At 43.4% G+C, this 60,166-nt stretch overlaps 1 protein-coding gene and 3 long non-coding RNA genes across 18 annotated transcripts; 2 read left to right on the top strand and 2 right to left on the bottom strand.

Annotated features, from left to right (window-relative positions):
- The first annotated feature begins 34,842 nt into the window (after positions 1 to 34,842).
- LOC107278783 (uncharacterized) lies at positions 34,843 to 36,318 on the top strand. 2 transcript variants are annotated; one of them, XR_010735183.1, is made up of 4 exons: positions 34,843 to 35,273; positions 35,548 to 35,652; positions 35,734 to 35,810; positions 35,875 to 36,318. It is a non-coding gene; the product is annotated as an uncharacterized lncRNA (long non-coding RNA). The 2 variants fall into 2 exon arrangements; XR_010735182.1 differs by having other exon boundaries at positions 35,884 to 36,291.
- A 1,702-nt stretch (positions 36,319 to 38,020) lies between these two features.
- On the bottom strand, positions 38,021 to 39,115 carry LOC136351904 (uncharacterized). Its single transcript, XR_010735184.1, has 2 exons — positions 38,525 to 39,115; positions 38,021 to 38,319 (listed from the first exon to the last, which is right to left on the bottom strand). It is a non-coding gene; the product is annotated as an uncharacterized lncRNA (long non-coding RNA).
- Positions 39,116 to 40,737: 1,622 nt separating this feature from the next.
- Positions 40,738 to 41,747, bottom strand: LOC107278784 (uncharacterized). Its single transcript, XR_001539669.3, has 2 exons — positions 41,232 to 41,747; positions 40,738 to 41,099 (listed from the first exon to the last, which is right to left on the bottom strand). It is a non-coding gene; the product is annotated as an uncharacterized lncRNA (long non-coding RNA).
- A 2,948-nt stretch (positions 41,748 to 44,695) lies between these two features.
- On the top strand, positions 44,696 to 55,651 carry LOC4346442 (tRNA-specific adenosine deaminase TAD3). 14 transcript variants are annotated; one of them, XM_066304208.1, is made up of 11 exons: positions 44,696 to 44,861; positions 47,629 to 47,676; positions 47,759 to 47,841; positions 47,921 to 47,972; positions 48,771 to 48,844; positions 49,586 to 49,707; positions 50,338 to 50,420; positions 51,806 to 51,887; positions 54,587 to 55,048; positions 55,143 to 55,249; positions 55,327 to 55,651. In XM_066304208.1, the coding sequence occupies exons 3-11, from the start codon at positions 47,781 to 47,783 to the stop codon at positions 55,517 to 55,519; spliced, it is 1,236 nt and encodes a 411-aa protein (XP_066160305.1). In that variant the 5' UTR covers positions 44,696 to 44,861; positions 47,629 to 47,676; positions 47,759 to 47,780; the 3' UTR covers positions 55,520 to 55,651. The 14 variants fall into 14 exon arrangements, with proteins under 14 accessions (XP_066160305.1, XP_015612010.2, XP_015612009.2 ...); XM_066304213.1 differs by lacking the exon at positions 44,696 to 44,861 and adding an exon at positions 45,018 to 45,165 and having other exon boundaries at positions 49,586 to 49,671; XM_066304212.1 differs by lacking the exon at positions 44,696 to 44,861 and adding an exon at positions 45,018 to 45,165 and having other exon boundaries at positions 54,587 to 55,036.
- The last annotated feature ends 4,515 nt before the right edge of the window (positions 55,652 to 60,166 follow it).

The following is a 60,166-nucleotide window of genomic DNA, read 5'->3' as shown; positions in this document are numbered from 1 at the left end:
CTATAAGTAAATGTACGAGAGATCGCTACGATTGACTGGTTGAGAACCAGTGAGTAGGTGTCCCTCGATCATTTGAATTCGTGGTGCGAGGACCGTTGTGTTATTGCTGTAGTCGTACCTCGACCATCTAAGATTGCGGTGCGAGAGATTGCTACGTACTGGTTCGAGGACCAGCGAACGCGCAGAATCATCTCTCGACACTAATGGAGGTTGCGGTGCGAGAGATTGCTACGTACTGGTTTGAGGACCAGCGAACGTGTAGAATGATCTCTCGAACACCAATGAAGGTTGCGGTGCGAGAGATTGCTACATACCGGTTCGAGGACCAGCGAGCGTGTAGAGTTCTCTCGAACACTAATGGAGGTTGCGGTGTGAGAGATTGCTACGTGCTGGTTGGAGAACCAGCGAGCGAGTAGAGTTATCTCTCGGACACCAATGGAGGTTGTGGTGCGAGAGATTGCTACGTACTGGTTCGAGGACCAGCAAACGTGTAGAATTATCTCTCGGACACCGATGGAAGCTTGCGGTGCGAGAGATTGCTATGTATTGGTTCGAGGACCAGCGAACGTGTAGAATGATCTCTCGAACACCAATGGAAGTGCTAGAGTTGGTTTATTATGTGCGTCTCATGTGGCCAGCATGACTCACGCACCCAACTTGTAGCATATCCGGATGTCCGTTCACAATCATGTCAGGTGATCAAGCCGACGACGTTCGCTAGGAATTATCCGTTAACAACCTTTTCTCGAGTAGTCCAGCGATGGCCAATGCTATGAGATAGGTCGTCGGTCTTCGTTGGTAGGTTGGGCGCGACGACTCTGCATTTGTTGAGATCGTTCTCGATAATGTGGTGTACTCGACCACAACTTACTCGAGTGCTCAATTGTTCCTGAAAAATATTTTCTAGAGGGCAGGATATATAGCAGAGAATATCGAGTATGTACTCAAAAAACTGCATGGATCTTCTAGTATTATCAGGATATAACGAGCAGATGTAAATGTCAGGGCATTATGTAAACCGTAAACAAGCATGATTTATACAGAAGAAGATAGAGCGAGCCCCTAGCGTTAGATCGTAGTCGATTTAACATCGGGGACACCCGCGCAACCGATATTATTGTATAAAGAACATGCTCTTGGAAAACATAACAAATCATGGATCTGACAATACTGTATGAGCTGAATAGGTACGATAAATTGCAGATAAAATATTGCGTACCTTTGTAGATACATGCCGGATGTATCTACGAAATTAGTAGATCAATTTGAAAAACCAATCTACCAATTACCTTATTGCGTACTCGTTCGACATCATATGATCTGACATCTTTTGGTACGCCGCGTATCTTGAGGCTTGAATGATCTCGATAGACCAAGTTGTCAATGACGATGATGGTCCCGATCTAGTCGGAAGATGTACTTGGACAAGTTGGATCTTCCCACAGCCGAAGTCGTCGAGTAGCTTGTTGTTGGAGAATCCATCTTTTGAACCCATCTCGTCGAAATCCTGAAGCACCAAAATCCCCCTACCTAGCACGCCACTGTCGACGTTTGATGTCGCAATTCTGGTATTTGCATAGTATGGGGATCGTCGGTGCTAGGATATATGCGAGACTGAGGTAAAAGAGATGGAGACAGGGATTTTTATACAGGTTCGGGCCCCTGAATTGTCAGGTAATAACCCTACATCCTGTTGGCCGAAGCCGGTATTGCTCTTATTCATGATAATCACACCAGTACAATATTTAGGGTAGCCTATCTAACTGTTATCGACATGGCAGTCTGACTCGTAGTCGACAACAGGGTAGCCTTTCTCCTCGCATCCGTGCCTGGCAAGATCAGAGATAGCACTTTCGTCTCTCCTGACAGTATTCGGAAGTCGTGCTTATCCCTGAAGTCGATATCCGGCGGCGTGTCTTGGCGTATGTAGGCTTCCATGTTGTGGCTTCTATGTCGATTGTGTTGAGTGTTGATCCTCCATGGTGGGTGCCGATCGTGTTGATCGTCTCCTCTCCCCTCTCCTCCTAAGGGGGCTTGTATTTATACCCATTGGCGTCCCCTTGTCCAAGTAGAACTAGGGAAACAAATATGGATACAATCCGAGTAGTCCTTGTCGTTTCCATGTGGAACTCTGGTTGTATATATCCGAAGGTTGCTTCCGTATAGGATATGGTATTAGTGGGTCCTGCTGAGATTTAGTCAACTACTATTAGGTATGTGGTAACCATAACCCTGACACAATTATTAACCAGGTGACAAAGTATAGGTAATCAATAACAAAATGGCTATAACAAAGGAAATAGGTCATTTCCACCCGATGTATTCAAAAATAAATGCAATAGTTGAATAGAAACAATAGCTTTAAACAGGATTAACATGCTCCAAGGGTTGTTTGGGATCTGTGTGACTTGCCTTGCTAGCCTTGGAATTCTTCAAAGTCTTCTCCTGCAAAATCGGACTCTCCAAGAACGTCGGAATCTAAGCATAAAAGAGTAAAATCACCAAAACAGTACACAAACAATCATAAACAGCACATGTGGATATTTTTAACATGTAGATCTCAATTTTAGAACAATTTAGAGACTTGAACCAACTAAATCCGAGCTAAGATGAATTAGTTATGAATTTTTAAAGATTAAACCGGATTAAATCATTTATATAGATTTTAATTGGATTATGATGCAATAAAGAATTATTTTTGAAACGGAAAAAGGATTTATTGCGTCAGCGGGGCTCGGGTTCATGGTGGACCGAGTGAACAGAAGCGGTCTACGGAACGAACGGCTGAGATCTAATCTAAACAAAACGAACGGCCGAGATCTAACCGACCTACCACGGGTCTACGGCTGACGTGGCGCTGACGTCGACGATGATGTCATTGCCGACGGCGGCTCGGCACCACTTGCTCGCCGGCGAACGACGGCGCGGCGGCGCAAACGAACTGCACCTACGGGTAGAGGGCGAAGCGGCGAACTCACCGAGGGCTTTGACGATGACGGACGACAAACGACGGCGACGGCGGCGAGGGCGAGGCAGCGAAGATGTTCGGGTCGACGACGACGGCGATGCTCCGGCAATCTTCGGTGGAAACGGAGTACGGGACGAGGACGGCGACGACTTGGTGATCCCGACGGCGACCTTCCCGAGCGACGACGACGACCAGAGCGGCGGCGGCGCACGGCTGGACTTGCGGCGGCGACGACGGCGCACGGGCTGACGCGGAGGCGGCGCTACAAGCGACGGCGGGCTTGGGTGAAGGTGGCGGTGAACAGAGGAGGTCCTGAGGATCCTTTTATAGGGGCTAGGGGGCGGCAGCTAGGCCCATGGCGTCCGGCGGCGGCTTGTGCGCGGCTAGGGCGCGGCTGGCGGTGGGAGATGGAAGACGACCCCGACAGGTGGGCCCCACCCGCCAGCGGGAGAGAAGAGGGAGAGAGGGCGGATTGGCTTGATGGGCCGACTTGGGCCGAGCGCGAGCAAGCCGGAGAGAGAGAGAGAGACTTGGGCTGACTTTTGGCCCAAAACCAAAAGAAGGATTTTTAAACCTTTTTCCTTTTAAATTATTCATGAAATGCAATTCCATTTATTATAATTACTTTCTTGGCTCAAATAAATCCGAGAAAAATCTAGGAACTAATCAAGTGAAGTATTTGATAAAATTTTATCTAGCCCACTTTTATATTTGAATTTATTACTTAAAATTAGATCTTTTCTTCTAGGCTTTTAAAATCATTTCTAATAATTCCATTTAAACAACAATTTATAAATTTGGGATTTTTAGGATGTGACATCTAAGCTAGGTGGAAAGAAAAGAGAAAGAGAATCTATTCCCATACTTCTAATATACATAGTATACATACATTCTAGTTAACTGATATACTAGCTAATACCCTCTATCCGATGCCCTCCTAGTACTTCGAGAAGCCACCCCTGACTGCCGAGTTCCTTACGACAGCCCGTCATGACCATCCAACCGGGGCTAAATACGGAGGAATACCCTCCCCAGGAAATTAACTTAGGATTATATATAGGCGCGGAGGAATACTCGTAGTGAGCTATCACCATCAGCGGCTCACCTCTTATCCGCAATATGTAACCCCAAATAATGATATCCCGTAATCTAGACACCACGCCTAAACTACCAGATACTACTCTAATATCATCGTCATGACATAGAGTAATTGCATAAGCAAACACTATACCCGCACCAAAGCATCTCCCAGATTAGCTAGCCGTATATTCAGTATAACATGAACATAATGTAAAGTTGGTACTCATATACTCAGAAAGTATTTCAATACCAGAAATATATTTAGAAGAGTATTCGGATAAAAGTACAAAGCTTACAAAAGAGGAAAGGAAAGCTACTAGAGCCATACCCGAACTCTTCCGAAGGCTTCCGGACTCCTGATTCCTATTCTAATTCTATTCCACCAGCTAGATAATACTAAACTAAACTTGAGAGGAATGAGAGACCTCTTGCTTGAGGTGTGTGAGTGCAGTGAGAAGGTGAAATCCTTTTATAGCTGAACTATGACAGTTGTGACAGTTGGAATGGTCGGTAATACCCTCCAACCGTCATTGGGGCTTCATCTCCACCGTCCAGCCAAAACCTGGGGCTGGCCCAACCCAGCCCAATTTCGGCTGGCGGCCTCCTCTACTGCTTTACTTCGTAGACTAGTGAATTTTGGCCTGATTCATCGTGTCAAGTCTGCGTTCTTCGCCCATTCATACATAAGTATGGTTCTCAACATCGTCCGATTGATTCATCGTCTGAGTTGATGTCGATTCTCCTTCACTTTATTGTCATTCTCTGCAAAAGGTTAGTAGACCTAATACTAGTGGAATATTATTATTCTAACATATTTATGCATTGCAAGCATCACTAGTTCTCTCCTGTTTTAGTAATATTGACAGTCGAAACTGATCGATAACGACCGTCGACAAAAATCTCCATCCCAAACTTTTCCAGACAGGCAATCAATCCCGTCCATCTCCCAAAGAGCTAAATCGGCACTAGCAACGTTAATTGACCTGTCGGCTGGCACGATCTCAATCTTGTCACCTTGCCATTGAATCAAGCACTGATGCATGGTCAAAGGAATACATCAATTAGCGTGAATCCAATCCCTTCCAAGCAATAGGCTATAAGAACCCTTCCCATCGATGACAAAAAATGTTGTAGGAACGGTCTTGCTACTGACTGTCAGCTCCACCTTTGGTCTCCAATGGATTGCCGCCAAAATCTTTGAGAACCATGTTTGTTTTGATAAGATCATCTGAATTTCTGCCCAGCTTCCTGAATGTAGCCTATGGCATCAAATTTACAGCAGCCCCACTATCAACCATCATCTTAGACATCGGCTTCCCATTGACAAACCCGTTAACATACAATGGCTTGAGATGCCGATTCTCTGTCCCCTCTGGTTTCTCAAAAATTGCTTGCTCTGGCGACAAAACCAATCTAGCAGAGGCCTCTTCAACATCATCAACATCGGCTTATCTGGCGTCAAATTCTGCAGGTAACATAAACACCATGTTCACTGATGTAGATGCGACATTCTTTCCTCTAGCCAACCTTTTTGCTTTGTCGGCCTCAACTTCATCGGCTGTTGCAATCTTACTCTTGACACGCCACTCATGCCTGGGTTTTGTCTTTTTTAGCCAATGATTGATTTCTTGTTCTACCTCCTGGAAACGCTCCCTGCTCCTCATCCGTTGAACCCTCCTCTTCTGATTCTTCGTGAAAATACCAGAAGAGCACCATTGCATCTTCCTATCCTCGTTCTCATCTTGATGACAATCTTGATTGACCGGACCCAACCTCTAATGAACAGGAACCCTCTTATCACTCAGCCGATTGCTTCTATCATAAGATCGGCTTGAACTTCCTGCGTTGTCATTGCAGCCAGGGCAATCTTCAATTGACGGCAGCCTCATCCCCTCATTCTAGCAAAACCTGAAGAACTCACAACCCTAATGAGGACCAAAACCACCATCATCTTGCTCGTAGTACTTCTCCTGTTGCTTATCATGCCTTTTCTGATATTTATTGATGATCTTGGCTGAATTCAACTGAGAACTTCGAGTTTTTCCTCCATCAGCTGCTCTGCCAGCTGTGTGCACCATGTTGACGAGAAAAGGAAGTCTCTCCACCTTCATCGGCTTTTTAGAATCATCAAACTTGATCTTTCCTCCTTCAATAGCCGTTTGGATCTGCTGCCTAAAGACTTTACAATCATTGGTAGAGTGGGAATCAGAATTATGCCACTTGCAATACTTCCTTTTCCCTAGCTCTTCAGCCGATGGTATTATGTGGCTAGCAAGAAGTTGTATCTGCTTCTCCCGAAGTAGCAAGTCAAAAATTTTATCAGCTGTAGTAATATCAATGTCATACCTCTCTTCCTTTCTAGAACTCGGCAGTCCACCGGGTAGGTTTGTTTATCCTTCCTTTTTCGAGTGTCTTCTTGGATAGTTATAGTGGCCGATAGGCGCAGAATCTGATATGGAAAACAGTGCTTTCTGATAACTAATCACTGGAAGCACCCGATTCTCTCTACTCTGTTTCACCTCTCTTTCTTTTGGCTTCTTCTTGAGAATATTTTCACGTTGGATGAAGGGATGGGCCCTATGCTTTTTGCATTCTAGTTCAATAGTTTCTTTTTGATTTACAGATCAAACAAAAGAAAAAACATTACAGAAACTCAAACAAAATAAAATCACACATATAAGGATACACGTGATTGATCTTCTTGAAACTTTTCTTAGCCTCCGCAAACCTTTGCTCATGCATGGTCAAACTTTCAAACTCCTGCGATGAAAATTTCTCCTTGATCGGAGCTATCAAACCCTGGAACGCGAGATCGGTTAACTGGGAATCTGTCAAAGACAAGCTGTAACACTTGTTCCTCATATCTCTGAACCTCTGTATGTAATCTTGCACAGTTTCATCATGCCTCTGCCTAACCGCCGTTAAATCAGAGAGCTTCATCTGATGGGTCCCGTTGTAGAAGTAACTATGGAATTGTTTCTCCAAGTCGACCCAACCTTGAACAGAATTGCAGGGCAATGAAGAAAACCGTGTGAATGCTGATCTGGACAAAGACAGAGGAAACAACCGAACTCTTAAAGCATCGACAGCCGATGCTTCTCCACATTGAGCCAAGAATCGGCTGACATGCTCGTACATCGAAATGTTGTTTTGCCCTGAGAACTTTGAAAAATCTAGCACTTTGTATCGGTTCGGCAGTGGAACTCTCTCAAACCACTCAGGATAAGGGTGCTGATACAAATTTCCAATGTCTTTTGGCTTAAGCCCAAACTGCTCCCTCATCACATCTGCAATCATATCGGCCCATGGCTTCTACTGGGGCACTCCTTGCACTTGTTGCTGTGGTGATCCTCCTTGCTGATACTGAATATGAAGGAGGCTAGTATTGATAATTCAAATTACCCCCCTGATAATTCTGGAAATTTGGCTGTATATTATGCACCAAATGCTCAGGAATAACTTGGGCTACAACCGATTGATTTGGTTGTACACTATGTACCAGGTGCTCAGGAATAACTTGAGCCACATTTTGTTGCCTCTGCTGATTATCAGGTGTTCTCAGGCCAGGTGATATCTACTGCACCGTCTGCTACTGAATCGGCTAAGCCATCTGTTCTCTTGGTGGTGTCTACTGAATTGGTGCTGACTGTACTGGCTCGACAATCGGCTGAGTTGTTGGGAACATTGTAGCAGTCTGCTCCTGAGTCAGCCGATTGATGTTCTGCCCAACATGTTGCGGCTGGTCTCTAGACAAGAGACGAGGATTAACCACCTGCCTTTGAGCTGACGAAGGTGCAACCGGTGCTGGAGCATAAACTGTTGCCGTCGGCTGGACTGATGGTGCATTGGAAGCATGCTGCTGATTTCCTATCACCAAATTCCTGTAGTTTGGGAAGACACCACCTGGTAGGTAGACTGGCCCCATGTTCTGATGCTCAGCTATCGTGCCATCAATGACAAATTTGATCTTATTGTTAGTGTATTGACAAGCACTCCAGATTGGTTGATCAAGGCATGTTGTACGGCATAATCAACTTGGTCTTGGAAATTTGTGCACCTAGGAGGTTCCTCCCGCACTTCAGTACCATCTTCACCAAGATCTTCAACCACACCATCTTGAAGCCCATCACCTTTATCGCCCGAGCCATCTGTAGTACCTTTACCACCTTGGGATGAACTTGTTCCAACTTCATCGGCAGCAACCACCTTCACCTTGTACTTTTGGATAACTTTTCCTTGTCGGGTTGCTGCAAACGATTCCATGAACTGCTCCTGAGCGCTCTTCATCATCAGTTCATACTCCTTCTTTTGTTCTGGTGATAACTTGTCTACAGTGACTAGGACTCAACCCCAATTGAAGGTAGATTAGTCCCTGGAGGTTTCGGAAGCTTGGTTTGAGGAGGCACTGGCGGCTTGCCTGTTAATGGCGGTGATTGCTTTTCTGCTGACATTGTTATTACTTGTCGGTCCCACCAGGCATGCCAAAAGCGTGTTGATGCGAAAAACGCACACTGGCCTGGAAGATCTGCTTAACTTCAGTGCAGATCCAAAATCTTGCTTTTAGTTTCGTGAGCGTGCCAGTTGATTTGATCCTGCAATCAACAAGAAAGAAAGACAAGAAAAACCGCGGTTAAATCCATAAACGATAGCCGATCGGCCAGTCGCCGATGACATATCATGTATTTTGAAGCCGATGTCATATGTGAATCGATCGGCAATTATAAGTAAGCAAAGTAAGACTAAATCTACTCGATCGGCTGTAGATATTAACGCTATGTAATCCTTCTGTTGATGTATATTTAAACCAAGTGATTGGGATAGATCGGTCGCCATGCTGAGACAGTATAAATCACTTAGATCGAAGTATACATTAACACAAAGATTATAAATGCTTATAGCATAGCCAATCAGATAGATCTAGCATGTATCGGCTAGTACTCCGATACCACTCTATATTAAGATATTAGAACAAGTAGAATATATCAAACAAGTAGCTTAATATACTTTATTGCAATAGGATCTTAATATAAAGGGCAGACTTAGCATATCAATCAAGCACATAACGTATAAAGTAGCTAAATCAGGTAAGATCGGCTGAAACCCCGATACTATCTCTCTTGATAATCATAAAACATGCTAGATATCATAATTACAGATATTACTTAATAGATCGATCTCAACCGATGCAGCATTAAGCATAAAGACAAATATAAGATCTAGGCAAGATGATGAAAAACTCTAAGAGATGGTAGATACACGATACAATCTAGATTAATAACAGAACATAACCCTATCGATTGTTTTCTAGCAATAAGAACCAGTCGATAACAAGTTATATCTCATAGATCTCACTCCAAATAAGCTTCATGATGCTGAAATCTGGCTTGTTGTAGCACATGCGACTGAGGAGGAGCGCATGCCTACCTGGAAGAGCTGTAGCATCTCCTACTTTGGGGAGTAAAGACCACCTGAAGATAGAGTACAACACTCTATAATATGGACGCAACCCTCGAGTAGTCCCCAAACAATCCTTGGGAGCATCCTTCTCATACATAAAGGTAGTGCTGGTCGGTGACAGAGCATCCTCTACAAAGATATGTGGACGACTCAGGTCATCATCATCTAACCCCAAAGCTGCAGCAAACTGTGCCATAGAAACCCTATACTGCTGCCCCTGAATGGTCCACTTCACAAAATCAATCCCCTTCTTGGTGGTGCCAAAGAAAGTAGTGGAGTAGAACTGTCCAATCACTTCCTCATTCCAGGAATACTGCAAGGCCAACAAATCTGCCACGTGCTTGCGCTCACACACCTTGCGTACCTCATTGAAGACTATGTTGTTTTTTCAGGACATGTACTGCCAGTCTAGCCACTTCATGTCTACTACTGGATGAGATCTTCCCATGATCACAGAGTTATACCAATCAACCTGCACCAAGGTCCTGAATCTGTCATCCTGAGAGTCAGCTGGCAGAGTATCAGGACTAACCATTCTGTCCTTTCCACACTTGAGTAGATTCTTCAGATAGTTCACTCTTGTGCGTTTAGGATCAGGATCAACAGCCCTTGTCTTGTACAGCCTCAAAGGATTGCTTTCAGATCCAGGCTCATCCTCATTGCCACCATCATCTGACTCAGATGCAGCTGGAGAGGGAGAGCGGGGTGCATCACGAATGACAATGCTACCAGCCCTCCTGGAATGGATCGGAATCTGACTCCCACTGTAAAAATCTCCAACTTTTTCTTTGCCCAATCTCCCCCTAGGACCACGAACCAGGGGGCTCGAGTCAGCAGGAACATCTTGAGAAAGCTTCTGTCTCTTCTCACGAGGCATAATGACCACTGCAACAAGAATCAACAAGGTTGGAGTGCAATGGTTAAATGAAACAGTAGCAGAATCAAGGTTACTGGCTGGCTGGACAGAGACCGGAAGTTCCAGGCCAAGAACACCGGAACTTCCGGCCTGCAAAACTGAAAAACAGAGGATTTAACCAAGCCAGTGCATGTGACAAAATCCTATAGATCGGCAATCTACAAGGTAGCAGGAACAATTCTATCCAAAAGGTTTTCTCCCTAGGTTCACATATTTAGAGATCGGGGCAAAAACATGATGAACCAAAGGAGAAGATCAAAAGTGCTACCTTGAGAGGGAAAATCGCAAATCGATCGCGGGATGAACCTCCTAGCCACCAATGTGGTTGATTCCACGGAGAGGAATCAAATTTCCACGGTTGGAATAGAAAATCGCCGAGAGGAGCACTGTAGCGGCGGCTAGGGTTTGGGAATCGGGGAGGAGAAGAAGTAAGGAGAGAGAGAACAAGCTCGGGCTCCCCCTGGGTATTTATACCCCCTACCCCCGGAAGTTCCGGACTGGGATGACCGGAACTTCTGGCCTGACAGAACAGAGGGCAGTCAGGCCCAAGTTCAAAGGAATAGATGAGAATTCAATGATTTAGAAATGAAAACCTATGGACATAAAGAGACTTATGATGTATATGACCAGCCAACAATCAACATTACATAACAATGGTCAATATACATCACAAGAAGGGATAAAAAACCAAATTTTCGCAATAAAAAACACACAAGAATTTTCGCAAAATTTCACAAAAGGGTTTTTGGATAATAGAGGGAATGTTTGAGCTTTATTCCTGGTATCAAGACCATCTTCTACACAAGAAGTGATCTCAAGACACAAAAGCTCTTTTTTTTTAATTTACATTTTAGTGACACATGTTTGGCTATGAATTAGCCAATCACCGATCACCTAATGTTACGAGAGTCTAAGATATTGAGCTCACTCCTAAGCTCGCAAAATCCTTTCTCATCTAAAGGCTTGGTGAAAATGTCGGCTAATTGGCTTTCGGTTCTCATATGGGTAAGGCATATGTCTCCTTTAGTCTCATGATCTCTCAAGAAGTGGTGGCGAATGTCTATGTGTTTGGTTCGAGAGTGTTGAACGGGATTATTGGCTATTTTGATGGCACTCTCATTGTCACATAGGAGTGGGATCTTGGTGAAGTTGTAGCCAAAGTCTTTTAGAGTTTTTTTCATCCAAAGGAGTTGGGCACAACAAGAACCGGCGGCGACATATTCGGCTTCGGCGGTGGATAATGCAATGGAATTTTGCTTCTTGGAGGACCAAGAAACAAGGGACCGCCCAAGAAATTGGCAAGTCCCGGTTGTGCTTTTTCTATCAACCTTACACCCGGCATAATCCGAATCGGAATAGCCCAAAAGCTCAAAGTCACAACCCTTAGGATACCACAAGCCAAGATTAGGAGTATGAACTAAATATCTTAGAATTCTCTTGACGGCAATCAAATGGCACTCTTTAGGCTCCGCTTGAAAGCGAGCACACATGCAAACACTAATCATGATATCGGGACGAGATGCACATAAGTAAAGCAAAGATCCTATCATGGAGCTATATACCTTTTGGTCCGCACATTTACCATTATCGTCGAAGTCTAGGTGGCCATTAGTAGGCATGGGCGTCTTGATAGGTTTGGCATCCTCCATCCCAAACTTCTTGAGTATGTCTTTCACGTACTTGCTTTGCGAGATGAAGGTGCCCTCTTGTGCTTGCTTCACTTGTAGCCCGAGGAAGAAGGTCAACTCGCCCATCATAGACATCTCGAACCTCTTAGTCATGATACTACTAAATTCTTCACAAAAAGAGGCATTAGTAGAACCAAATATTATGTCATCGACATAAATTTGGCAAATGAATAAATCACTCTTAAATTTTTTAGTGAAGAGAGTAGTATCCGCCTTTCCAATTTCAAAACCATTTTTCAAAAGAAAATCTCGGAGACATTCATACCAAGCTCTAGGGGCTTGTTTGAGCCCGTAGAGCGCCTTGTGGAGCTTGTACACATGGTTTGGCAACTTTGGATCCTTGAACCCCGGTGGTTGCTCCACATAGACTAACTCCGAGATAGGTCCATTGAGAAAGGCACTCTTGACATCCATTTGGAATAACCTGAAATCATGGTGAGCGGCATAGGCTAAAAGAATTCTAATTGACTCAAGGCGAGCGACAGGTGCGAAGGTTTCACCAAAATCGAGACCCTCGACTTGGGTGAACCCTTGCGCAACTAACCGGGCTTTGTTCCTTACAACCACCCCATGTTCATCTTGCTTGTTGCGAAAGATCCACTTGGTGCCGATGACATTTTGCTTGGGTCTCTCCACCAAAGTCCACACGTGATTGCGAGTGAAGTTATTCAATTCCTCTTGCATAGCCATCACCCAATCCAGATCACCGAGCGCATCTTCCACCCTGGTTGACGGGTGGCCGGCCGTCACAGGTGACACCCACCTTTGACGGGCAAGTTACTAGAAGGCCGTCAGAGGTGTTGGTCTCCGCTAGCCTAGGGCGAGTTAGGACCCGTCACAGGTGACTCATCTCTGACGGCCCTTTAAAAAAAGGCCGTCAGAGGTTGTGGTCTCCGTAGTTAGAAGATGTCACAGGTGATCTACCTATGACGGCCCCAAAAGTAAAGGCCCGTCACAGGTAGGTCACCTCTGACAGGCCTTACTTGCTAGTCCGTCACAGGTTAGGTTACCTTTGATGGATTTTTGTTCCGACCCGTCACTGATGAGTTAATTCCAGAAAAAAAAATAAATGCTAAATATTGGCTAGCCTCAGGATTTGCTAGCCATGCCCTCTGAAACACAGATACATCATAGATATATTCCAGTCACAGATCCATCACAGATACATCACCCCCCCAATATAATATCACAGATCCATCTCAAACATCACAGATCCCCAACAACACATATATGCAGTTCAAATGCCACAATTTTGCACAGCAAATTCACACCCCTTCAAAGCCACAATTTCGGTCGTTGCTCATAGAACCGCATATATACTTACCAAATGGATTAAAGCAATAATGTCATCGACCTCCACAACCTATCAATAAGGAAAAAAAAGGAGAAAACAGATGAATAGTACAACGTAAATCGTAGTTGATCAAATGTGATGACAATTTACTAAACTACCATAAATATTGCACATATGAAAGTAAATTACATTGCACCCCATAAAAACATAATTTTTTACATTGCAAGAAATTATAAAAACATCTTTTTTTACATCACAATAAATTATCTAGCCAAGTTCATGAGTCTATTTGACATGAAAACGTCCTTTTTTGTTCATTATTTCTGCAAGAATGAAGGCGCACACTTCGCCTCTGATAGCGGGGGGTTGATAGGTGAGATCTTGAAGCCAGCTCTACCTTTCTGTTTAATAAATAAGAGGTTAATTAGCACGTTTTGAATAGCAATGTAGGTATTGAAATGAGCTTTTTCGCCATTAGCAACAACCTCAGGGTCGAAATCTTTCACCTCTCTTAGAAGTGTTGACATGTTGTGGCACGCGTGGAAACCACATTGGTCTCCGATCTGTTGTGCGCATGCAAACTTGGTGTCATGATAAAGTTCGTCCTTGCCCTCCTTGTGCCTACCACCCTTTTCCACATATGGGCCCCAAGCCATATTTAAGGCATTGGTGATTTCACTGAAATCATAATCTTTGGACTTATTGGAGTTAAGGTAGGTAACCCTACTCCACTTAGGTACGATGACTAGGAGAATCCACTGTCGCCTGCGCAGTGGTTATGTAGCGTTAGTACTAAGAACCTTAACTTCAAAAATAGTATACACGAAGGGTATTGGCCTCTTACTCTTGGTTGTGTGCGCACATGATGTACTCCTTGTCTTGATGGGCCCATAAACACCGGTTGACATAGTCAACCACCTCAGTGAAGCTCTGTTGTAAATTAACCTCGTTCACCATGGATGGATCAAGGAACCCAACCTGATTACCAAGGCGACGACTCTCGATCCAACACAACCTTAAAACATTTACGTATTAGAACTAATTTAATTAGGAGATATAGTCCAATCATATCACAAGTATAGAAGGTATGCACTTACAAGGTGTAGCATTTTAGAAGACCAGTGTCCAACTTCCGGATCCTGAAAAGGTCGAAGAGGTCATCAAAGCCTATAGCTATATAGGCAGGCGACGATAGGAACGGCTGGTGGTCGTGATGTCCAACTATGGATGACTCCCTCATTTTCCGCTTGGCATTGCTTAGCTCCATGTATTGCTTATGTAGCTCTCGGCAAGCAATACCCATCACGGCTAACACATTGTCCTCCACCAATGGCATGCCTAGCTCAAATTGGGCTGGCGCCCTCACGACCTTCCCCGCTTTGCTCACCGGCATCGACGTCACAGCCTTGCCCCTTTTTGGCTCCAGCGCCAACTCCCCGACCTTCCCCTTGCCACGTTCACGCTTCTTGCCTTTGACAAGTGGTGGGAAGCTATCGGTCTTTCTTGTGGTCTTTATTGGAGCCAAGTTTTGAGCTATATCTGCTAAGTCCATATCAGCTCCACCAGGAGAGTGAGGTACTGACAATGCCGGTCCACGGGGAGCCTCAATTGATAGCTTAGACTTGGGAGGTGTAAGCTACGTCGGTCGACTTGGACGAAGAGTCATCTTCACAACTATGTCATCTTTGGGCCATTGTATGAACGTCTTGCGCGCATCGTCCAAAGTCATGATTTCATCATTGGGGGGCACGGGCAGCGGATAGCCTGACCATGCGTCCTTTACTGTATCGATAGACACCTTGGCATACCCAGCTAGCAGGTCTGCGCCATGGACCTTGTCTGTAACCGAGGGCTTGAAAGCCATGCCCTCAGCGACTTCAGGAGCGAAAGTTGGGTGGACTCTCGCTAGTAGGACACACTGTGCTGCGCCCTGCATAAGGTGAAAGTTTGAATTTAATATTGAAACGTGTAAAGGTTTTTTATTAGATATGGATCGGATAACAACAATTACCTCGATGTGGTCCACTGTAGCTAGTGGTGCGATCGGGAGACCAGGGGCCGGCACCTCTGTGGATGCACAACTACTCCTATGCTGTGACGGACTCGCGTCGTGTTGTGCACGAGGAGTTGGATGCACAGCAGGTGTTGTGACTCGGGGTATATTCATGTCGGCGAGGACCTTATTAACCCTTTCTTCCACCCTTGCATTCATGCTAGCTTCTAGTTCTTGAATGACCTCAACCTTAAGTTCGGCCTTCAAACGAGCGTCCCTCTCTTCCTTGGAGACTTTCCGTTTCCTGTATTGGGAGCTGTACTGAGGGAGTCCATGCTTCCAGGGCACATCGCTACCAATTCCCCGAGTCCGGCCAGGATGTTCTTTGCTTCCGAGCGCCTTTGTGAGGATGTCATCTTCGCGCCTCTTCGGCGCGGACTCAACCTCGCTTTGTGAAGCTTGTTCAGCAACCAAGCCCAACTAGAAAAGAAAATAGTCGTTTATATGAACTTGTACTTTATATGAACGGAAATTAGTTAGGTTAAGTAGTGAACTCACCAGTTCCTGATAGACGACGGCATCACTTTTGTTCTCAAATGTGACAGAGCCGTCCGGGTTGACCTTACCCTTTGCCCGCGCCCAGTTGCGCGCTCTTTGTTCAGGGATGTCTGAAAACGGGGCAGGGACATTCGCTGCTGCAGCGGCTGCATCTTCATGGGCCCATATTACCTCCTTGCCGATGTACCCTACGGTACCCAGCCAATGCGGGTGCTCATTCCGCTGTTGCAGTAGGCGATGTGCCTCGCTTGATTCCCTAAACTCTTGGGTGTTCTTGAGAGAGCAGAATTCCTCCCACACCGCTTTGGTTATTTGAGGGTATTCATCGAACGGCGTATGATTGCCGGGCAGGTTGACAAACTCGGTAAAGAGCTTAGACTTGCAATTCTTCCAAGCTTTGCCCATCTTTTGAAATGCCTTCCGCTTGAGCCTATCCTTTGCTTCAGCCGGAAATGTGAACCATTTCTCCATTGCCGCCCAAGCTCGCTCTTTCTCGGCTTCTGTGACCTTCCCGATATCTTTATGGAGGATCCCGAAGTTCTCACGTGCCGCTAGCCCGCAGCAGTTAGACCATCTTCCAATGACAGTCCTGGGCACCGTGGGCCTACCACTAGCGTCAACCTCTCTTATAACTTGCACTGTGGTCGGCCATATATTTTGTGACCGGGGATTTCTACTAGACCTACTTGCTCCCGCTGTCACACCCTAAAAATCCCAAATATATAAATTGTTGTCTAAATTGGAATTATTAGAATTTATTTTAAAAGCCTAGAAGAGAAGATCTAGTTTTAATTAATAAATTCCAATATAAAATAGGGCCAGATAAAATTTCATTAAATACTTTGCTTAATTCTATAATTCCTAGATTTTTCTAGGATTTATTTGAGCTAAGGAAGTATTTTTAATAAATGGAATTGCATTTAATGAACAATTTAAATTGAAAAAGGTTTTTAAAATCCTCTTTTGGCTTTGGGCCGAAAGTCGGCCCAAAACCTTCTCTCTCTCTCCCCGGCCCAAGCCGGCCCAGTCCGCCCGCAGCAGCCGCGTGCGCGCGCCCTCGAACGCTGACAGGTGGGGCCCGCCTGTCAGGTCGCCGTCTACCTCCGGCCGCCCGCCGCCTGAGCCCTAGCGCCACGCCGCTGCCATCTCTTTCCAAATCCGGCCGCCCCTTTCCGTTTTCAATGAAATTAATAGAGGGGAAATGATCCCCGGGATCCCCTCTATCTTTTCTCTTATGGAATCGTCGGCTAATTTCGTTTGGAAATCCGTGGATTCGATCTCGAATCGGATTCGTCTCTCTCCCCGAACCCTAGACCTTCCTTCGCCGTCACCGGTCGCCGTAGGCCTCCGACGCCGCCTCCTAGCCCCTATAAAAGGACCCCCGGTGTCTCCGCTACCCGCTGCCACCCTCGCCTTCGCCTCTCGTCGCCCGTAGAGCCCTAGCCCCGTGCAGCCTAGCGTCGCCGTCGCCGCCGTCGCTCCAGCCGTGCGCCGCCGTCGCTTCGGTCGTCGCCGTCGCTCGGGGAGGTCACCATCGTGGTCGCCAAGTCGTCGCAGTCCTCGTCCGCCCCTCCGCCGTCGCTGTCGACCGCCGGAACACCGTCGCCGTCGTCAAGCCGAAGAGCGCCGCCGCTTCTTCCTCGTCCCCGACGTCGTTCGGTCACCGTCTGTCGCCGTTTAGGTCATCGGTGAGTTCGCCACGTCGCCCGCATCGTTTTGGTGCTCTCCATTCGCGCCGCCGCGCCGTCGTTCGCCGGCGGGCATGCGTGCCCGAGTCGTCGCCGGTGATGACGTCACCGCTGACGTCATCGTCGTCGTTCCCCGTGGCCCGATCATGGACCGATGGATCTTGGCCGTCTGTTTTGGATGAATCGATCTTGGCTGTTCGTTTCCGTGAGCCGCCGCCGTGCACCCGGTTCACCACGAACCCTAGCCGCTGACGCAATAAAACCCTTTTTCCTTTTCAAAAATAATTCATTATTGTGTCATAATTCAATTAAAATCTAAATAAATGATTTAATCCAATTTAATCTTTGAAAATTCATAACTAATTCATCTTAGCTCGGATTTAGTTGGTTCAAGTCTCTAAATTTTTCTAAAATTGAGATCTACATGTTAAAAATATCCACATGTACTGTTCATGCTTGTTTATGTGCTGTTTGGTGATTTTGCTCCTTTCTGTTTAGATTCCGACGTTTCCGGAGAGTCCGTTTTCGCAGGAGAAGAATTTGAAGTGTTCCAAGGCCAGCAAGGCAAGTCACACAGATCCCAAACTAAAACTTGATAATGGTGGGTTGTGAGCACATGGTTTTGATGGTCGTGCTCATGACAATTAAGGACCGGTTCACGAGTTTCGGTTGTGAAACATTAACCGTGCCAACCACAAGCCAGCGTGGGCAACGGCTTTACCTTTTGTATAACATGGTTCATTGCGGAGCACCAGACTGAGAAGTGGCGGAGATAAGCCCACGGGGGTCGCTGGGGAGTCCATGCCTTGTTTATAAGGGGGTGATTATGATCCAGGAACGGTGCACTGTGGTGGATTGTGTTGTGCGAGGGGTACTGTCACAGCTCCTTTCCGAGGTACCATGGTGGTATTGAGGCACATGGTGACATGTTGTGGGGCTGTGTCTTGTGGGTACAGTGGTACACCTCTGGCCAGAGTAAAACTATTCGAATAGCCGTGCCCGCGGTTATGGGCGGGTCTAACAATGTCTTTCGTGATTAGTCTCACATTTCTCATCATAATAAAAGATGCTATAACTGGTAATAATTTGATTAGCTCCTAGTTTGGAATGGTTAATGCCTGGTTTGGAGATAGAACTGTGCAGCCGGGATGGTTGTTCAGAATGGTTGGGCCTATGTTGTTCAGAACTCCTAGGGTATGTTGTATAGCGTTGGATTAATATTGTTTAATTATTACTTAACTGTTTTATTAAATTCTGAAATGTTTATTAAATGCTGTTTATGCAAATGAAACCCTACTATGCCATCCTTTGTTATCCTGTGCACTTGCATATTTGTTGCGTGGCTTGCTAAGTATGTCATATACTCACCTTGCAATCATTCATCAAAGGAGGAGTTCTACAGTGATGCTGATGGTGTGGAGGATTAGGTGTAGCCCTGGTCAAGCTGCCTGTGGAGTGGAGTCGTCTGCGCCGTTTATCTTATTTTTTCCGCTGCTTAGATCTTTATTGATTGAGAGGAACTATCTACCTCTGTAATGACATTTTATTCGCTTATTAATTAGAGTAATAATTGTACTCTATTATCAATTTGTTATTGTGTGCCTCGGCTGATTCCTGGACAAGGGTTCACACACATGTAAGCGTTTGGAATTTTGGATAGAAATTCCGGGCGTGACACCCGCCCGACATCGACGTATGTTGTTCCTGCGGCAATTCTACACCACAAACAGAAGGCAATATTTGCTAAGGGGTGCTAGCTAAAATTTATGTGGTCATGTGGTGAAAATTTATCCTAAATTACCATGAATTTCGGGTTGTTCGACCGCCGTTGTCGAAGGATGACCTTCGGCAACTGTCTCCGTGGCTGGGTTTGCTTCTTCCTGGATCCTCGCAGGTGTTGGGGAGGGCGGGTTTGCGCCGGGCGTTGCCATGGTCTAATTTTCGTGAAAAAGCTTATAAATTTCCTACCATTATACTAAATAGCATTAGATCCAATGTAATACGGGGTATACTATGAAAGATATGGCCTCAGTTTTGCTTAGAAATATGCATCAATTACAATCATTTGCATGAAGGGATAAAAAGAGGAAATCATAACATCAAAAGAGCAAGTGCAGAAAATCTGTTCTTATGCATAAAAAAAGAACAAGTGTAGATACTCTGTTCTTATCCACAAAGAACAAGTGTAGAGGTATATAACCACTGAATCAATCATGCAAATTTAAAAAACAGCAGCAGCAAGGGTACAGATAGAATGTTATTAACATAAAACAGCAGCAACAGGAGTATATATGTCACAGGGGTAGCAACAGCAGGGGGAAATTCACATAAACAGCAGGGTGAACAAGTAGCCACAGTAAGACCAATAGCAGGGCAAATATAAGTAAGACCAATAGCAGGGCAAATATAGTCCACAGGGGCAGCAACAACAGGGGCAAATTAACTAAAACAACATGTCTAGATAGTCTCCTCTTATCAATCCAGAAGAAAAGAGCAAGTGCAGAAAATCTGTTCTTATGCATAAAAAAAGAACAAGTGTAGATACTCTGTTCTTATCCATAAAGAACAAGTGTAGAGGTATATAACCATGCAAATTTAAAAAACAGCCCACAATAAGGGTACAGATAAACTGTTCTTATTGAGCAATTCATCACTTATTGAGCCACAGCAGGGGCAAAAAGAAAAATAGATAAAAAAATGAACAAGTGTAGATAATCTGTTCTTATTGAGCAATTCATCACTGGCCATTTAACAAGGAACACATTGGGCAGCAGAAGCAGGGGCAAAGATAATCTACAGGGGCAGCAACAACATAAAACAAGGAACAGGTGTATTAACAAGTAGCCCACAATAACAGCAGTAGCAGGGGTGTAGATAAAAAAGGAGACAGTACTACTAACTTCATGTAAACAGCAATTCATCCATTCAATTCAAGCAAGCGTAGATAATAAAACAGCCCACAATCATTTTATGTGGCAGCAGCAGCAAGGGTATATATATCATGTATATAAACAACAATTCATGCAATTGACCTATTCATAGACAAAAAGGGTATATAAATCAACAAGTTTAGATAATCTGCAAAGTTCCTTAATCATCCAATAATGACAGAAAACAAAATGCATGGAGAATTTTGGTGTCTAGGTCGGTTCCGTCCATGGACTACACTGGCCTATCCACCAAAATTCCCCTTGCATTTTGTATTCTGTGATGGTTTGATAACCTTGGAACTACATTAAATCTGCGGCCAATCTATCATTTCTTCCCTTGTAACTAGATTTCAAGCCCTACACCTAATAAAGGTCCTTAATTATCAAAGAATTATAGAAAACAAAATGCATTGAAAATTTTGGTGTCTAGGTCGGTTCCGTCCGTGGACTACACTGACCAAACCACAAAAATTCCCCATGCATTTTGTATTTAGTGATGGTTTGATAACCCCTAACTAGCTAGCTTAATAAACTATTTCTAGCTAGCTACCCTACCTAGCTAGAAACACTGTTGCCAATCTATCAATCCATTCTTTTTCAGCTAAATGTAAACATGATCCACAAAATTCAATAGGTCTAGCAAAAGGGAACAAAACAACATATATAGCAGTACACACTCCATGAATGGTTATATGTCCAAATGGCACTTAAATCCACATTCAAGTTGCAAACTAGCTACACATTCAAGTTTGAACTCACAGTTGCAACCATAGGCAGCAGCATGGGCAAACATAGACAGCAAGGGGCAAGTGTAGATAATAAAACAGCCCACAATAATTTATGTGGCAGCAGCAGCAGGGGTATATAAATCATGTATATAAACAACAATTCATGCAATTCAACTATTCATAGACAACAAGGGTATATAAATCAACAAGTGTAGATAATCTGTTCTTATCCATAAAGAAAAGAACATCCACTGCAGCAAAATTCATGCTAAGATCCTCTATTGATGCTAAGATTCACTGCACCAAAATCATGTATATAAAATCTAGCCCCTACATTCATCCAAAACATCCACAGACAACAATCACATTTAATTCATCTATACAGCAGCACCAACAATCGAAACAACAAATCACATTTCATTCATCTAAACAATGCAATTCATCCATCGAAAAAAGGAGGAATGGGGGAGGGTGGCGGCGTACTTGGAGAAGCGGCGTACTTGGAGACGGCAGCGCAGGCCGTAGTCGTCCAAGGCGGCGGCGGAGAGGCAGCGGCGATCCCGGCGTCGTGGATCCCGGCGTCGGCGGTGGTCGGCGGTGGTCGGGGATCCCGGCGTCGTGGATCCCGGCGTCGGGGAGGTCGGGGTCGGGGAGGTCGGGGAAGTCGATGGATAGACGGCGGAGAGGACGACCGGCGGCGAGGGCGGCGGTGGAGAGGGCGGCGGAGAGGGCGGAGATGGTCGAGACAGTGAGTGAGGAGGCGGCGGTGGAGAGGGAGGCGGCGAGGGCGGCGGAGAGGGTAGAGATGGCGGCAGAGATGGCGGAGGAGAGGGTGGCGGAGAGGTTGAGGCGGCGAGGAGGACGGTGGAGAGGTCGAGGCGGCGGTGGAGAGGAGGACGGCGGATCTGGATCGAGAGAGTGAGGCGAGGAGGCGGTCTAGTGAGTGAGTGAGTGAGAGTGGGTGCCGGATCTAGATCGATCTAGAAGATGTTCAACCCTAGGTCAACCCTAGTCAAACTCACTTGTGACGGGCGCCAACTATGGGGCCATCACAGGTGGCCTCACCTGTGACGGGCGCCAACTGTGGAGCCGTCACAGGTGAGGCCACCTGTGACGGGCCCAACACTCTGGGCCATCACAGGTGAGGTCACTTGTGATGGCCCCACAGATAGAGCCCGTCACAGGTGAGTTTGCCTACAGCAATTTTATTTTATTTTATTTCACTTAGTTCTTTTATTTTCCTTAACATATTTCCACATACACTGTATATTTTTGTTATACTTAATTATTTTATTTCACTAACAGTAGTAATTGCACTTCATTAATATACTAATTTTATTATTTTATTTCCAATGGTTATACTTGCTTAATTATTTTATTTCACTTCTAGTGGGTGCTTCACTTAATTATTTTATTTGACTATTTCATAAGCAATATACTATTGATCATTGCGAACATATTAGAGTCATACAGATAACAGACATGTACACATAAACTACGTACATAAATTACAAAAATAATCCTTCCTCATGGTCGACACATGCATATTGAACTTCATCTTCTTCTTCCTCCTCTTCTAGAGGTATTTCTTGACCTATGCCGTGGACGTGCTGGTTGTAATCATCCTCGTCTACAATATTTTCCAATCCAACAATTCTCCTTTTCCCTTCACGAACAACATGTAGTTTCTTGTTACACGGGTCAACTATGTTGAACACTTGAACAACTTGTTTGGCGAGAATGAACGGTTCATCCTTGTACGCGTTGTTAGCCAAGTTGACAGTGGTGAAACCTTCATTGTCAACATTTACATTGCGAAGATCGACCCATCAACAACGAAACAACGGGACTTTGAACTTCAAGTAATCTAGCTCCAATATTTTCTCAACTCTACCGTAGTATTGATCACGACGACCACCGTCACTAGCAGCTTCGATGCGTAACCCACTGTTCTGCACTGTGCATTTGCTGTCTTGCTTTACCGTGTGAAAGGTGTATCCATTTATGTCATATCCTTGCCAGGTGGTGGCACTCCATTCAGGACCCTGTGACAACCACTGAAGTGTTTCACTAGACAAGTTCTGCAACCTGGCAATTCGGTTCTTCAGCCACTCGTTGAAAGAAGACATGTGCTTATTCCTGACCCAACTCTTTGATCGGCCTGGGTTCTCTTGTCGGATAACTGCAAGGTGTTCGTCAACGTACGGCACCACCTCAGTCATATGCTGTAGTACCGTGAAATGAGCTTTATCGTACACCTTCCGATCCAACCTAATAGTCTTTCTTCCAACAGTACCAACACCATCAAGCCTCCCTTCGTGATGAGATCGTGGTAATCCAATTGAAGATGTTTCTGACATGTAGTCCACACAAAAATCGATGACCTCTTCGGTGGTGTAACTCTCGATGATACTCCCCTCAGGGTGTGAACGGTTCCGTACATAACCCTTAAAGATCCCCAGGTACCTTTCGCAAGGATACATCTGCGTCATAAATGCTGGACCACAGCACTTTGTTTGCCTCACAAGGTGCACCGGAAGATGTTCCATTATGTCAAAGAAAGTTGGAGGAAAGTACATCTCAAGATGACATAGGGTTCTCACAAGTTCTGTCTGTAGTTCATCTAGTCCCTCGGGATCAATGATCTTCTGGCCGATTGCATGGAAGAAGGAACACAACCGCTGGATCGTGTGTCGCACCTTAGGAGGCAAAATATTCCTTATTGCAACGGGCAACAGCTGTGTGATAAGAACGTGGCAATCATGCGACTTCATTCCTACCAACTTAAGATCTTGCAGTGAAACGAGCCTACTAATTCTTGATGAGTAACCAGATGGAACCTTTATACCACTCAAACATGTTAGCAAATCAATCTTCTCTTCTTTCGAGAGAGTGTAGCAGGCTGGAGGAAGGTAAACCCTGCCGGATTCCGTGGTTATGGGATGTAGCTCCGAGCGAACCCCCATATCTTCCAGATCTCGTCGGGCGTTGAGACCATCCTTTGTAGTACCTGGGTTAAGCAGTAATCCCATTAAACTCTCGCATACATTCTTCTCGACATGCATCAAATCTATGCAGTGGCGAACTTCAAGATCCTTCCAGTATGGTAGTCTCCAAAATATTGACTTCTTTTTCCACATGCTCCTCTCTTTTATCTTTTGTTTTTCCACATGCTCCTCTGTTTTTTCCTTCGATGTGCTCTTCTCTTTTCGCTTTCCAACTTTCCTCTTTTTTCCAAACTCGTTGGTTATTCCCATCACTAAGTTGTGCACCTCTGTCCCTGTTAGCTCTGCCGGTGGTCCGGCTGTATCTCTGTGTCCATTGAAATTCTTTATCATATTCCTATATGGGTGATACCTTGGGAGAAATCTTCTGTGACCCATGTAGACCGTCTTGTGTGAATGCTTCAACCATTTGCTTCTTGTTTCCTCCATACACTCCGAACATGCCCATTTCCCTTTCACAGTTTGGCCAGAAAGGTTGCCAAGGGCCGGATAATCGTTGATGGTACAAAACAGCATCGCATGGAGGTTGAAATACTCTTGTGCATATGCGTCCCATGTTCGTGTACCCTCATTCCATAGCCTTTCGAAGTCATCGATTATCGGTTCAAGGAACACATCGATATCGTTGCCAGGTTGTCTCGGTCCTTGAATGAGCATGGCAAGCATAATATACTTTCTTTTGAAACACAACCAGGGAGGAAGGTTATAGTTAACAAGCAGAACTGGCCATGTACTGTGACGACTGCTCAAATCACCAAAAGGATTAATGCCGTCCGTACACATTGCGAAACGCATGTTTCTTGGGTCATTTGAGAATTCCTGGTAAATCCTATCGATTGTCCTCCACTGTACTAAATCTGCTGGGTGCGTCAGCATACTATCGACTTTCCGTTCTTCGGCATGCCAGCGCACAAGCTTAGCTTGTTCCTTATTCGCAAACATTCTCTTCATGCGCTCCGCAATTGGGAGATACCACACCACCTTTGCTGGGCCTCCCCTCTTTGACTTACTTCCTTCACCTTCACTCTTTGCTCGTTTGTATCTTGATGCCCCATAGATAGGGCAGACATCCAAGTCAGCGTATTCCTTGTAATACAAAATGCAGTCGTTCGGACATGCATGAATTCTTCTGACCTCCAGGCCCAACGGACATAATACTTGCTTCGCTTCATATGTCGTCTGCGGTAAATTGTTCCCCTCTGGCAACAGATCCTTTAACAGCTCAAGAAGTTCTGTAAAACTCTTGTCCGACCAGCCATTACTAGCCTTAAGCTTCATGAGTTCCAACACGCATGACAACTTGCTGTGCTTCGACTTGCATCCATCATACAACGACATCTGACAATCTTCCACCAACTTACTAAACTTCTCAAAATCTCTGTCGTTGTCCTCTGCGTCTTCAATGTCATGCAACATTGTAATAGACATTGAGTGTCCAAATCTATGGTCTCTCCACCTAAAGGAGAAGGTACGAACATGCCATCTCGAGCTGCGGCGGTGTTCTCTACATCCTGATCCAACACTTCTTCAGCTGCGACATCAGGCACCTCTTGCTCTCCATGCTTGGTCCAGCAGGTATATTTCTTCATGAATCCATTCATTATCAAATGAACATGCACTTCATCCTTGTCTTCGATCATCTGGTCATTCTTACAGTCCCTACATGGACACAACATGTGCATGCTCATCCTACTTTTTCTGTCATTATCCGCAAATGTGACAAATTCAGTGACCCCCTCTTTATACTCGGTAGACGAACGATGCGCATAGTACATCCATCTACGATCCATCTGAAATCAACAACATACGAAGAAAAATATATGATGATCGATATATTGAGAACGAATGGAGAATAATGTGTTTTTTACCTTGAATTTTAGCAAAAAATCGCCCCCCTTGCCCTCCCAACCGATTTGTGAACAGTAAAATGGTCGGGATGGAAAGCAGTTGGCGGTTTAGGGGGTATTTATAGACCCAACACACCTCAAACGGGTTAGATAAAAAAGGCCCGTCAAAGGTATTGGTCATACCTTTGACAGGCTTCAATTCAGTGGCCCGTCACTGGTATCCTCTCACCTGTGACGGGCCAGAAATGAAAGCCGTCACAGGTGGCGGCCCATCACCTGTGACGGCTTGTAATGTCTCGGCCCGTCACAGGTGAGGGGATACCAGTGATGGGTTGGAAGCAAAACTCGTCACTGGTATACCTGTGACGGGTTTTCCTTTCGGCCCGTCACAGGTGAGGAGATACCTGTGACGGGCCGCGGCCGGATGCCTCACCGGTGACGGCATCCCGTATAACCCGTCAAAGGTAATGGCCACTAGTGACGGTGATTGTTTGCCCGTCACAGGTATCCCGTCAGAGGTGTGAGGATCTGGCGTAGTGCCCATTCACTTGTGCATCTTCACTGCCACTGGTCCGGAGATTCCGGACTATAGAACCCGGAACTTCCGGGCCTGGAGATGTCCAGAGGTTCCGGTCAATAGGACCCAGAACTTCCGGCTCAACAGACACAGCACTTGTAGGGCTATTGGATGTCGATGACGGAGGTTGATCCCTATCTTCTTGGTCATCCTGCGTCTCGACTGGTCGTATGTCTCTAATAGCCTTAGTACCTATAGCTTGACTTGGATCCACATCCCCTACAACATGTACAACAACTTGCTCTCCTTGGGAGCCATTAGATTCATCAAATGTCACATCCCTAGTGACTTCAACAATACCGGAGGTTTTGTTGAAGACACGATAGGCATGTGCATTTGATTCATAGCCAAATAAGAATCCCTCATCCATCTTAGGTGAGAACTTAGATGAGCGAGGCCTCTTACTTAAAATAAAACATTTGCTCCCAAAGACAAGAAAATATGAAACATTAGGCTTCTTACCACTCAAGAGCTCATATGAGGTTTTCTTTAGGATCTTGTGGAGGTACAAGTGATTGATGGCATGACATGCGGTACTCACGGCCTCCGCCCAAAATACATCCGAAGTCTTGTACTCATCAAGCATTGCCCTTGCGGCTTCAATGAGGGTTTGGTTCTTCCTCTCAACAATGCCGTTTTGGGGAGGATCATAGGGGGCGGAGAACTCGTGCTTGATTCCTTCTTCCTCAAGAAATTCCTCCACTTAAGTGTTCTTGAATTCTCCTCCATTGTCGCTTCGCACCCTCTTGATAGTGAGATCATAGAGGTTTTGGGCTTGCTTTGCGAAGCGCTTGAAGACATCTTGAGCTTCGCTTTTGTCATGGAGAAAGTACACCCAAGTGAAACGTGAAAAATCATCAACAATGACGAAACCATACTTGTTACCTCCAATGCTTATGTAGGCCACGGGCCCAAATAAATCCATATGAAGAAGCTCGAGTGGTCTTGTTGTAGTCATGATGTTTTTTATAGGATGTGGACTCCCAACTTGCTTCCCAGCTTGGCAAGCACTACACACACGATCTTTCTCAAAAGAAACATTAGATAGACCAAGAATGTGTTCCCCTTTTAGAAGAGATGCCAAATTCCTCATTCCAACATGGGCTAGCCTACGGTGCCATAGCCAACCCATAGAGGATTTAGCAATCAAGCATGCCTCCGGATTCACTCTATCTACGTCGAAATCAACGAGATAGAGATCACCCTTTAACACACCCTTGAATGCTATGGAAGAGTCATCTCGCCTAAAAACGGTCACATCCACATCGGTAAACAAGCAATTAAATCCTAACTTACACAATTGAGACACGGATAATAAATTGTAGCTTAAAGAATTGACAAGGAGGACATTAGAAAGAGATTGATTCTTGGAAATGGCAATCTTACCGAGACCCATTACCTTTCCTTTACCATCATCTCCAAAGACAATATTTTCACGACTTCCACCCTCCTCATCAAGACTTGTAAACATACTCCTCTCTCCCGTCATATGATTGGTGCAGCCACTGTCCACAACCCAACTTGAGCCACCGGAGGAGTATGCCTACAAAAGAGATCAAGCTTGGGATTTAGGAAACCAAACTTGTCTAAGTTTGGGTCCCTTGATGTTAGTCACCAAAGCCTTTGGCACCCACACACAAGTGCGGTACTCATCATTGTAATTCCCATTAAAATAAGCAACCACTTTGCCCTCTGAATTTTTGGAAATTACATATGAATCATAGTAAAGACCCTCTGGCTGAAACTTCCTAGCATTATACCCGGAACTTCCGGTCAGCCCCTTCGGCCTATCAGAAGCCCGGAACTTCCTGACAAAATGTCCGGAACTTCCAGTCTTACAGGGCAGGAACATCCGGTCATTTTGCCCGGAACTTCCGGGTGTCTGACCAGTGAGGGGACAAGTCATCTCACTTGCTTGTGGAGCTTTTCCTTCTCTTACAAACATCAAGCATTCTTTCCCATTTACCATCACACGCTTAAACACAGGACTTCCACCAGAAAACCCGAGCCCGTGTCCATCCTTGTTAGGATGAGCGGTGATGGTCTTGTAAAGGGCATCTTTTGAATGGTATGTCTTTATGCATCCATATTTCACCAATGTGCCTAACCTTTCATTCTCTTTCTTAAGAGCTTGCATAGCATCAATATTAGTAGCATGAGAGTTCAAATCAATATTGTAACACCTAGCACAACCATTGCTAGTAGATGGGTTGGAAGAATTAGAAACCACATTTGGTTGAGAAGTGCTATTCCAAAGAGTGTCAAATTGAACTTCAAGATCTTTATGACTTTTGTCTAAACTAGCAAACTTCTCTTGAAGAGTTTCACTGACATCCCTAAGGCTAGCTAGAGAACCATTAGCCAAATTAAGCTCATTAGCTAGTTGTTCATTTTTAGCACATTTTTTAGCTAGGCTCTCCTCTAAGGCAAGGTTTCTTTTCTTCTCAAGAATAAGTAATTCTTCTTGTCTTTCGAGAGATTGTTCTTTACTATCCAAAGCTCTCATTAACTTAGCCAAATGTTGCATAGCGGGTTTGCTAAAGCTCTTAAGCACATCATCTAATTCATTATCACTTTCCTCATCACTAGAATCAACATCAAGAGAGGTGTGAGAGGGCTTTTGAGTCATCACCTTGCGGCCTTGGGCCATGAAACAAGAGTAGTGGTAGGAGTCATCGTCGTCATCACTCAAGTTGTTGAAGAGACGCTCCTTGCTTGAAGAAGATGACTTCAAGGCGACGGTAGCAACACCACCTTCTCCTTCAACCTTGTCTTTTGGCTTGGGCTTGGGCTTGACCTCGGGATCTTCCTCATCTCCGGAGTACCACACCTCCGCCATGTGTGCCTCCGCCACATGAGCACGCTCCGGCTTCTTCTTGCCTCCCTTAGCCTTAGCTTCATTTGACTTAGGACAATCGGCAATGAAGTGGCCATATTCACCACAATTGAAGCAAGCTCTCTTTGATTGCCGCTTTCCCTTGTCATCATTCTTCCTCCCTTTGCCATAGCCACTCTTGCGAAGAAAGTGCTTGAATCTCTTGACAATAAAAGCCATCTCTTCATCTTCACTTTCTTCACAACTTGACTCTTCTTCTTGTTTTGCCTTCAAAACAACTTCTTGATTTTTGATCATGGCGGCATTCTTCACCATTTGCCTCACTTCACGAGCTTCCTCTTCTTGCATCTCATGAGACACAATTCTTCCAAGAATGTCGCTTGGGGTGAGCCTCTTGAAGTCTTTTCTTTCCCTTATCATTGATACAAGAGTGGGATTTCTTGGACCAAAAGCACGGAGAAGTCTCTTGACAACAAAGTGATTTGTCATGTCCTCACTCCCAAGTCCTTTGATCTTGTTGACAAGAATCATCATCCTATCATACATCTCTTGTGGTATCTCCTTGTCATCCATCACAAATCTTCCAAGCCTTCCTTCCAATAATTCAATCTTGGCCTCACGAACAGCGGGTGAACCCTCATGAGCCAATTGCAAAGTATCCCATATCTCCTTGGCCTCCTCAAGCCCATCAACCTTGTTGAACTCCTCTGGACTCAAGGCGGAGAGAATTGCATTGGAAGCTTGAGCATTGCGGTGGATGAGTTGCTCTTGCTCCGAAGTGAGCTCCATGTCATCATGGGGTACATCAACACCTGTACAAACAACTTTCCAAATACATGGATGCAAAGAGATTAGATGCAACTTCATCTTGTGCTTCCAAGCGGCGTAATGTGTCCCATCAAATTGAGGAGCACGCCCGGAAGGCATGGAGACAAAGTTGTGAGAGGGAATGGTAAGTTTGCTGTAATCAAAAGGTATAGTAGCTCCCTTGGGTGATGGAGTTCCCTTGCTGCTCGCTCCATCTTCATTTCCATTTTCCCCGTTCTTTCCCCCTAAGTCCGACATCGTGGATCACTCAAAGCGGTGAAGCTTGAATCAAGAGCACCTTGCTCTGATACCAATTGAACGCGCTGATGACGCCTAGAGGGGGGATGAATAGGCTGTCCCTGAAAACATAAAAACAAATCGCAACGGTAAAATTCAAACAGATCCGGAACTTCCTGGTAAGGAACTCCGGAACTTCCGGCCTCCCAGGCCCGGAACTTCCGGTGTTCTTAACACAGGAACTTCCGGGTAACAGAATATAGATGAAATTCAAAATTCGAAACAAGAGACTAAGCCAATCTTCACAAGATGGTGCGCAGGTATTCTAAGCAGAGGATATATCACAGAATCATCCACAGAAACATCACAGAAAGAGACAAGAGCAATTTTTTCCCGAAGTTCGGATCTTGCGATCCTACTCTCCGTTGAGAAGCTCCAAAGAGCTGGGTCTCGATTAACCCCTTGCCTCACTTGTGCAAAAACCCCAGAGGAAATCCACAGCCTTCAACCCCAAACACCCCTAGGCAAATTTCTAGAATTGAGTGACCACCAAGATCCAACTCAATCTACTTCTAGAAATCCACCACAAGTGTGGGTTGCTCTACTTGGAAAGCCTCTAGAATCTCAGCACAAGAACTTCACTAACTTACTTCGTTCCCTTTCGGAGGAGAGGAAATCCTTCACAAACTTACCTGGGACATCCACAATATGCAACGGATTCTCGTGGGCGACACCTAACCGTCTAGGAGATCATCTCCAAGAGTAATAAGCACCGAGATGACAGCCCACGAGATATTCCAAGTGCTCACCCAAGATCCTAGTCTTCACACATCTCCAAATCTTCTTCTCTCCCTCTCAATCTCTCTTTCTCACAAGAATTAGGCTCTAGATTGAGTGGAGAAGGCAAGAAACACTTGGGAGAGGCTAGCAATAGCTCTAGGTTTGAAAAGTGAAAAGTGGAATAGACAAGGAACGAGCTGGAAACGAGCTGTATATGTATAACGGCTAGGTGACGTCATTTAGCCGTTACTCACAAATTTGAACTAGAAACTAGATAGGAAGTTCCGGACCTAGAAGACCAGAACTTCTGGACTACACTTAGAAAAATCTTTTTCACAAGACCGGAACTTCCGGACCTGGAAGACAGGAAGTTCCGGACTTGCATTTTTGGACAGATGGAGTATTTGCAAAAAAGACTCCTAGGGAAACTTGACACTTGGTTCACACTAAGAGCACTTGATATATCTCAGAGCATCACATGGAACCCCTCTTAATAGTACGGTTTTTCCTAAAAGCTCGATTTCAAAAGATAAACTATCCTATACACTTCTCGAGTTCCGGTCCGCTTTGATTTTGTACTTTTTGGGGGTCTCCAAGCATCCATCTTCCACACCTTGGACTAATGCACCTGAAAGTCACTCAATGAACTCATTAGTCCCTTAACCACATTTGTCATTAATCACCAAAACCCACTAGGGGGATTAATGCACTTTCACCTCTCGCGCCGAGCCGGCCTCCGCTGCCATCGGCTGCGCCTCTCCGCGCCAAGCCGGTCTCCGACCCCTCCACCAAACGATGTAGCCGTCTGCCACGCCCTCGCCAGATGTAGCCGTCTGCCACGCCCTCGGCTAGCCATCCGAGTCCGCCATGCCTCCAGTGACTGTGATTTCAATCGCAGTGACCACCACTGCAGCCGCAGCTGCCGAACGCCCAGCCACCTCGCCGTCGCCATCCTCACCTCGCACCCGACTCCTTCCCCGCTTCCACTTGATGTCACCAGCGACCCCCATCCGCCGACGTTGCCACCGCCTCTACAGCCATCGATGTCGTCGCCGCTGCCACCGACGCCAGCCTCCTCCTCCGCAAACCGCTGTGTCGTCGCCCTCCGCCACCAAGCAGCCAGCCCGACGCCGCTACCATGTCCTCCGCCGTGGTCAGCCGACGCCACCGCAACTACCGCGAGCACCACCGTGAGCACGACCGCCGCTGCCGTCGCCAACTGCCGTCGCCAGCCGGCCACCCTCTAGATCCGGTCGGTCAGCCTCCGCTGCGTGCTGGCCGGGCTGCTCTTCCCGCCGGCTGCCCGCAGTCACCACCTTCGCTGCGAGTCTGCCGCGGTGCCACCTCTGCGAGCAACCTCCGCCGACCGGGCCGTGCCTACGTGCGCGCAGCGCCTTTGCCGCCCGCCAGCCGCAGGCGCTCTACCCACTAGCTGCCTCGAGCTCCCGCCGAAGCCACTCGAGCCGCGCCGCCGCCGCGAGCGCGAGGCCGCCTGCCATCTTGCCGCGCCGCCATCGTCGCGAGCTCGAGGCCGCCCGCCGTCTTGCCGCACCGCCGCCGCCCCTCTCTCGATCTGGCCTCTCGGAGGCCAGATCCTCCACTGGGGAGGCCGGATCCCCGTCCGGCACGATGGGATCCGCCCCGCCGGCTGCTCCGGCCGCCACCTTCCGCCATGCGTGCGTCGCGCCCCTCCCACGCCGAGGGGATGCTCCGCTGCTGGTGCATTTTCCCCGCCGCCGCCTTCCCGGCCGGCTGCAAGGTTTCCGGCAGCGGCGAGGCGGCTGGAGGCGTTGGGAGGGGGCGGCTAGGGTTTCGCTCCCGAGCTGCCCGCGTGAGAGCAGCGCGAGAGCTCTTTGAATCGTATTGGCAGATCTCTTACTGCAATTGTTAAACATCACAAATGCATAAATGCAGGGTACATATGATTTAATCGGGTTCTCATAAACCCATCATACAATACAAAAGATAGCAGCGGAAATCTCATAAATTCACATAAACAAGATGGAACCCATAGTGCCACTGCCAATAATCTCACAAGGACAATCAAATGGGAAAAGAGCGAAGCTGCAACTACACACTACCCTCGTCATCCTCGGCGAGATACTAGTGGAGCACATCATCAACGTCTGCATGTAAATGATGTCTCCTTCTGAATCCTCCCGACTGGCAATGGGTTCTGCATCCATCTCATAAACAACCATCCTTTATTCAGTTGCATTAGCTACCTACATCCCCAACCACAATGCCCATATGTTCTGCCTCATTCTCATCATTGGCCTCTTCTTCTTCTGAACTATCAGCATTAGCATCTTCCTTCTCTGCATCATAATAACTGTTATCACCATCTCCATCGGAGACATCAATGAAAATGGTTCCTCTGCATATACTTCAGCCACACCAAGTTCATCAGTACAATCTAATATGTATTGACAAACCATATCATCCAACAATGCACGCAGACCAGATGCTAAATCTTTGCCTGGGAACAGCCAGTGCAGCATGGTTCCTTCCTTAACCTTGCAGTGCTCACACAAAGCTCCAAATAACTCAGAAAGGCACTCATTATCCCGACTGATATAAGAAATTGCCTCCGTTCCACCACAATAGTTGTTCTCTCTACCTGACCTAACAAATTCACTCATAAAATGGAATCTCACTCTTAGTGTACCAAGGAAATCCATAACTGCAGGTGTGCTACCCTACATGCAAAATGGCAATAAATAAATACTTTGCATCATAATCAACTACCCTAGGTCCATATCCCAACAAACTTTCCACGATAATCTTATCGCAAACATCCCACCAAGTTGAGCTCAAGTACTTCTTTTGTAGCTAAAAAATTGTTCACCCACACCGAACCCGATAATACAAACCACCATTATCAAATTAACAGAAATCAACGTGAGAAGAATGGAGAGAAGGAAACTAATCTTCCACTCAGTTCATCAAATAATTGTGTCCTCAATGTGTAGTTTGATACCTCTTTATCTCTGCACATACATACTCCCTCCGTCCCAAAATATAAGCATTTTTAGAATAGAGACAAGTCAAACTTTTAAATTTTGACTATTAATAGCAAAAAAAAATAAAAAGATTAATCATATAAATTTAATCTTACTATATTTATCATTAAATGAACTATCATAATATGCAACTCTTTTTATTTAAAACATTTTACTTTCGTAGATGTTGTTCGTCAAAGTAGTATAACGGAGACCGTAGTGAGACTCAAAAAATGCTTATATTTTGGGATGGAGGGAGTAGTAATTTTCAATATGTAGTTGCATGATCAAACATACGATCAGTTTATCAGACGAAGTTGCATTGAGGACATTGGACTTTGGTCCCATCGCTTCAAACAAAAAGACCGCTTTTTAGTTTCAATCTGGAAATCCATTTTCGTTTTCCCCCTAATTGCTCGCTTCCTCTTTCCCTTTTTCCTCTTTTCATTTGTTTGTCGGGCAGGGAGTTTCTCCCCACAGTGGGGCGACAGAAAAATGGATTGGGATAAAAATTGATGATTTTTGTTCATTACTTATTTGTTCTTTGAAAAGGTAACAATAATGGTTATCTGATCTGCATGCCTACTATCTTTCTTTTTTGTTTGGTACAAAATGCGTAGATGTCTGGGACAATAAAGTAGATTGGGTAATTCCGGGACACCAATCTCCACAGCGCTGTCGGATAAGGGCTTGCCACTAATATCCTATCGCCTGCAACGCCGTACTGGACAATGTCTATTTCACCTGCGTCAGACCTGTTGACTGTTGTCGTCCATGGCCACACTGTAGCTCTGCCCTTGACCTCCGCCCGTCGCGGATGATCATCCAAGAAGGTTGCCCTCGCAGTGCCCAAACCAGGCTCCACCCGCGCTCACCACCGAGGTAAATTTCTCATTGAAACAGGTCCATTCTGTTTGTTAATATTTGAAACATTTCTTTGTGCTCCTTCATGTATAAAATCCTGTGAAGTAGAAATATTTTTTTTCTATGATCTGGGAGGAAGGGAAAGTTTCCTACTTCACATCATAAATACCTACTTGCACTCAATCTCTTGGTTTAGAACAGGGACTATTTTCTAATCAGCGATAATGCTCAATACCCTGCATATAAGCTTTTGCTTTTGAAGGCTCAACTATGTTTTCTGTTTTTTGGGAAGACGAAATAGCCCTGGTGCGGATGTATGAGAGCAGCCCGTGCCGCAGGAGTGTAGGAACTCGGGTCTAATTTGTTAACATTGACAAGATGATTAAATCGAATTGTGGTATTGTGCTCTCTCATTCATTAAGTGTTTATTGCCTAGCTGATGGGAATATGGGATTCGCCTCATTAGTTTATTTTACAGCCGCTCGAAACTCTTCCAAGTTTGAGGCCCATGCTTGTTGCTTCAGTGCCAAAACAAAAATGTGTTGACAATATGCGGTATATCATCATGTCACTTATCATTTAATTTACACTTCCAATGTTATTTAAATCATCATGTCAGTCAGTGCAGCTGGACTCAAGGTTTCCGCTTGGCCGCTAGCCTGCTACCTTGCTTGCTTGCAGAATTGGAAGATGTAAGAGGCTGCAGGCAATTTCTTCAGAGAGATATGCAACTGTATGTGTTTCAATTGGTGTCTCAGATAGAACATTCTTTTTTCAGCCCAACTCGATCCAATAGGTGTCTTAGCTCCACTTCCAGAATCAAGATGTAGTTTTTAGCCTAGAGAGAAATGACAAATAGATTTCCAGCCACACTTCCAGCTACCCAATAGGTTTCTGCTTGGTCGCTAGCCCACCTTGTTTGTTGAGAAAGATGAAAAATCGAGGAATGAAATATTCTAGATGTTAGATAAGCATGGACAATTCATAATTATGGCTTGGGTTTATTTTGCTGTTATAATTAGTCTTGTTTTAGACTCATCGTAACAATCTCAGTTTGTGATGATATGCAAAAGTTCAATTCGATCCGTCACATCATTGATAAAAAAAAAATCTGCCTACTTGGTTTGTGAGATTGTCACCTGGTGACAATTCTGATTAACCTTTTCTGATTGAGCACTTGCAGAGAAAATACAAAATAAAATGTTTTATTTTAAACAGCCAAAGTGTATGTACGCAGTCTCTCCAATTGCCTAGCTGTACTAAATCCTGTATTATGGTGTTTGGATGGAATTAGTGTCTTTTTCAACAGCACTTAAATGTTGGTTTTTCCTGTTACCTTGGCTCCTTGCGATGTAAGCCTATGTGTTTTGAATGATCACTACTTGATGTAATTGAGGACAGCAACGCATGATGATTCAGAATTGATATTTTAGTTTCACCTCCCTGGGTCAGTTTCAGGCGTCATCGGTGCAGATCAAACATTCTAGCCATTATGGTATGTTCTTTCACTAATTTTAGTTTCTCCTGATTTTTCTTGGAGAGAACCTATTATATGCCACTGAGTTTGTCACGGATCTACGATTTGCCACTGACTTTATCAAGTTTACAATATGCCATCGACTTTTACTTAATTTCTACGATTTACTATCGCCGTTTAGTTAGCCTCCGTTAGTACTCTATAAATTTGCTCAAATGACTAAAATACCCCTGGGACAAAAAATTTCAAAATTTGGATAAACATTATGAAATATCATATTTTAAGTTTTTGGCCAAAATTTGAATGTTTATAATCTTGTGTTTATAATATGATATTTTCGAATTTTTGTCCAAATTTTGGAAGTTTTTGTCCTAGGGGTATTTTGGTCATTTAGATAAAATTGTGCGGTGCTAACAAAGGCTAACTGGACAGCGATGGTAAATCGTAGAAGTTAAGAAAAAGTTGATGGCATATTGTAAGAACGTGAGAAAGTCAGTGGCAAATCATAGACATGTGACAAAGTCAGTGGCATATAATGGATTCTCTCTTCTTGGTTTTAACAGAGAGTCAGTGATTGATTGCGAAATGGAAAAACTGGAATTATTTGAATCTTCAAATATGAAGAAACATGGACAGTTCTTTCTTTAGCAAGGCACAAGAAAATTCAGGCATAACCTAGGCCATGATAGGGCACCACATTTCTGATGTAGTTTCCATTTGCATGAACCAATTAAAAAAGGATTTACCTTGTTTACAATAATGATATGCAAAAGTTCAATTCGATCTGTCACATCATTGATAAAAAAGAAATCTGCCTACTTGGTTTGTGAGATTGTCACCTGGTGACAATTCTGATTAACCTTTTCTGATTGAGCACTTGCAGAGACAATACAAAAGAAAATGTTTTATTTAAAACAGCCAAAGTGTATGTGCTCAGTCTCTTCAATTGCCTAGCTGTACTAAATCCTATATTATCAGTTGGCCATGTTGCAGCGCGTATGGTGGCTCTATATACAATTCTTTGCATGGTTGGGGAAGAAGCCAACAAGAAGTAGCTGAGATCTATGCAGTTCGATCCCACTTATGTAGTAGCTACTCCCACTTCTCAAACGTTCCTTCTTCCTTAGCTAGGCTGCATACCTGTTTATGTGCTTCAACCACAGGGATCTTGCCAGTGTCTTCGACTATATATGTGCTTGACACTGTCTTCCTAGGTTTCTTGCCAGTGTACAATTGTGGAAATTTGTTTTTTTATGATTATGTCAATAATCTTTTGAGATTGAAATGGTGGGTCGGAACAACGCAACAAGGATATGCATCAATCGATTATAACATCGGTTCATTGCTATTACATTTTGTACTAAGAATTGTCAATAGCATTTTCCAACAATGTGAATATACAACACTTGCATTATAAAATACCGCCGTAGCGTTAGCACGGGCACATTACTAGTTTTGTAAAATGCTTAAACAAGTCACTCATTACCCACTTCATCCGGGAACACCCACTTCCAATTTTCATCATCCTCATCAACCACTTCTTCGTCGCTCAACGACTTAAATGTTGATGACCAACTCCGCTGCAAACTTTCCCATTCCATTGTTTCGAAGAAACAAAGTTCACAAAAGAGAAGGAAGTTAGGGCAATCTAAAAAAAGAAGGGGAAAAATGGGAAAGGAGCAAACCGCAGATGTGACGATGAAATGGAGTTCACCCTTTAAATTAACTTTCCAAGAGTTTGCCGTATCAAAATTATATACACTTTAAATGGACAAAAGAGGGAGTAGTGTACCTGTTGTAAGCAGCAGTTAAACTCAGCTGCAAATATCTTTGAGTGGCGACTTTCAAGAGAAGACCACTCCAAGACCGTTCTACCATCCATGTCAATGCTGATCTCGTACAGAATCCCGTGACTCCCCAATGCCCTTGCTCATGCTTCCTCTCATACTCGGTAATAGTGAGGCTAGTGATAAGATGGTTTTGACTGTCAATGCTACTGACCGGGCAGTTGGCAATGTGCAGCGCCTTCCTATCATCCTTGGATTCTTTAATTTCAAGACTGGAAGGTCATTTAGAAGGTCTCCCACGAACAAGGATGGAGCAGAGTGCTTCTCCCAAGTCCAATGGTTCGTGAGTGGGAACTTGAGAGTCCATGTCGTGAGCACTGTATCGCCAATGGGGAGGCCTTGGATGTAGTTGTCCATGGAGATGAACAGGATGGTCTCCGGGTCCCTACAGATCATGGTGCGGTGCTCTTCTGCCAACCTCTTCCAAGATAGAAGGCTAGGCTTCATGACGCATTCCTCAGGCAATGAGATGAAGAACAAAAGCAGGTGATCATCATCGTCGTCAGTGCCGGTGCTGAGCTTGTCAATGTGATCGCAGACCAAGATCCCTGTCCTAAGATCAACCCAGCAAAGCGAGGTAGTCAAAACAGCAAACACCATGTCTGCACGGAAGGAGTAGGTGGGTGGCCATGTCACGTCGTCCTTTTCTTGATTGGAAGCAGGGATGGGGAGTAGCACCTCTTTCTGTATCCACTGACCGCGGGCCAGAGCTAGGAGACCACCACAAGAAGAGAGTGACCTTATTGGAGGCGAGATGGGTTCGGGTGTCCTGATGTGAGAAGAGCTCGACGAGGACGTAGTCGTAGTAGTCGTTGTGGCGTAGGATGGTGACCCCGGTCCCAATGCCGCAGTGCGACATGCTGGTAACGCAGGTGGTGTGCAGAGGCGGGATGATGGCGACCGAGTTGGCCCAGGTGTTGAGCACCAGATAACACCCCGGCGAAGGGATCCCAGGACGGTAGGTGCCAAAGTAGAGCACAAGCTGTTGGGATACGCGTAGGCTACGACAGCATAAATCAAAATTTTCTATCGCGTAAACCAGGAACCATGCAAGTATTAGATCATAGATCATTACCACTCGACGCGCTGCGCAACGGAAAAAGGCGCTAATAAGTCGAAGGAATTCTTGCGAAGTAGCGCGCGGCGATGTAGAGAAAGTAGTCGATCGCACCGGCTCGACCTTCTCCTCCTCGTGCGTTCTTCTCGCCGTACTCCCACGCCGATCAGCACCGCAAACTAGCGGCGCCTCTACCGGTATCCACACGTACAGGGACGGAACACCACGCGCAGATGTGCTAGCACCCGCCCGCGGCTAGGGTTTTGCTCGGGGAGGGAAGTGACGGCTAGGGTTTCTTACGTGATGCAATGCCTCCGCCGGTCGCACCCCTCACGAATATATAGGATCCATCACTCGGGCCTCCAAGGCCCGTAGGAATCCTATTCAGATCCCTATCCGAATTAAGCTCATATTGGATCTCCATCCAAACCCCTTATTCCGGCCCATTAAGCGTGCGACCCTGTAGGTTCATGTACACTCGGTTGAAACCCGAAAACTCCTTTTCGGTCCACGCGTCAACGGCGGCCCCTAGCAGAACATATTGACCCACCGGGCATATATAAAGATCATATCGACTGAACCTCTAGTGTATACTTGTATGAACCCCTTTGCCTCACGATATCGATTAAGCTCAAGGCTAGATATGTGCCATCCTCTAATAGCTCAATCATTCACTTGAACTTGTTGATAGATTATATAATATTGAAAGAGGATTCACCTGTAGGGGTACTCAAGCAGACAGTGAGGCCAAGATCTCCATTTACGTGACATAGTTTAACAGCTGGTGCTTATGTTGTGCAACATCAATTGGGGTGCTCGGGGGAATTAATCCATCCTTCAAATATGGTACCAAAATAAGCTGAAACCGTGGAAGAATACAAATAATATAATGTATACCAAAGCTTTTCATAGCCAAAAAAAAAAAACACAAGCCATAGGCTAATGCAAGTACTCTTATCAATTTGATAAGCACAATTTGTTGTTTCAGGTTGGTTTCATATAAATTAGGTGTATGTTACAGAAATCTTTCATACCAGATGTTGCTCTTCTTTCTACTCATTATTCCTTTCCAAAAGTTTTGCCTTCTTGTCGACATTCATATTAGAACACAAATCCCTCTTCCAGTCCCATTTTATTAACTCTGATATAATAGGCCTAAATATAGAAGGTTTTACAATCTTCAAATTACCATCCCTGAGAAACTAAATGATTACCTTCGAATCAACTAATCTAACACCTGGACTTGTAAAGCTGTAGGTTAAACACGATAAACATATACTACTTGTTAAAGCAAGCACTGTATGTGTGTAAGCAAGCTGTAAAACCTGATAAAAGAAAGCAATGTCTGATTAAAAGGGTCCATCTGCTGGTTCATGAGCTTTCTTGTCGCGGCGTGCTCTTTCGCCTTCCGTGGCATTGCTGTCCATCGTCCACCTATGGATGAGCTTCATGAAAATTCCCCTCTGTTGCAAATTCCCGAGAAAACAACCAATCAATCTATCTCAGCCAACAGTGAACACTGAACAAGACCATCAGACCAAGCGAGCGTATCTTCTGATTGATCAATCAATCTACCAATCGTGCATATACTTTACCACGATGATTACCGGTGCTACCACAGAAGTGACCAGCTTCCCCTGCTTGAACGGCTATGGTGGTGAGCGGCATCCTCGATCCAGCAGCGAGGGCAGAGATGATAAGCCACATCCAGCGGCCGCCGCTGGCGGCTGAAAGCCTGCCTGGATCCATACAAGCATGGAAGTTGCACAAGAGAGAATCAGGCGTCGGCTGCTTTAGGCGAGGCGGATCTGGTGACAGAAGCCGGCCGTGGCGCTGGAGCCCGGACTGGCATGGCAATCAAGGGCAGGTGGTGAGCGCGAGGCTGACCGCGAGATGCGGGAGAGAGGGCGTGTACATTCTTCCTCTCTCTCACCGGTGAGGGATGGGGAGGATGCGCGACATGGCGATGGATGGATGGATGCGCGGTGGCGGGGTGAGCGCAGCGGTTTTGAGGATTTGTCGCGGCGGCGAGATTGCGCGATGGATTGAATGCCGTGGGATTTGGGTGCGAGGGCGGAGGCGGGGAACGCGGCGAGGATTAGCGATGGATTGAACATGATGGAGATGCCGGATACCGCGTTATCTGTGTGATTTGGCTGTAGGATTGGAGGGTAAAACTCCTCCTTTTTATACTAGTATAGGGGCCTGTTTGGTACAGCTCCAACTCCTAAATTTAGTTTCAGAAGTTGAGTCTGGAGTAGAGTTGTGGAGCTGCCTAAACTCAGCTCCACAACTCTAGTTCATTTTGTGAGAGAGCTCCATCCAGCTCCACTCATACTTTTGGTGAAGCTGAAACTGTTTGGCTGAGCTCCAACTCCAGGAGGGGTGGAGCTGGAGCTGTGCCAAACAGGCCGTAGATATAGAAGTATAGATATCAATTGCTTCTAGAGTGTGCAAGGGCTATGGTGCTTTGGGGTGCTGAGATATTGCGCACCCCATGATAATTTGAGTCAACTTCCATGAACACTGTGAGCGTGTCATGCAAGGCTGGATTTTTCACATTTTAATCCTTTTGAAAAACTTATCCTACAAATAGACCCTTAAAAAACCTTATTCTAGAATGATCCTTTTCGTGGCGCCAATGTCTTTGGCGCCGTGGTCCAATATGACGGCGCCAATGACGTTGGCGCCGTCCCCCTAGCCCCCCGATGAAAGTTAATTTAGAAATGTGAAGGGGGACGGCGCTAACGACATTGGCGCCGAGGACCAAATTGCAATTTTTTTTTTTGAAAATGGTAGAAGGCAGGATGCAGCAATACAGCCGACGGGCGGCGCATGTTGGCGACGGAGACGAGCCGCCGCGGGCCTCTAGATCTCGGCGATGGTGTAGATTAGCTTAAATACTGATGATGCTGCGGGGCAGCAGGCGTATCAGGATCTCCTAGAGCAGCTCGTCGGCCATCAAGTCCACCGAAGGCCCCTCTTCGCCGGTTGCCCACAGTAGCCACACACCGGTGAGATGAGTTCAGGGGATTCAGATCGGTACCACTCCTTAAGAATGGGGTTGTGTCACCGCAACTGAGCCTCACTGACCTCAAGGCCCTCTCCATGCTCAGCCACGGCACCAAGGGCGTCAACACCGTGCCTGCCGACGCCGCCACCACGGGAGCAACGACGGACGAGGGCACAAGGTGTCCACCTGACGTGGATCCATGGCTCTCAAGGCCATCTACCGTTGCTCCCTTCCCTCTACGGCGGCGTAGCCATGGATAGCGTCGTCGGGTTCACCATCGACTGGTGGACCTGCCGCACTAGGTCCATTAAAAGCCTCTCTTCCGCCGCCCACCACCTCAGCCGTGCGCTACCGGCCGCATATGGAGAAGAAGAAAGGGAAGAGGGGAGAAGGAGAAGGGAAAGAGAGAGAAGAGAGGGGATGAGGTGGAGGAAGTGGGCCACTGACATGTGGGTCCTAATATTTTAAAATTTATTATTTGACTGACATGTTGGCCCACATATTTTGTTTTATTTTTTAAGTTACTAGAAAAAATGCTTGTGCGTTGCAACGACTCGTGCGTTGCAACTTGTAAAGACGTTTTTTCACTTATATATTAAAAGCTGAGCAATAAATTGAAATATTGGGATCGCTATATACATTTTAATTGAAAAAGTTAATGAAAATCTTTCCTGGGTCTAGGGTAGATAGCCTTCCTTTCATTTTTGCCCTAGGCCAGTCTGCTACGTCCCTCTGTTTGGCCTGTAGCCAAGTAGCCGTAAGCTCAGCTAGCATAGTCTACTACCATCTTCAACCCCTCGAAGATAGTCCGTGGCTGGATGGTTACCGAAGCAAAATTCCCCCATTAAATCTGGTCGAATTTTTCTCGATCACTTAAAATTGGTTGAGGATTTTTTATCCACTCAATCTTTTCTTTCCGTTTTTTCCAAAATCAGAGCGTAAAACTCTTTGTTCCTCGTCAAATCAGTCGAATCTTTCTCGATAACCCAAAATAAATTAGTTGAGGGTGTTTCATCCACTCGATCTCCTCTTTATATTTTTTTTTCTAAAATCAGAGTGTAAAACTCAAGATAAAAATACCGGGGAAGATAGCTATTATCATCGGCAAATGTTAAACGGATATTAAATATGACAAATTAAATCCGAATCGAAAGGGAAAATAATGGAGGAAATGATGAGGGAGGAGTGGGGAATCGATTTTATTTTGAGGAGAAAACGCACAATCAATATAGCGGCGGCGCGGCTACAGGGTTCAACTCGGGAGGCGTGCGGCAAAAAGATCGGATTAAAAAACCAGATGAGAAAAACCAAAAGCACATAGGAGAAAAAACCGGCGACAAAAAAATTGATAAAAAAACCAAAAGCTGCCGGGAGGCGCGATGGGATTAAAAAAAGATGAAAAAACCAAGAGCCTAGGCGCGTGCGAAAAAAAACTCTTTCGCGTAAAAAAAAATTGAAAAAAATACCCGTGCCAAAGAAACCAAACGGACTTCTTTTTTGTTCTTTTTATTGGCGAGACTTTTTTTTCCTTTTTTTTATGGGAGTCGGACGCAAGATGCTTTTTTTTTTATTTTACTGTCGACAGAAGTTTTTTTTATTATTGCTTTTGAGTCGGACTTTGTTTTTTCGTTTTTACCTCTTTGAGTAGGACTTTTTTTTTCTTTATTAACAGACAACGGAAATGTTGATAGAGATAACATAAAATTAAAAAATCAACTCAAACACGGATGACGTACCAAAGTTCCGGTAAAAATATCTTCAATTTTTATAATAATAAAGATTAAATTTTGCTTCATGTACCACGTGAATACCACGTTAGATGAAAAACGAGTTAAATTAGCAATGTAGGCGCCACATCAGCTAAAATCATCATCCAAACTGCCATGGGACCTATATTACATCGGTTTTGATAGTTGAGGTACCCGTCGTATTTGGTTTTCTGGTTGAAGGACTTAAATCGGATTCCTTTACAAGTCAAGGGACTTCAGATGAACTTATTCCTTCTCTCCTCACTATTTCAGGCCCATTGGCCCAAAAGAACATCCCAAAATCTAATTAACCCATCCAGCCGCCACAGCCAGGAGAGCGACCGGGCGACCGCCGATGCGCCGTCGTCGACTCGGCGCCTCCCCACGCTGTCCCGGCGTCCCGCGGCCCGCGCCGCCACCCTCCACTCCCCGCACCGCGACGCCTCCCGGAGCTCCACACGAAGGTAATTCTTCCCCTGCCACTCCATATGCCACTCATATGATACGGAGGGTTTTTAACAAAATGCCACCTAATACATTGCGAAGGATAAAATACTACTTAATAGGTTATTTTTGGGATATTTTGCCACTTTAAGAAGGTTTAAGACAAATATGCCCCTACCATGGAGAGAGAGAGGAAGGGGGAGAGAGCCGGAGAGGGGAGTCGAACGGCGTCGGCTGTAGTCGCCGGCGGCGGGCGGCAACGAGGGAAGAACGAGCGCCGTCTGTGCTCCCGCTAGCGGCGACGAGGAGAGGAAGAAGACGCCGGTAAGCCCTCCTCCCCCATCGCCGCCGCCGTCTTCCTCCCTCTTCGCCGGCGTCTTCCTCCCCCATCGCCGGCGTCTTCCTTCCCCATCGCCGTCGCCGTCTTCCTCCCCCTGTCCGCCCGTCGCAGCCCGCCCCAGTGCGCTCGCCACCCGCCGCCGGCGAGCATGAGCGTCGTCCGGGTCAACCTTCCGCTCCTCCCTCTTCCTCTCTATCCACAGCCAGCGGTATTTTGGTCTTAAAATCCCTCAAAGTGGCAAAATATCCTGAAAGTAATATATTGAGTGGCATTTTATCATTTGCAATGTATTGGGTGGCATTTTATCTAAACCCACCGAATGGAGTGGCATATTGTCCTTTTTCTCAGCTCTGTACTGCCTAAATCCAGGATGGTTACTTTGGTTAGAAACATTTTGGGTTAGGAATTGTTCACAGTTGAATCTAGGATGGTTCATTTGATTTAGGATTTAGGATTAGTTTATTTGAATCCAGGAATCAGGAATGGTTCATGGTTGAACATTTTTTTTATTTAGGATTTGAATCCAGCCATCCAGGGATGGTTCATGGTTCATGGTTGAACAATTGAACTTTGAAACTTGTGATTCACTGATTTCTGAAGCTTTGTAGCAGAGTTAGTATTTATCAGTGCACATATTTAGCAGAGTTAGCATGGTCAGTACTTAAATTGGAAGACCATATTGTAGTATTTATCAGTGCACATATTTTCAAAATATCAAGAAGCGGAATGTTCTTTTCTGAATTGTAAGATTTCTTATCATTTTTCCATTTTCTATGCTCTATAAATTTGATATGTTCTGTCAATTAATAGTTTAGTACTGTACTTTAATATGCTTAACACATTCAATTTTTGGTCGATTCTATGAACACTTTATACCGTTATAAATATACAACTATTAGACTTTGTGGGTTGGAAAAAAATATTTTATCCCTTCTAATTTCGAATACCCAAGTTGAAAATCCTGGGCCCGCCCCTGGAGGCCAGCAGCCGCCCAACGCCCTCACTGACTCTGTCTGTTTGTCTATCTATCTTAGCGTTTGACTGTTTCAAGTCCTCACTATCTTGTCTCAGGTTTGTTCCACGGCTCCAATTCTGTATGTGCTGCGACTTTACATTTTGTAAGTTTGCATGCATCAATAGAACTAGAGTCATTAAGGGATTTTCTTCAATGAACTATATAAAAACAATTTAAGAAGCAAGGGCAAAAAAACTTGAATGGTTGCTTGGTTACATTTATTGAAAGGGATTTCTTCTCAAGTTAAGGATGAGGACAGCATCATTCATTTTTTTTTTAAAAAAAAGCATTGGCAAATTGTCCTCTAAATTGTAAGATTTATTTATTATCATTTGCCATGTTCTAGATATTGATATGTTGAAAAATTGTAAATTAAATGTTGTAATTCTATATGTGGAGGATTTTATATGAAAATTCTATGAATATACAAAATTATGCTCAAGTTTGTGTTATATCCGCTATAGAATATACACAACTAATAGTTTAGAATTGTGTGATATTATACATGCCAAACATTAGTCTTTTGCTCTAAAAAAAAATTCCTACCCTTTTACGTTTTGAATACACAACTTTAAAATCCTGGGCCTGCTCATCTATGATGAGTCAGCGATATGCTGCTGATTTGCTGCCATTGTAGTTTGTAGGATTTGTAGATTCTGATGAAGAGTAATGTGGATATTGCATCGTTTGAACTTGCACATTTTGAACGTGCTTTTTAAAATTAGTCGATTATTGATGTTAAAAGATATTATTGATTTATTTTTATCACATTTTAATTAAATTTGTACTTGTATATGGGATTTGCGGTGTTCGGAAATTTTTTATATGTGATGTGAACCTTTGAAGTAGGACTACCCAACCAAAAAATCCTGGCTACTCCCCGCTCCGGCACATGCCTCCACATCCGAGGCTCCTACTCAACGCAGTGTTACCGGGACACGGACACAGGTGTCGGAGTCCGACTCGGACTCGAGTGTCCGACTTGGCAAGCTGAAAAAAAAAAGGATTCGGGGACTCGCCCCATATATATATATATATATTTTTAGTGAAAATATTATATATATCATCAAATATAACATACTCTTATAGTCAGTAAAACACTAAAAACATATGGTGTCACACATTATTCTGCACAAAAGATCTTATCTTCTTATTAGTTCCCACATAGAACAAAAACTGCCAGCCAAAATAAGTGAATTTCATGTGTAGAGGATCCCTTGTTCACAAAAAATCCCACTGCTATCCTGCCGCCCACAGGCCACATGCCAATACTAGATTTGTGAATGACTGGATGCAAGTAAGTCGCTGCTGTCATTGTATGTTTTGGTATTGGCCTATTGGGCAAGACATGAATAGGAATGGGGAAGTAGTAATTTTGTTAAGGGTGGTCGGAGAAATTGGAACAGAGCTGATGCACTTGATAAACATGCAGGGGGCAGTTGATTCTTTGATCTACGATTTAGCATTACTGAGGCAAAATGTGTGCATCCTTGCTTTTTTTCATTTTTGATGGCGTATCTACCTTAGAACCTCTGCCTAAGATCTCTTGTTCTCGACTCCAGTTTACCTTGCGAATTGGTCTTCATGGCATGGGAACTCACTGAGGTCCCAGGCAACCCAACTCCCTCCCTCCGTGGCTCTACAGGTTTCTGTTTTATTCAATCTAGTTATTTTTTCCCTATGCTAGTTTCATAGTGTTATTTCTTATTTATTTTCTTGGGCAGTTGAAGTGATTGCTGCCAAGATTGAGCCCAAGTTAGCCAACAGTCTCATTCGGTAAAGGACTGGAACTCCACATTTTCTCCCTTTTTAATGCTAATTATAGCATTCTCATTTACAAATTTCAATTCAGGAATTTAGAACTGAATTTACCAAGAACTTGAATGGATTGTTTACTCTGTTCTGCGCAATTTAGTCGATAAAAAAACAGAGAGATGGCATTGTTTTAGGTTACGCTGTATTATGAATTTTATAATGTTACATTTCGAATTTAATTTCTCTTGATAGGACTTTTTCTTTATGTCATCGTCTAAGAGTTAAATAAAAATCTTAATTTGAATATTTCTTGTCAAAAAGACTGAATACATATTTGTTTAATTCATTTCAGGAATCATTGGGATTCAGAATCTAAACCCCAACTAATTTAACAGAAGCTTATATAATGATTTAATTGTAAAGAATGTACATATATTGATTACAATTCGTATGTTGGCATGAAATTGGAATTTTAATTGTTTTGTTGATAGTTTCTTCAAATAGGAAGTTTGAATTATGTGTCACAGTTGCTTAATTTCCGATGTCTAAATGGCATGTGTATCTTTATTGAGTGAAATACATGAGCAGTCCCTAAACTTGTGTGGTGGTGTCACTTAGGTCCCTAAAAGTGGTCAAGTTTAGGGACCTAAGTGACACCACCCCAGAAGTTTAAGGACCGGCCATGTATTTCACTTATTTATTTGACATGTTTGTCTCTTCTTTTCATGTGCTGTTATTTTTCTTTTGTTACGGTTTGACTATAATTAACAAGTGGGCTATATTTAGAGCAGTGATGTTATCAATGTGACTGGGTTTCAGGCAATTGAGTCAAGCATGCCCATTGGAGAATCTTCGGCATGTAAAACGGGTGCGTCGGTGCTGTGAATATGGTGGTAAATGTTCTTTTTTCTTTTCTCAATCGATTCCATGATATGTCCATCTACTTTATAAGTTGGTCCAGCTTCACCATTCATCCATACACTGTAATACTGGCCACACATCCAACACCCAAACAAAATAGATGGTTTGTAGCAGCTTTGGGTCTACTGTTGTAAAAACTTGTGCATGCATGTGCACGGCAGTTTATATGAAGCCAAATCATCAATTCAACATGCAAAGCTCCACCTTTTCAGATTGAGCTTAATTTGGTCTGTCATTGTGAATACCAGGGGGTTGGGGGTGGTATTGCCCCCAGAATTATAGTATATGAGTGTAAGTGTAACAAAACTATCTTAAATGTGGATTTCCAACCCTATAAATGATTATAACCTTGGTGGAATTTATCAGCAGGCTTTCTCTTCAACAAGTTAAATATATAATTTGATTCCTCATTCAACGATACTCTTCAATCTTTAATGCTGATATTGTCATGTGAGATGCTGAACCTTATTTTCAAGAAACTTAGTCTTACCTAAAAAAGCAGCAGAACTGGGAACTAAAATCTAGAAGCTCATAGTGTTTTCCGTTGATTCTGCCTAAGAAGAAGTGCAAGAGTAGGCTAGTACATGCTGATCCATTGCTAGAATATGGACATAAAACTGACCAGCCTACAAATGTTTTAAGTTAGTTCCTGGGTAATTATGTTGAACACTTTTCTGTTTACTTTTATAATTTGATTATCTTTTCCTTGACAGAAAAATCTGAGTTATCAATCATCTTATGCCTTGCAACTGGGCCTGAACATTGTAGCGAAATGTTTCCTCAAGATGTAAAAAAGATTGTAGGTACCTACGAATTGAATACTTTCATTGCAAAAGTAAGTACTTTTGTTAACCTTGGGAGTTCGGAAATTTGAGTTCTCTGTTGTTTTTGTAGGCATATTGGACTTATTTACTAACTTAATCATGTCATACATTCATTAAGATCAAAATTATTGGTCTCTAGTTTTACTTATATGGAAATTATCCACCAAGATAGTGATTGTTCCGTGTTAAATCCTTACATGTTTCTTTGTGTGACCTACAGGCAATGTGAAGTGATATTTAATCCTCCTGAATCCATCAACATCTAAGGAATGTATGGATCATAGTAGTAATAATAGATAAAGATATAGCATTTTATCTTTAGGTAATCCTTCCAGTCACAAGGAATGTTTGGACATCTGCAAATGAAAGTTATGATATATTGAAAAATACAGTATGCTCCAAAACAATCTGCAAATATCATTTTCTTGTGTGCAATCTAAATATTCGTAGAGATCGTGTTGATAGCCAAAGTTTATCCGCACAAGTGCACATGCACCAAAATGTCACTTATTTGTGACAGGGGAGTATCATTCTTCAAGCAATTGATTAGTAAGAAGATTTTGCTATGTTCTTATGATATGAATCTGTCTTTATATTAGGCATATCATATATCATTTATTGTTGCTAGAAATCTTTCTCAGGTTGCGAGGTTTCCTGCTACTTCAAAAGAGGAGTGGGAGGAACAATGCAAACTTTGGCCAACATCTTATCATCCCCCACACGAGTATGTTTCTGCACAGACCACATTATGTTTTATTCTGATGAATGTTTAAGTAACAATGGTTATGAAACTCAGTAACAAGTACGTACTAGGTTGCCTCACCTTGTAGCGGCGAGTGTATGGTAATCCGGGTCTTAGTCAGCCTAAATATCTGGTTTGCCTATTTATATTTTCCATTTATGTATGTATATTCACATAATATCAAATCTGCAAGGACTATGCCTCGTCACTGAATCCCTGCCACAAAATTAATATCTATCCTACCATCTTCTCATCATAAATAGTTACTCTCTCTGGTCTCAAAGATGTGTTTTGGATGCTTACACGACCTGGAACAACTTTGACCACAAATTTCTACTCCAAGATATTTCTATGACCCGAGAAAGTTATAATTTTATGAAAGTATTTTTCTGAAACAAATCTAAACATATTATTCTCATGCATGCAACCTACATACTTAAAAAGATATTGATGTTCAAAGTTCTTAATTTTTTACTTGAAACGCATCAAAAAGACCAAAACAACATGTTTTCAAGACCGATAGGAGTAGTTTCTAACTAACTTTAATACCAAATCAGCAACCGAAAGCTATCATATGGCTAAATTCATTGGTCGACATGTTCTTGACATACCTTTTAAGTCCTAGAACTAAACCATAAGCCTGCTAATCACTAGCAAAAAAAACATTGTAATCACTATCATTTAACTACCTTGTAAACTGTCATACCAAGTAGACCGATTAATTGTCCCATAAAGCCACTTAACTTGTTGTCTTACTGGCCTTGTTGAGAAAGGCTTTCCCAAGCCGGGGAAGAGATCCTAACATGCCTTAATCTGTTTTGGGTTAGCTGTTTATCAAAATCAATTTTGTGGATGATTTGTCTCACTCATAATTAGCTTGCTTTGTGACCAGAGTGTAATCTGGCATGGAACAATGTCATTTTCATCATATTTAGAGGGTTCAAAGTTCCATGGTTGAAACTATTGAAGGGTCATCTTTGATTTTTTTTTCTCTTTACAGTGGACTACCACATCAAGAGTATTAACTGCATTTAGTGCCAAAATATCTTCTTTGTAGCTATGACCAGATATCAATGTAAAATGTACTTAGAGAGTCATAGGTGAAAAATGCAGGTGCCAAGTGTCATCTCGCTTTGTATTATTTCTGGATGGCAGTGAAACCAGGGTCATCTGTACCATACAATATCATCTCTTCCTAGTTATCCATCAGATTATACCTTACAATACAAATATTGATATACTAATTTCTCCTCCACATGCTCAGTTGAGTTGGACTTGCAATGAACCAATAAACCAAAAGTTAGCTGGAGCATGTTTTATTGCATTTTGTTTTACAGCTGTGCTGATAGCCATTTTGTTACTTGCAGCTTGGATGGTGTATCTGGATTCAAAGAGTGTGAATTGCCATCAATATTTAATTGCATGAGAACTGCACTGCGGTTATCTGAGGTGACTTTACTGTTGTTTTTAAAGTATTCCTTTCTTGCTATGCTATAAATATAGTATTCCACCTGGTGTGGGCACTATGCTTGCATGTTTCTTTAGGATGTTAAGTTGTTAACCAGTGCTTTAACATGAACAATTGAACATCATTGGTTAGCTACCTATGCGTTCATGCGTATATCAAAGTTTATAGAACTGGCAGTAGCCAGCTGGTAAACCCAGGTAGTGAATTGAGAAAGAATAATAATTAAAGTATCATTCTCATATATATTCCTTGCATATGGCCTCATCACCTTTAGTCGTGCAATCCCACGCTACATTTGTATTGAAGCCACTAATTATGGCTTCTGAGCCTTCCTCCATTTGATGAGGAATTTTGGCCTGACCATCTTCTGAAAAGGATAGCCGTAGTTTTGGTGGATATGATTTCAATGATCCGGATATGTATGATCACAAAGATAAATTCCTGTGAGCAATCTGATGCTGATTCTAGGCTCCTTCTATTGCTAGCTGTTTCAGGTTTTGTCTAGTTCCAATTGCCTTGAGTGCTTCACTGGTGTTAATCAGTCAGAGATTGTAACTTCAGAACCCATGCTGACTAATAATTCAGTCAGACTATTATATTTTTTAACTTCAATACCTCATCGAATAATCATTCTTTACTTTGTTATTCTTGCAGCTATGTCTTAGCACAATTAATAACAACTTGTAGTGCGGTTTGGCAAGTTTGGTGTTTAGTCATATTAGGCCATTCTCTTCCTTATCAAAATTATCCTTCTCACCTGGAAATTGGGCCAATCCTACGTCAAGAGCAAAGTCACCTTATGTTCATCTTGGGCTGAAATGTAGCTTGAAAGCATGTTCATAGAAGTGATGAACATGTATGCATAGGTACCACATTCAAGGCTATCATTGTTACCTGGCCACCTCCTCCATGCCATTGACTTAGGTTTCATGGTGTGGAGCATGTAGAGTGCCCTGTGTGGGATTTGTTACAAAAGCCATCATTAGGCCATATTTGATCTCATCAAAGGGCAGCAATGGCAGCATTCAAGTGAATCATCAATCTTGTAACAGCCATATTGAGGAGCATTTGTGTCATATAAACAGCCACGTTTAGAGGCTTAAAACCTCCTTAAATCCTAGGAGAATCCTAGGGATGTACATAAATCCTCCCTATAAAAGGGGACATTTGAGATCAATGAAGATGGGAGGGATTCACACTTTCACTGTTCATCCATTTTGTACTTTAATAGGATTGCCTCATTGGCGTACTCTGACCTCTGCCACATTCCATGTTCACCCTTCTGAACCTTTTCTAAGGAATCTCTCAAGTAACATGTCATGTTCTCATGAATGTTGTCATGTACTCTAGGTTTCGAGAGGCTACCAAGGGCTTCAACCATCACACTGAAGCGGTTTTACGACGAGCATTCATCATCTTTGTCCTTCACATACTTGAATAGTGTCTATATGCTTACTGCTGTCTATGGCATTGACGCAAAACAAGGGACTAGGATGATATGTTCCCATGTCTCTTCTCTCCTTTTGAGTATTGGATAATAAAGTTTTGATCCATAATCAGATTTCAAATAGCTACCATCCATAACTCAGATGCATTCCTTTATTGTTAACCTGGACATAAAGGAAAATTCTGGATGTGGACAAAGTGTAGATGTAGCACTCAAAGTTGAGAATTACAGCTGTGGTTGTCAACTGCGGTTGACATCAACATTGAGGGCCTGTTTAGTTCCCACCCCAAAATTTTACACCCTGTCACATTGAAAGTTTGAACACCTGCATGAAGTATTAAATATAGGCTAAAAAAATAACTAATTGCACAGATTGCGACTAATTTGCGAGACGAATCTTTTAAGCATAATTGCTCCATGATTTGACAATGTGGTGCTACAGTAAACATTTGCTAATAACGGATTAATTAGGCTTAATAAATTCGTCTCGCGGTTTACTGACGGATTCTATAATTAGTTTTTTCATTAGTGCCCAAACACCCCATTCCGATGTGACATGCCAAAACTTTACACCCCTGGATCTAAACACCCCCTGAAACAGTAGTGTGGATGGTGGTGCAGTGGTTGTGTAGGGAGTAGGGACTAGGGAAAGACTCAGGCAGACAGGATCATGGCCGGCTATGATGTGGGAAGAAAATATGATAAGCAATATAAGTTGTATCCAACTTGCTACCTGTATCTAGTTCTTATCTTTTGGAATTTCTTTCAAATCTTGTGTCCTTTAGATGCCATTTCCACTACATGAGCCAGTTATCATTGTGAATCAAGCAAGATCAGTGAAGTAGTTTCTCTGTTTTAAATATCACCCCACCCTAGGGTTTCTCTCCTAAAGCCCTCCAATTCAGGCCTGATGTCATTCCTTCCTCAATATAGTTATTACCTGTGATAATTTAAGGAGCTAGTAATAAGACATTTTTGTAGTATTGCGTGGCAACCTATCTGTGCGAACCTAACAAGTTTAATAAATTGTGAGGTACATATGCTTGAGAGCAAGTATTTATCCTCTATTGGAGAAGATTTAAATCCTTGTTATTAAGCACGATGTCCATATATGTGCTTCCTTTAACACGAAACTGCTGGACATGCATATGATGTCTGTCATGCTCTGCTGTTTACTTCAGTGTAGATCAAATAATTATGTTTAATTCAACATGGGTTCCTTGCTTGTACCAGGTGGGCAATGCTGCTGTTGTTGTTAATCCATCAACCATGCAGATTATTGCAAAGGCTACAGACCAAACGCTCCAACATGATAGTTTAAAAAGTAACAAATGTGCTGAATTGAATTCAGACAGCCCCTTCTCATCACTTGAAGTAACTGAGAAGAAAGGGAGCAGGTTGTTCCTGTCAAACTCCAATGTTTCTAAATGCAACAGCCTGAATATGGAAGCCTCATGTTTAAACCCTTGGGGATGGATGAAACCAAGGCCGTCTGAGCAGAAGTCATTGCCCTGTGAAGGTGGTTTTCCATGGCACCCTCTGAGACATGCTGCCATAGTTGCGATTGAAAATGCTGCGGAGAGGGATAAAGTGATGTTCCCTTCAATTATATCATCAACCAAACCAAATTCAGATGGAAATATGGAGTATTATTCTGTTAATGAATCAGCAAAACGACTAAAGGTGGATAGAAATGTGAGCTTTGTTACTCCTATTTTCTACCTTTTCAATGTTGCCTTTATCAGTATTGTTTCTCCTCGTTTTGGCTAAAGTCAGAATTGAACTTCAGGACGACAAAAAAATTGCACATGAAGCAATCTGCGATGACTTGTCAGAAACCAGACCATACCTTTGTACAGGATTTGACATTTACCTAGTCTGGGAACCTTGCTCAATGTAAGTTATTACTGAAGTATGGCATCATGCTTTTGCTTTCTGTTCAGTTGCTCACATATTTCTTGTTCTTATCGAAGGTGTGCGATGGCACTTGTACATCAAAGATTCAAACGTATCTTCTATGCTTTCCCAAATCCAATTACTGGAGCACTGGGCAGTGTCTACAGATTGCACGGGGAGAAAAGTTTAAATCATCGTTACTCTGTATTTAGGGTAAAAGTGCCCGAGTCATATTCGAATAGTTCGGGCGATTGTTCTGACAAATGCTGATACAGCTTGGCGTGCTCTGCATGAAGGGTGCGCCGTTTTCCAGTTTTGATTTTTGTGAACAGCTTGGCATGTTGTATCATTATATTATGTAATTCAACCTCAACTGCATAGTTTGTACTAGCTATTTTCCTAGCTTTTGTTACTGTCTTATTTCCTTCAGGTTCGGGTCGCAGATATTTTCTTGACGTTTGCTGACTAATTTGCCTGAGGAACGGAAGTTGGTGATCGATATTATCGTATTCGTTCATATATCGTATGGCATTTCAAGGTGTGGTATATTTTTGGCATTTGTTGGTACCATTATCAACATATTGTAATATATTTCCCTATTTACTTTACTAGAAAAAATACCCGTGCATGTAATGGGTGAAGGCTATTTTATTTTATTTTATACGGTTTAGTTAAGGTGAAAGTCACTGTGAGAATTTGCTTGGATATATATATTTATAGAAAATCATAAGTTGTAATTAGAGTCCAATCATTTTAAGTTAGCATGTATTTTTTTAAGAGATTTTTTATATGACTCCTGTATTTCCAAAAACGAGCGAATTTAAAACTCAACTCAAATACATATATGTATTTCTAAAAGCGAGCAAACTTAAAAACCGATTTATATATGGAGGATGTACCAAAGTACCGATAAAAACATCTTCAATTTTATATTAAGGTGAAATATGCCAATAGTACCATAGCACGTAAGGTTTGTAAGTTGTTCAAAGGAGATCTTTTTGTAGTCTGAATAATTGGCTTCTTATACAGTTAAATTAACCGAACAATTTTTTTTTTAAGATGGAGCTTAGTGGAGGCGTAACATGGTCATGTTCCTATGCTTTGCATGTAATGTACGTGACACTTCCTTTATTGGGTTGGCTAGTGGCGCAGGTGGCATTCTATAGAAGTGCGATAACTTCTCACCATCTTCCGTTTAATGTCTTACTTTAAATTATACATATAATAAGAGGGCACTCTCATAATTACCTACGCTTCTTTATAAAACAGGGAGTAGTGATAAATGAGTATGTCACTATTCTAATTACCAACTCTCTACCTTTTATCTGTACTTCTTTAAAAAGTGGTGATGGTGGTAAGCGGTGATTTTGGCATAACGAGGACCACCAACTCTTTACTTTCTAAAAATGAATTATCCACACCCACAACTCTTTACTTTTCAAAGAATGAAAAAGTGACGGTATGGATCAGAGAACCCACATATTAACCACCTCTATTACTAACCCCTACCTTTTTTAATGAAAAGGGACGTATGAGACTAGAGGCTCACTTGTCAATAACAAATATATATAGAAATTAAAAGATGATATATAATAAAAAGCAATAGTTATAATGGGTTAATGATATTTTTTTATTAAAATTATGTTGCAATACACACGTAATATGCTAGTACATCTAATATCTCTAAGTTCAAAATTCAGTATATATACTAGAATATTATTTTCTTAGAAAATTGACTCATGCTTTTTTTATGACTCTAGTATCTTCTTCAATTCAATGGCTTATTACTTAACATTAGATGTATTTTTTTTCTTGATAATTCTTGATAAAATAGATCTTATGAACCTTATTTCTTCAAAGTTCAAATAGGTATATTATCCCTACAATAATATTTTGTTAGGAAAATGTCTTTTAGATGTCAATTCAATGCCTTTTGGAAACAGTCCAATATGACTCCTAAAATATAGGACGAATCTAATTCGACTCACTCAATGGTACAATTGGGTATAACGACTCCTCGAATTATTAAAATCGGTGTAAAATGACTTCCTCATTGGATTTGGCTGATGTGGCATCTACGTGGCAACTAGTCTTAAAAGCAAATAAAAATTTAGACATGGGACCCACATGCCGTGCCACTATCTCTCTCATATCTTCCCCTCTATGCTCCCACCGAGTGTTTGGGGTGACGTAACGTGTGAAGAACGTGGGGGCGGCGGCGGTCCAAGCTCAGCGGAGTGCGATGTGCCCAATGGCTAGCAAGTCGAAGGCAAATCAACCGAGGAAGGGAGGAGGGTGTTAGAAGTATAAATATGTTAGTTAGGGATAAGAGTCACATACAAATATAGCGATAAGATATATCCTAGAGATAGAATCCTAGAGATAAGATATATCCTAGAGATAAATCTACTTTTATATTGTACTCCAAGTCTCTATCTCCTATGTACTCCTATATATACCCTACGAGAGGGTCGATCTAATAGATCAAAAAACAACAGAATACAACAATTAGATTTTTTTTCCACATGGTATCATAGCCGAAGACCAACGTCGTTTGATCCGTTCCTACCTTCCGCTCGCATCGCCCTGGGGAGATGAGATGATCACCATATTCTCCCTGGGGCTGTTGATGCGAAAAACACTGTTAGGAGGGGCTCTGCATCATTAGCTGCCATAAATAATCCATAGATTAGATTTTACCAATATTAGCATTAGATCAATTCCTTCATTAGCCACAGCCAAATAAAACCCAATTATCATCTCTACCTGGAGCAGTGCTGCTGCCTTCAATCTCCATCAACATACTAACTGCTGTGTCAATAACCTGTATGACTATGTGATCGTCTTCGCCGATTCTACATCACCAGTGGTCTTCATCAACTTGCCGCTGCTGACTCGTACACATAGATGGACACCTCGCGTGCTCTGACAAATTAATCTGCAAGACGCTTCATCGATGACATCGACTGCATCCTCTACGATGGCAACGACCGCGTCACCAACGAGGGCATCGATCACATCATCTACAACAACAACGACTGCATCAACACGGCATCACTATTGTGATGACCACTACACGACGCAGAAGGACCAACCAAAGTGGTGGCCTCATCGCCAACGACGTCCTCTGACATATGCAAGACGTTCCTAATGGCATCCTCTGACATCTACAAGGTGCAAGATGCTACTAATTGTAGTATCGTCTTCACACCATGGCGTAATTTTTTTTTCGCCTTCGGCTATATGCGGCTACACCTACAACCACGGCTACTTCATGATCGGCTACATTGACGAACATCTACAACAAGAATCATCTGTGGCAACTCCAGTCAAAGCGTCTGTGTCATCGCTATCGTCCATGAAACTCCCACTATGACTGCGGGAGGGAACAGAGGAGAGTCAAGGGACAACATAGAAGGGGGCGTAGGCACTAGGTGAAGGGCCGTCCATCAGAGATGCAATTGATGATGGTGACTCGAAGGAGATGAAGAAATAGATTTCAAATCCAGTCGCAATCATTCGCTTTGCTCCCGTTACGACTGAGGGGGAATGTTAGAAGTACAAATATGGTAGTTAGGGATAAGAGTCAAATACAAATATAGAGATAAGATATATCCTAGAGATAGAATCGAGATAAATCTACTCTTATTTGTATTGTACTACAAGTCTCTATCTCTTAGGTACTCCTATATCACTGGGGGAGAAACTGTTTGTAGTCTCGGTTGGTAACCCCTCTTTAGTCCCGGTTGTCCAACCGGGACTACGAATCTAGGACTAAAGATAGCTATCTTTAGTCCTGGGTGAAATAACCGGGACTAAAGATCGATCTTTAGTCCCGGTTCGTGTTACCAACCGGGACTAAAGATCGATCAGCCACATGGCCGGCCAAACCATCTTTAGTCCCGGTTTGTGTTACCAACCGGGACTAAAGATCGGTGCACCATTTTTTTTATTTGCATGGCCCTGTTTGCTGCATGGTTGATTATATATATATATATATATAGACACACACACACATACATACATATGTTACAATACATATATATGCATAATATATAGGCATATATATATATATATATGTGTGTGTGTGTGTGTGTGTATAAATCATATATTACACACACATATGTATAATTTAAAGCACTTAACATTTTATGTGCATATATATATATGTTACCAAATTATATATTAACACAAAAGTAAATGTGTACATATATAAATATATATATACATGCATATATAGTACAATTTATTTGCTCGGTAGCTATAGCTACGACTTCGACACCGGCGTTATGTCAGAAGAGGAAGGACCGACGTTATGAATTGTCGATCCGTCGTAGTAGAATTCACCGTCGGGATTAAGGACTTCTTCGTTGATGAATCCCATCAGTTGTTCTTGAACAGCCGTGATAAAATCCTTGTGTGGGAGATTATCCCTCATGTGAATACGCTATCGTTCGAAAAATAATGACGTATCAATATATGAAATTAATAAACAACTTAACAAATCGAGCAATGAAATTTTGAATGGTTTATGTATACGTACATCGAGCTCTCGTGTTGTGCATATTTGGTTTGATAGGCAGTGGGCATACTCGCATACGTAGTAGTCGCATAAGTTAGTTCCCTGGTCCTGCTTTGCACACTACATGAGAAACAATGAGAGATTTAATATACTATTTATATTAACTGCAATTAGAGATTCAATTCAATATAATTTTGGATCATGCATGTACTCACTGGAAAATGAAACCTCCATCCAAGTTTTTCTTTCCAAGTCCTGCGGACCAATTGACGGAACCTATCCCAAGCCCTACATATGCAGTTGCAAGCTATGATTAATTAATTATTACCTGAGATCAACATAATAGCAATAGATTCCCCGTGACTTTGGAATAGATGACATTATATTACCTGTCT

The sequence above is a fragment of the Oryza sativa genome, chromosome 9 (genome assembly GCF_034140825.1).
Source record: "Oryza sativa Japonica Group chromosome 9, ASM3414082v1".
Lineage (NCBI taxonomy): Eukaryota > Viridiplantae > Streptophyta > Magnoliopsida > Poales > Poaceae > Oryza > Oryza sativa.
Note: the sequence above shows the minus strand (reverse complement) of the source record. Positions and strands in the feature narration are given on the sequence as shown.

Coding starts and splice junctions, on each gene's coding strand:
- LOC4346442 (XM_015756523.3), top strand. CDS start 47,781: ATGGCATGGGAACTCACTGAGGTCCCAGGCAACCCAACTCCCTCCCTC. Junction 49,708..50,337: donor TGAATACTTTCATTGCAAAA/GTAAGTACTTTT, acceptor AATCTTTCTCAG/GTTGCGAGGTTTCCTGCTAC. Junction 51,888..54,586: donor CTGCACTGCGGTTATCTGAG/GTGACTTTACTG, acceptor TGCTTGTACCAG/GTGGGCAATGCTGCTGTTGT.